This window comes from Spea bombifrons, chromosome 1, assembly GCF_027358695.1.
Source record: "Spea bombifrons isolate aSpeBom1 chromosome 1, aSpeBom1.2.pri, whole genome shotgun sequence".
NCBI classification, from domain to species: Eukaryota; Metazoa; Chordata; class Amphibia; order Anura; family Pelobatidae; genus Spea; species Spea bombifrons.
This window is the reverse complement of record NC_071087.1, coordinates 74,360,513-74,432,601: the sequence shown is the minus strand read 5'-3', so window position 1 is coordinate 74,432,601 and position 72,089 is coordinate 74,360,513. Positions and strand designations below refer to the sequence as shown.

At 41.6% G+C, this 72,089-nt stretch overlaps 1 protein-coding gene across 2 annotated transcripts; it reads right to left on the bottom strand.

Moving 5' to 3' along the window:
- Positions 1–35,578: 35,578 nt before the first annotated feature.
- LOC128491448 (zinc finger protein 883-like) lies at positions 35,579–66,562 on the bottom strand. 2 transcript variants are annotated; one of them, XM_053463770.1, is made up of 5 exons: positions 66,221–66,562; positions 64,398–64,475; positions 59,160–59,286; positions 41,850–41,942; positions 35,579–37,156 (listed from the first exon to the last, which is right to left on the bottom strand). In XM_053463770.1, exons 1-5 carry the CDS (start codon positions 66,230–66,232, stop codon positions 35,730–35,732), a joined length of 1,737 nt encoding a protein of 578 aa, XP_053319745.1. In that variant the 5' UTR covers positions 66,233–66,562; the 3' UTR covers positions 35,579–35,729. The 2 variants fall into 2 exon arrangements, with proteins under 2 accessions (XP_053319745.1, XP_053319750.1); XM_053463775.1 differs by having other exon boundaries at positions 41,859–41,942.
- Between the last annotated feature and the right edge of the window lie 5,527 nt (positions 66,563–72,089).

Genomic DNA, 72,089 nt, shown 5'->3' with positions numbered 1-72,089 from the left:
AGGGAGAGAAAAAAAAAAGGTGGAAAGTGAAAAACATAGGGGAAGAAATGTGAGAGAGGGACAGAGAAAAAAAGAAAAAATGATGGGCACATATCATAGTAAATAGTTAAACATGCCACTGGATCTGTTTATTACTAAATTTTGTAGCCACAGGCAATGTTCCATCTAATTTTTCTTAGTTGACGTGCCCAGAAAATTTCTCTTGTGCAAAAATTTTCACAGAGCAAAAATTTTGTGCGCACAATATCCGCGCCGCATAAAGTTTCAAAACAATTATTATTTTTTTCTTTTTTTGGGAAAAACTGTTGTGCGCACAAGTTTTGGACGTGTGCACTCTCTAAAAAAGCTATGTGCGCGCACACAAGCGCACAGCTTAGAGGGAACACTGGCCACAGGCCACTTACTTCACAGTGAAGTTAACTAGCAACCCATTCTTGAAAGGCTAGACAGCCTGACAAGAAATAAAATAGTTCATAATCAGCATTGTAAAGCTAATGCTCAAAAAAAATATCCCTTGGCTTATATTCAAGCCATTCAAATAGAGGTCTGACTACAAGACTAAGATCCAGATCCCACGCAGCACTGCAGGGGACCTGGATCCTCCTCTCTGTCAGCCGGTGGGCGTCTGTGCAACGTGCACAGACATCTTCCGCTACTGCTCCTCCATAGAAGCCCCGGCAGCAGCGGAGGTTGTCTTTGCGCATCCTGCAGCCGGTGAACGTTTGTGGGATGTGCACAGACTACAGACATCCTCCGCTACTGACGGCACTTCCGCCTGGGCTCCTATGACAGAGCACCGGCGTGACATGGCCTTCCCGTGCTCAGTCATAGAAGCCCTGGCGGAAGTACCGGCCAGCAGCAGCGGAGGTTGTCTGCGTGCATCACACAGGCCTCCACTGGCTGCCCCTACTAGACACCAGGGGGGCTGAAGAAAGGGGGACAAGTCTAGGGATGCATCGGTAAGTCGGGGCATGTGGGGGGTAAGTAAGAGTTACATGGGGGGTATGATTTTCTGGAGGCAGATCGGCATATAGGGGGTTAAAAGGCATGTCAGAGAGGCAGAGTGGCATATAGGGGTGTATAAGGCATATCTGGGGGGCAGAGTGGCAAATATGGGGTTAAAAGGCATATCTGGGGCAGATGTGCATAACCCGGGCAGAGTGGCAAATAAAAGGAAATAAAAACAAAAAAATCTCATAGTTTTTATTAAATATGATAAAATATTTAACATGTGAATAAATATTTACTAGTAAAACTTTTTTCCTATAGGATAGTCTTATATTCAGGCATTTTCTTTTTTTCCTAAATTAATATTCAAATTTTGGGGGGGTCATTTTAGAAGCAGGGTCATCGTATAATTGAGCAAATACGGTACTTTTACATTGTATTTGAGAATCAATACATGCCCAAGATTTGTGGTCAGGAAAAGCAGTATATGGCTTAGCCAAGAAAGCATAACATTTTCGAGCAGAGATACTCTACATATGAAAAAACTGACCACCATTAAATAAAGTCATTATTATGAAAGTAACTGATAGCAGGTTTCAGATTCTATTCATAAGGATACACTTTATAAAGCATACCAATATGCCATCAGGGAATATGTTTCATTTCCTTAATATAAACAATTCAGCACTACTTGGCACCTGACCCTATCATACTACAATTCTGGCAGTTCAACAAGAAGGCAGTCGCAGCGGGAAAAGCACAGATAGTGTGTAAGTGTGCACATGCAGCAACCCAACTCACTTCAACTGGAGAATGCTACCTTGACACGTGCTATTTCATAGACTGTTTATAGAAATATCTTATGATGTACAGTATAACTGCAAAATTATAAATACAATATTCTAAAAGTGTTAACATCCCCATTCTTACAGTGGTTTCATTCCAGATACTATACACGGGAAGTTCATAATAAAAAAAAAAAAAATAAGATACTGATTTATATACCACTAGCTTCAGTCAAAATGAGGAATGAGAAACCACAAAGTCATGTTTCCACACTGTGGTATATTAACTAAATTGGGAATTTACCATACCCAGCAAGCATTTCCTGCAAGGTGGGTCTTAGCTGCTAAATAAGTGAGATGATTTCAATAGCATTTGCAGTGTGTATTTGCTTTGTGCGTCCCGATTGTTTGCGTCATTGTATGTACGTATTGGTTATTTCAGCATCACCCCAAAATCCGTGTTTATATGCTTGTTACTGTGTGCTTCTGAGTTAAGTACCCCTCTTCCAGTGTGTCCAGTGCTGGCTACAAATTGCAGGAGAGCTTCAGTTGGCCCAGTTATGCAGCACCACTGAGTTAACTCCATTGTAAGCAGTTTTATGATTAGATTCAGCTTGCCCAGATTGAGGTGTTTTGACATGGTGACAGGCTAAGCAATATATGGCCATTTAGAGTAGTGAAGTCCCTGATATTTATGCTTGAGACAGGGTGCATTTATAGTATGTATTTGCAAGGTGTGCACTGAGGCTTTATTTTTATGTTTGTTCATATTAGTATTTTCAGCAGCAACCCAAAATCTGTAATCTTTATGCTTGTTTGGGCATATGTTTTCAAGAAATCTCCTCCAATTAAGGATGCGTTACAAAGGGTCAAACTCTTGTTTCAAATAACACCCACTGTTTTCAGGAAGCGTGTACCTGATGGATTAGTGCATTATACAAGAGGCCCTCACACTTAAGCTCCAGGTAGAGTTCATATAAGCCAAAATGATAAAAGCCGAGTTTTAACCCCTTCATTCCCCTATAGACGTACCGGGACGTCCAAAAAACGCCCACTAAGAAACCCCTATGGACGTCCCGGTACGTCCAGCCCTTCGTGCAGCTGCCTGCCGCTGCACGGGAGACCAGGCTGTCGTTTGACAGCCTGGACTCCCCCCTGGCAGCAGAAGCCGGCATCGCTAGCTTTCTGCTGCCCGATCTCCTGTAACAGCTTCCGGCATGAAAGCCGGTAAGCTGTTACATATGAAAGTGCCCGATCGCGCAGTTGCAAACGTTAGTCCATTTAAAAAATAATATTAAAAAAAAAACAATAATAATATAAATAATACTAAAAAAAATTATAATGTGAGCTGTGATGTCATTGTGACATCACTGACATGTTCAGGAGGTCCCTAGGAGGACCTCTAACCATTACTGTGTAAAAAAAAATATATAAAAAATACAAAAAATAAGATAAAAAAAATTCTTAAAAAAAACCTTACTTCCCATTGCCCTAGCATAACATCTAGCCAGTATAACCCTCCTGTCCCTGTTCACAACCCCCAAACCCGTTAAGCCATAGGCATAAAAATTATACAAAATTGTACACCTAATAGTATGCTCCCTGGTGCTGGGAAAGTCCGGAAAATCTATATAAATTAGGTATTTCTGAAATCAGGACACCTGAATTGATAAACTTGGAGGGGATTTTCAATCACTTGACCTAATTTTGTGAGAATTCAGAGGGAAAATGTAAAAAAAAAGTTTATTTTTCTAATCTTCGCTAGTTTTTACTAAATTTCTCATTCTAAATTTTCAGCTAATCATCCAACTATGGTATCAAACGAAAGCTCTATCTCACCTTGAAAAAACAATATATAGTTTACATGGGTACACTATTCACAGGAAAAGAGAATCATCGCTAAACCGACATACCCCAAAAATGGCAAAATTGCTCTGGGCTTTGAGGTACCAAAAACCCCTGGGATTGAAGGGGTTAATTATGGAAATAACTATGCACACAATGTTTCTTTAACTATATTGATGATTTTCTTCCACTTTCAACGAATATTGAGTCATCTAGACAAGAAATTATGTTTCTAATGCTACATTTAGTTATAAAGACCTAAAGTCAGCAACAGCGCTTATAAAATGAATGAATCTTCATTGTAGGCATGTGTATTTATGTCATTGCAGTTATCTCTGTAGTAAATGTGATTTTGTCCTCATAACACGTTTCAAAAGAATATAACATAATGACTTTTCTTCAGAGCAGCAGATGAGCTTGCTTGCAAATTCCTTGCTGCTTCATATGCACTGGCCTAACTGCATTCTGTGCACAAAATACTTACTTTCAGAGTGTGAGGTCACATATGTTGAACGATGGAACCAAGACTCCCTTTATCTTTCACCTATAAAACATCTTATATGTAATCAAAACAACATAAATCTATATTATGTATACACATTTATCTTAAACCATGCGGAGCATTTAAGGTGAGCGTTTAAAAAAACAGATTCCAACATACTAACCTGCAATGGAGGCTTTTTTCTATAATACTTAACACTGTACTGGTCCAACAAGATTTTCCAAAACGCTCCTGAATGTAAGAGATGTGAATAGTTAATCTTTGGCATCAGTTCCAAATTGATTAAAGTTAAAACACAGTAATCGTAGTTTTATCATTATTACAAGGGTCTCTAAAATGCAAATCATCTAGGCTAAATCATGATGGAAGCAGGAGGATGGAACTTGTAAATCCTATATTATCCTATTGCTATACCCCTGTGAACTAGCCACACCAATAAAGAAGAAACTGTGCATATCTGATGCCTCCTTAGTTTAGCCTTGACCAATTTAAAGGGGAACTACTATCTCACTAAAATACATTTTCACAAATATTCTGCTACTTGGAGTATACAATAAAATGCCTTAGCCTTAAACATAAAAATATGCAGGCATCTGGATTTCAGCCATTTGTATGTATCCTAGATCTGTTATCCAACATGCTAGAAAACATCCCAATTCCTTATAATATTGCCTGTGGTGAACAATAGAATGGTCCAGTCCTTATCACCTAGTTACCGTAAAAAAAATGTTGCGGTCTATTCACTGAAGGGAGAATTGTGGTTCCAGCTCTTTCATTTTACTATACGTTAAGAAGAGCCAACCCTAGTGAGCTACAACTTAAGGAAAAACCCGACTGGCCCTAATTAATTAAATTAGTGAGCAGATTACATTAGCATTGACATAAAGAATCATCTAAGTGTGGTACTTAAGCAGGGAAAGTCATCCAAAATATCACAGCTGACAAGATCAAAGTCTGTGGATAAAGGGAGTTTATTGAAACAAAATGAGGTACCACATTTATGTTTGCTAACCTACGTTACTGTATACAGCACTGTATTTAATGTTAACCCCTTGACTGCTAACGACGACATGGTGCCGTCGCTAGCACTCTCCTACCTTTATGGAGGTCTGTGGACCCCCATCACCACCTACCCCGGCGATCTGCCCCTCACATTGAAGGTCATCACCGGGGCCATCCGGCCGGTGACGGCACGCGCAATGACGCGATGACGTCACCGCACAACTTTATTAATAACTGACAATTGTCAGTTAAAGCGGTATGGGGGCATGCTGCTTAGATGCCTGTATCTCAGGCATCTAAGCAGCTATAGACCCCCAACATATACCGTTGGAAAGGTAATAAAAAAATATTAAGTCAAAAAAATAAAAATGTACAAAAAAGTAAAAAAAATGATTTGGGGGTCTCTAAAGGCAGATAAATAAAGATCAAAATTGCCTAGAGACCCACAAATTACATTATCTAAACATAAACTAGTTTAAGTATTTTAGCTAAATGATCACTGTGGTAGCCAATGTTACCACAGTGATCATATAGCTATGAAAAGTCACATTCCCTTCTTAAAAATGGCCGATACTAAATTTTAACCCCATTGATCATGGGGTTAAATTTAGCCAATGGTAGAGGGAGGCAAATCCTGATGAACTGCAAATATTATTAAAATCAGCCATTTAGCCTGTGCTGTACGTGAGTAACCATCTCATCGCTGAAGCGCCTTGCATTTTTACTGCAAAACTGATTTTTGCTGTAAGTGATTTTTTTTCTCCCTTTACCATCATTTCTTTGGGATTGTAAGGGGAAAGAATGGAGTGTGAGTCTGTGAGTGAATGTATGGAAAGTATGGTGTGTGCTTCTGCGAGTGAATGGAGATATGAAAGGCGCGTGAATGGTCAGTAATTAGGGTTGAAGACTTGACGTGGCATTACTGCTCACGTAAGAAGTTAAATTATGGCACAAAAATTACATATTTGTACATATTTGCAAAAACTACACCCCTTGGCGCATCAAATGAGGGGCTGCATGTGTTTCTAGTACAAACCTGGAGTGCGCAAGACACAAATGAACATGTCGCTATGGTTAGAAAAAACATATTTTCTAGCCAAAGCGACATATTCCATCATTATTTGTGCACTCAACTTTTGTCCTAGAAATACATGTAACCCCCCTCATTTGAAGCGCCAAGGGGTGTAGTTTCTTGAAATGTGTACTTTATGTACCCTAATTCAACTTCCCAGATGTCTAGACCACTTTAACTTCAGATATGGCAGATTAGAGAATCTTGTTAAAAATTGTCTTAAAACATTTAAGGGTGATGCCTGCAATTAGACAGCTCTAGACAGCTGGAAAGTTAAATTATGGTACATAAAGTATACATTTTCAGAAACTACACCCCTTGGCGCATCAAATGAGGGGCTGCATGTATTAGTAGCACAAGACTGGAGTGCGCAAGACATAAATGAACTTGGCGCTTTTAATTTAATTTGTTTTTTATTTTATAAGTGTGATATTCACTTAATTGCTGTGCACGTCAGATTTGTGACACAAACACAAATAAGACCTCATTTGCTGCAGCTGGGGTTGTAGTTTCTAAAAATATATAGTTTTGTTGGCATATTTTAACATCCCAGGCAGCTACAGCTGTTTAATTGACGGCAGCCATGCATTAAATTTAAAGATGTCTTTTGTGATAGTCTAATAAATTTTACTTTTAGCAATAAAATATTAGAAAAACAGTCTACTGTTCTCAATTTCTGTTTATTTTAGACCGGTTACCTACTACAAATATTTAGCAGCACAGCTTTTGATATTAGAGTTTAGAAAAATAACATTACAAACTAGTTTTTATTGAGTCAGAAGTGAAAAATTACACTTTTTTCCCCATTTTTGGCTATATCTTGCAAACCTAATGAGACATACACATATAAAAATGGTATATTTCGAATCTGCTGGGTGTGCTGAAAAAAAACAATATATGGTTTGTATAGTTTATTCCCAAGAAATTTACTTCTAAACGCGTTTAAACGAGAGATGCACCAAAATGCCGAAAACCAGCTTAGCACCAGGGTGGGAAATGGCTTAGCAGCCAAGGGGTTAAAGGGCTTCCCTTTTAAATCACCCATCAGGACACTCTGATTAACCCCTTGACTGCTAACGACGGCATGGTGCCGTCGCTAGCAGTCCCAGTCAGGTGCTAACGACGGCACCATGCCGTCGCTAGCACTCTCCTACCTTGATGGGGGTCTGTGGACCCCCATCACCACCTACCCCGGCGATCTGCCCCTCATTTTGAAGGGCATCACTGGGACCACCCGATCCGGCTGGTGACGTCGCGCGTAATGACGCGATGACGTCACCGCGCAACTTTATTGAAAACTGACAATTGTCAGTTTTCACGGTATGGGGGCATGCTGCTTAGATGCCTGTATCTCAGGCATCTGAGCAGCTACAGACCCCCAACATATACCGTTGGAAAGGTAATCGCCTCACCTTTCCAACGGTATAAAGCTTGTAAAAAAAGAAAAAAAAATATTATGTTAAAAAAATAAAAATGTACAAAAAAAGTAAAAAAAATGATTTGGGGGTCTCTAAAGGCAGATAAATAAAGATCAAAATTGCCTAGAGACCCCCAAATTAAATTATCTAAACATAAACTGGTTTAACTTTAAAAAAAAAAAAAAAGTTTAAGTATTCTAGCTAAATGATCACTGTGGTAGCCAATGTTACCACAGTGATCATACAGCTATAAAAAGTCACATTCCCTTTTTAAAAATTTTCGATACTAAATTTTAACCCCATGATCCCTTTGATCATGGGGTTAAATTTAGCCAATGGTAGAGGAAGGCAATTTTTGAAATCCAGATGAACTGCAAAAATCAGCCGTATATCCTGTAGTACGTAAGTTAACCATGTCATCCCTGGAGCCCCTTGCATTTTTACTGCAAAACTTATTTTTGCTGTAAAAGTGATTTTTTTCTCCCTTTACTATCATCTCTTTGGGATTGTTAGGGAAAAGAATGGTGTGTGTGCTTCTGCGAGTGAATGTATGGAAAGTATGGTGTGTGCTTCTGCGAGTGAATGGAGATATGAAAGGCGTGTGAATGGTCAGTAATTAGGGTTGAAGCCTTGACGTGGCATTACTGCTCACGTAAGAAGTTAAATTATGGCACAAAAAGTACATATTTTCAAAAACTACACCCCTTGGCGCATCAAATGAGGGGCTGCGTGTGTTTCTAGGACAAACCTGGAGTGCGCAAGACACAAATGAACATGTCTCTATGGTTAGAAAAAACATATTTTCTAGCCAAAGCGACATATTCCATCATTATCTGTGAACTTAACTTTTGTCCTAGAACTACATGTAACCCCTCATTTGAAGCTCCAAGGGGTGTAGTTTCTTGAAATGTGTACTTTATGTACCCTAATTTAACTTCCCAGATGTCTAGACCACCTTAACTTCAGATATGGCAGATTGGAGAATCTTGTTATAAAATTGTCTTAAAACATTTAGGGGTGATGGCTGCATTTAGACAGCTCTAGGCAGCTGTTAAATTATGGTACATAAAGTATATATTTTCAGAAACTACAGCCCTTGGCGCATCAAATGAGGGGCTGCATGTGTTTCTAGGACAAACCTGGAGTGCGGAAGACATAAATGAACTTGTCGCTTTTAATTTTATTTATTTTTTATTTTTATTTGTGTGATATTCACTTATTTGTTGTGCAAGTCAGATTTGTGATACAAATACAAATAAGACCTCATTTGCTGCGGCTGGGGGTGTAGTTTCTAAAAATATATAGTTTTGTTGGCATATTTTAACATCCAGGGCAGCTAGAGCTGTTTAATTGACGCAGCCATGCATTAAATTTAAAGATGAATTTTGTGATAGTCTAATAAATTTAACTTTTAGCAATAAAATATTAGAAAAACACAGTCTACTGTTCTCAATGTCTGTTTATTTTAGACCGGTTACCTACTACAAATATTTAGCAACACAGATTTTGATATTAGAGTTTAGAAAAATAACATTACAAACTAGTTTTTATTGAGTTGGAAGTGAAAAATTACACTTTTTTCCCATTTTTGGTTGTATTTTGCAAACCTAATGAGACATACACATATAAAAATGGTATATTTGGAATCTGCTGGGTGTGCTGAAAAAAACAATATATGGTTTGTATAGTTTATTCCCAAGAAATTTACTTGAAACACGTTTAAACGTGAGATGCACCAAAATGCCGAAAACTAGCTTAGCACCAGGGTGTGAAATGGCTTAGCAGCCAAGGGGTTAATTAAACTATTTGGAGGAAATGGTCTCATTGCAAAAACAGGACTTCATTAGCATTACCATAAAGAATCAGCTCCATCTGCAATTTGAGCAGGGATTGTCATCCAAAAACAGTCACAACAATGTCTGGAACAAAATGAGATAAAAACAGATTTTGTCAATGCTAAACTACTTTACTGTATACAGGACTGTATTTTACACTCAAGAAGAAAGATTTTTCCATGCCTTTAACCTTTAAAGAAACCGAGCAATGGTATTCAGCCATACTAAATGCACATTAAATGCTTGAGAAATGCCTAATCAAATGCTATTTGACATGTGTTCCTCTGATCCCACTACATACTGAATTACATCTGGATACTATCAGGGCATGGTAGGAAACTTGATATGAAAGTTTTAAATGAATTTTGTATTTGTACAAATCCAGACCATAAAGGATTTGTTACTACTTAGGTGCCAGGAGGGGTTGTAGCCATAAAGACCAATATAAATAATAAACACAAGAAGGTCTAAGCTATTGCATTTTAGGAACTGGTTTACCTTCCAGGGTTGATGGGGAGGTCAACGTTCATCAAATGTGTTCACCGGCTTCACAAAATGGAAAACAAAAAAAAAACCATTGGTACACGCATATACATATGTATGTACAGCGGACACCACCCAGTTTCCTAAAACTACTGAAATGTTTCCATGGTAACTTTCATTTTGCCATATTATAATTTGCATTAGTTGCTTCCTTAATACTTACAACTACAATTACATTAATCCTCTAAATCCCTACGTTGCCTAAAATCTAAGTGCCAACTGTTCCTTTGCATTTGGTCAATTTGTTAGTTACACTGGTAGTCATGTTGGACATCCCGTGTATATGCTGGAGCTCTTCTGTCACCAACATGCACCAGCTCCTTGTCAGTTGAACATAATACGTGCTCTCAGTTGCCAGCCCAGTCTCCTGCTGCAAGTGTCTCGTTATGGAGGACTTTAAATTGACAAGCAATGGAGTCTAGCTTAGCACATGCACGACCCATGTTTTAAAAGAATCTGAAAGAAAATAACCACATTTGTTGCAATGCAATTTTATACCGGCTGCTCGTCGTACGGTAGAAAATGATGGCTTCCCATCTTATTTTACAGCAATCTAAAGAACGTTGTATAACTAAAGCTTTAAATGTATCGTTGATTACAAATGAGCATGCTTGGTAAGATCAAAATTATGACAGGCACCACCGTTAATATTTTACCTTGACTGCCGAAGAATGCCTTTTGTAAACGGATATACGGGGGCGATCTTTTCGAGCGAATGAATGCAAAGCGTTCTGGGAAATGTAGTCCTTCTGCATTGACTCGGCGTAACGACAAAGCCGAAGTAGAACTACAATTACCAGAAGGCTCCGCTGCTTTTAAAGGAAATTGCTAGCGCTTTCGTCAGGCAGTGTGCGCTCGGATGTTTTTCTAGTGTGAGTTGTAAATTGATTAAGTTGGAGTAGCATAATCTGCATGTGTTGGTAAGAGACTTCCAATGATAAGTTATTGTTTGAAATTATTTTCTATTAGATTTTGGAAGCAAAGGAATAAATGAGTACTAAGTAATGTTTAAAAATGCATTTGGAAAATAGCAATTTTTAGATTTCTAAACCATGTGCGAACGTATTCACAATAAACACCTGTCAAAAAAGTTTGGGATGTTACTAAAATACGTGCTGACCGCTTAACCCCTTAAGGACAATAGGGGTTTTTTCTCGTGGTATATTGCGGGACAATGGCTCTTTTAACGTTTTTCAGTGTTACTGTTTAGATGTAATTTTCTTCTTTCTCATTTCATGCTCCCACACATATTATATATTGTTTTTTCCAGGACAAACAGGGCTTTCTTTAGATACCATTCATTTTATCATATCATCTAATTTACTATAAAAAAAATGATAAAATATGGGGTTTTTTTGTTAAAAAATTACTTTTTCTCACTTTTTAAACAGAAAACTTTTACTTATCTGCAAAACGAATGAAAAAACCTGCTTTTAGAAATACCCAATGTTTTTATGTTTTTTTGCTTTTTTCTGCACGTTATGGGGCAATAAGTACAGGTAGCGTTTTGCCATTTCAAAACCATTTTTTCCAAATCTGGTAATTCTTCCCCCCATGTGCCATTTCGGGTATCTTTGAAGCCGGATAATGCAATTTACCCCATCAAATCATATATTTTTAAAAACTAGACACCCCAAGGCATCTGAAATGCTGGTATTTTAACCCTTTCCATGCACTAATTTTACCACCACCCTTAGTGAAACTTTATGGTAGTAATTTTTTTTTGTATTTTTTTCACACACGTTGTACTTCAGGTATGAATTTACCGCTCCTGGTATATGTCCGTGTCAAACAACACCCCAATATGTGTTCAGTAACATCTCCTGAGCGCAGTGATATCCCCCATGCATGGGTTTGTAGGGTTATTTGGGAAGTAAAATGCCGCCTTTGTGAGGTGTGTATTTTTTGCCATTTAGACATCCGCCCCATGTCCCATATTTGGGACATCTTTGAACCCGGCCAATTCAATTTACCCCACCAAATCATATATTTTTTAATACTAGACACCCTATGGGCATTTGTAATGCCAATATTTTAACTCTTTCCATGCTGGAATTTTTGTAAAGATAAAGAATTTTAGGACTTGCTTATTAAAAACTTTTTTTTTTTTTATTTATTTTTTTGGTGACAGTGGGGATTTTTACATGTTACCATATTTTTTTAATTTTTTTTAAACATTTTTGACCAATTTTTTTTTATTTTTTATTTTTTTTATTACTAATCACTCTCAATAGTGAGCTGGGCTCCATTGACCTTGCATGGTTGGATGCAGTACCTGCATTCAACCTGCAGGAGGAGCTCGAGAGTTCTCAAGAGGGTCTGGATAGACCCTCTGTGAACTAAGATCTCTTGTTAATGCCATCCTGTGAATGACGGCAACGTCATTCACAGGATGGCACTTGTGGTTGCTCCTTGGAGCAATCACAAGGCGATCGGGGGTCGGGGGGGTTGTGTTGCTGATATGCCTCGATACTGAGGCATGTCAGCAACACAGTTTATGCTTAGGAAGCGATTCCGATCGCTTCCTAAGCAGTTTTAGCCGGGCGCCGCCGCGATCTTTGATGATCGGTGCGGCGGCGGCCATTTTTCTTCCGGGGAGGGCTGCCAAGGGCTGCCCTCCCCGGATCCACGGTCAGCCTCATTTGTGAGGCTTCCGTGGATGCTGCAAAGCCGCCGATCGCGGCGAAAACGCCGCGATCGCGGCGATGCAGCTATTTAACGGCAGCCCGTACATGTACGGGCATTGTCGTTAACCCGTTGCACGGCAACCCCGTACATGTACGGGGATTGTCGTTAAGGGGTTAAACATACAAAACCCACTAAATTTCCTATTCATTGCGGTTTCTCTTGCAAGAATTACTGAGTTTTCTAAAAATGAACAGTTCATTCGGTGCTTTCTCACCAATTAATCCATAGAGGGTCAACTCAACCCTTGTAGCACTAGAAGCAGATCAGGATGGTTCTTCCTAATATATTGTGAGGTCGTAACCCTGTTGGTAACAATTGACGTGCCTGGCATGTCATGACTTTAAACGTGTGTTTACGTTAAACCGCTTTCTTCTCCCAAGTGGTGTTGGTGTTAGTGCACCAACACCACTTAGTGCTACTAACGATTATTTTCATAAGTCGATTAGTTGGCTAATTATTTTTTCGATTAATAAGATTAAAAAAACTATACACATTTTGTGTGTATTTTATTTTAAATAATTTAATGGACAGACCGGGTGTTAAAAACAAACGGCAGAAAAAAAACCTCAAAATTTACATTAACATGTGTCATTGTACTCTGTGCACGCAACACTTATCTCTATCGCAATGGCATTTCTCTAATCGCCTTCTTATTTTACTATGATATAATAATAAGCTATATTTTAAAGGTCAAAGAACCCAAACACAATATTTCTCAAACTAGGTTTTAATACCTGAAAAATGTTTTACTAGTAAATATAAATTCACATGTCAACTACTTTTTCATATTTAATAAAAACTAAGAAATTAAGAAAAATTCATTTCTTGTTTTTATTTCCTTTTATTTGCCAACCTGCCCCCCAGTTATGCACATCTGACCCCAGGCTTGCCACTTTGCCCCCAGATATGCCTTATACCCCCTATATGCCCCCTGATATGCATTATATCCCCTAAATGTCACTGTGCTCCCGATATGCCTTATATACGAATCATTGGTAACGGGAATTGTCCCTGGGGATTGGAAAGTAGCGAATGTTGTGCCCATTCACAAAAAAGGCAGTAGGGAGGAGTCGGGCAACTACAGGCCAGTTAGTCTTACATCTGTAGTGGGGAAATTAATGGAAACAATGTTAAAGGAAAGGATTGTGGAACATCTGAAGTCACATGGGTTTCAAGATCAAAAACAACATGGGTTTTCCTCAGGAAGATCATGCCAAACAAATCTTATTGATTTCTTTGATTGGGTGACTAAAGTAATTGATCGCGGTGGTGCAGTAGACATTGCGTATTTGGATTTCAGTTAGGCCTTTGACACTGTCCCACATAGAAGACTTATAAATAAACTGCAATCTCTGGGTTTAGATCCCAATGTTGTTGAATGGATTAAGGAGTGGCTGAGTGACAGACAACAGAGGGTTGTAGTCAATGACGTATATTCAGAACAAGGTCTTGTTACCAGTGGGATACCTCAGGGATCTGTACTTGGACCCATTCTCTTTAATATTTTTATTAGTGATATTGCAGATGGTCTTGATGGAAAGGTATGTTTATTTGCGGACGATACAAAAATTTGCAACAGGGTTGATGTTCCTGGAGGAAGAAGCCAAATGGCAAACAATCTAGGTAAACTGGAAAAATGGTCAGAGCTGTGGCAATTGGCATTTAATGTAGATAAATGCAAAGTAATGCACATGCGGCATGAAAACCCAAGGGCAAAGTATAGAATATTTGATACTGTCCTAAGCTCAACGTGGGAGGAAAGTGATTTAGGGGTAATTATTTCTGAGGATTTAAAGGTAGGCAGACAATGCAGTAGAGCAGCAGGTAATGCTAGCAGAATGCTTGGTTGTATAGTAAGAGGTCTTAGCAGTAGAAAGAGGGAAGTGCTTATGCCGTTGTACAGATCACTGGTGAGACCTCACTTGGCGTATTGTGTACAGTACTGGAGACCGTATCTCCAGAAGGATATAGAAATGTTGGAGAAAGTGCAGAGAAGGGCTACTAAAATGGTTTATGGATTACAAGATAAACCTTACCAGGACAGGTTAAAGGATCTTAACCTATATAGCCTGGAAAAAAGACGGGACAGGGGGGATATGATAGAAACATTTAAATACTTAAAGGGAATCAACAAGGTAAAGGAAGATAGTTTATTTAAAAGGAGAAATACTACCACAACAAGAGGACACAACCATAAACTAGAGGGGCAAAGGTTTAATGGTAACATCAGAAAATATTACTTTAGTGAAAGGGTAGTGGATGCATGGAATAGCCTTCCAGCATAAGTGGTAGATGTTAATACAGTAAGGTCATTTAAGCAACCATGGGATAGGCATAGGACCAAGCTAGATATAGGATAAGGGCAAATATTAACCCCTTGGCTGCTAAGCCATTTCACACCCTGGTGCTAAGCTAGTTTTCGGCATTTTGGTGCATCTCACGTTTAAACGTGTTTCAAGTAAATTTCTTGGGAATAAACTATACAAACCATATATTGTTTTTTTCAGCACACCCAGCAGATTCCAAATATACCATTTTTATATGTGTATGTCTCATTAGGTTTGCAAAATACAACCAAAAATGGGAAAAAAGTGTAATTTTTCACTTCCAACTCAATAAAAACTAGTTTGTAATGTTATTTTTCTAAACTCTAATATCAAAACCTGTGTTGCTAAATATTTGTAGTAGGTAACCGGTCTAAAATAAACAGACATTGAGAACAGTAGACTGTGTTTTTCTAATATTTTATTGCTAAAAGTTAAATTTATTAGACTATCACAAAATTCATCTTTAAATTTAATGCATGGCTGTGTCAATTAAACAGCTCTAGCTGCCCGGGATGTTAAAATATGCCAACAAAACTATATATTTTTAGAAACTACACCCCCAGCCGCAGCAAATGAGGTCTTATTTGTATTTGTATCACAAATCTGACTTGCAGAACAAATAAGTGAATATCACACAAATAAAAATAAAAAATAAATAAAATTAAAAGCAACAAGTTCATTTATGTCTTCCGCACTCCAGGTTTGTCCTAGAAACACATGCAGCCCCTCATTTGATGCGCCAAGGGGTGTAGTTTCTGAAAATATATACTTTATGTACCATAATTAAACTTCCCAGCTGTCTAGAGCTGTCTAAATGCAGCCATCACCCCTAAATGTTTTAAGACAATATTTTAACAAGATTCTCCAATCTGCCATATCTGAAGTTAAGGTGGTCTAGACATCTGGGAAGTTAAATTAGGGTACATAAAGTACAAATTTCAAGAAACTACACCCCTTGGAGCTTCAAATGAGGGGTTACATGTATTTCTAGGACAAAAGTTAAGTTCGCAGATAATGATGGAATATGTCGCTTTGGCTAGAAAATATGTTTTTTCTAACCACAGCGACATGTTCATTTGTGTCTTGCGCGCTCCAGGTTTGTCCTAGAAACACATGCAGCCCCTCATTTGATGCGCCGAGGGGTGTAGTTTTTGAAAATATGTACTTTTTGTGCCATAATTTAACTTCTTACGTGAGCAGTAATGCCACGTCAAGGCTTCAACCCTAATTACTGACCATTCACACGCTTTTCATATCTCCATTCACTCGCAGAAGCACACACCATACTTTCCATACATTCACTCGCAGAAGCACACACACCATTCTTTCCCCTTACAATCCCAAAGAGATGATCGTAAAGGGAGAAAAAAATCACTTTTACAGCAAAAATAAGTTTTGCAGTAAAAATGCAAGGGGCTCCAGTGTTGACACGGTTAACTTAGGTACTACAGGCTATACGGCTGATTTTTGCAGTTCATCTGGATTTCAAAAATTGCCTTCCTCTACCATTGGCTAAATTTAACCCCATGATCAAAGGGATCATGGGGTTAAAATTTAGTATCGGCCATTTTTAAAAAGGGAATGTGACTTTTTATAGCTGTATGATCACTGTGGTAACATTGGCTACCACAGTGATCATTTAGCTAGAATACTTAAACTTTTTTTTTTTTAAAGTTAAACCAGTTTATGTTTAGATAATTTAATTTGGGGGTCTCTAGGCAATTTTGATCTTTATTTATCTGCCTTTAGAGACCCCCAAATCATTTTTTTTACTTTTTTTGTACATTTTTATTTTTTTAACATAATATTTTTTATTCTTTTTTTACAAGCATTATACCGTTGGAAAGGTGAGGCGATTACCTTTCCAACGGTATATGTTGGGGGTCTGTAGCTGCTCAGATGCCTGAGATACAGGCATCTAAGCAGCATGCCCCCATACCGTGAAAACTGACAATTGTCAGTTTTCAATAAAGTTGCGCAGTGACGTCATCGCGTCATTACGCGCGACGTCACCGGCCGGATCGGGTGGTCCCAGTGATGCCCTTCAAAATGAGGGGCAGATCGCCGGGGTAGGTGGTGATGGGGGTCCACAGACCCCCATCAAGGTAGGAGAGTGCTAGCGACGGCATGGTGCCGTCGTTAGCACCTGACTGGGACTGCTAGCGACGGCACCATGCCGTCGTTAGCAGTCAAGGGGTTAAAGGAAAGTACTCAGAGGTTGGGCAGACTGGATGGGCCTACTGGTTCTTATCTGCCGTCCCTTTCTATGTTTCTAACCCCCTATATGCCAGTATGCCGCCCTTAGTCACAATGAGAAGGCTGAAGTTTCTTAATCAGATGGCTTATGATTCTCAGAGATACGGGCAGACAACCTTCGCTGCTGCCTGTCACTTTCACTGGAGCTTCTATGATAGAGCACCGGAAGGTCATGTCCCACTGTCACTCCGTGGAGGGCAGTAGCAGAGGTTGTCTGCGCGCATCGCACAGATGTCCACCGGCTGCCAGAGAGGAGGTGTCAGGCTCCTGGCCCCACTAATGCTCCATGCAGGGGGTCCTTACCTCCTAGAGCCGTCGCCGTTTACTCAATGAGCCGACAGAGGTCGGTGCCATAGTGTCCTAGGCCGCATCATCTGTCCACAAGTACCTCGCATACTGTGAGGTGCAAGTGCCTCCGTGTTGCCGGGGGGGGGGTCATGTCTGGGCATCCGCTGTGGTATCTTCATTGGAGGGGGAGTCATAGGATGGCACTAGCCTAGCAGAATATAGGGAGGGGGAGGGGCTAGATGCCAAGGGGCCGTTTTGTGCTGACATCTCCTCTCCATCGTCTTTTTATAGGCAGCTGTATTGAGCCTGTCGGGTAGGATTCCTTAAAGTGCAATTGTCGTTTCTTAACTAGAGTCCGATATTGTTATCCATATAGGGTGTTTTTCAATGTTCATTCATAAAGAGCACCCATATTAAAATATCCATAAAAAACGTTCAAGTTGAAAAAATTGACTTGCTTACAGACATTTTTGTTAAGAAAATTCGATTTATTATGAGCTAAAATCACCTATCAATCACATCTGGTAAATAAATACAAAGAAACATATGCAAATGTAGATAAGAATAAATATAAATTAATTATAAATATAATTAAATATATATAAAAATACATTTTTAATATGAATGAAAATATATATTGATAATAAATTGTCTTAATAATATACAATTTAAGATGAATGTTTCCAAATGTACACATTTTAACCTGGAATGTGAAAGAGAAAAGCAGTATCAGGATAAACAGGCAATACATAAATAAATGAAAAAATAATAAATGGAAATAAAGATAACTGGTCTAGAAAATTAAAAAGGTCAAAGTCCTGGTTTAATCACATAAGGTATTGTGTCTTTAATGTGTTAACCCACTTCATTTCGATTTGACCGACCTTTTTAATAAAATTTCCTCCTCTCGAGTTTCTCTGAACTACTTGAATGCCCGTATATTTAACCCCTTCAGTCCCCTACATACCGGTATGTCCAAAAAACGCATTCCCAAGAATCCCAATATGGACGTAATGGTACGTCCTCCCCCCTGAAAGCAGAAGCCAGCATCGCCAGCTTTCTGCTGCCTGATCTGATGTAACAGCTTCCGGCACGAATGCCGGAAAACTGTTAGATTTGTAAACGCCGATCATATGATCAGGCATTTTAAAATGCCTGATCGCGCAATCGAGAATTCTCTTCCAGGTCGCGTCACTGCTGACGTCACCCGGAAGGTCATTGGAGCCCGATAAGGCACAGACGCTGTGATCACAGTGTGATCATGCTGAAAAACGAAACTGAGAAGAAAAAAAAATCAGTGATTTAAATTTTTTTTAAATCACTAAAATAATACAATAAATGATAATTAAAAAAAACAATACAGTGAGCTAAGTGATGTCATTGTGACATCACTGGCATAATAACATGTTCAAGAGGCCCATAAGAGTTCCTCTAGCCATTTAAAAAAAAAGACAAAAAATATATAAAAAGATAATAATAATAAAAAACCTTACAATCCCATTGCCCTAACACAACATCTACCCAGTATAACCCTCCTTTTAAGCATAAAAATTCTACAAATAATGTACACCTTATAGTATGTTCCCTATAAGTGCTAGGAAAGTATGGAAAATCTATATAAATTAGGTATTTCTGAAATCAGGACACTTGAATTGATAAACTTGGAGGGTATTTTCCATCACTTTACTTAATTTTGTGAGGATTCAGAGGGAAAATTATAAAAAAAATTGGTGTGCTTTTCTAATTTGTTAGTTTTTACTAAATTTCTCATTCTAAATTTTCAGCTAATCATCTAACTATGGTATCAAAAGAAAGCTCTATCTCTCCTTGGAAAAACAATATATAGTTTACATGGGTACACTATTCACAGAAAAAGAGAATAATCGCTGAACCGACAAAAATGGCAAAATTGCTCCGGGACTTGAGGTACCAAAAACCCCTGGGACTGAAGGGATTAAGGTGCTTTGGGTCACTAGTGTGATGTTATTTAAAATGTAAAGGTACAATGTGATTTGTCTGGGCCCCCCGTATTGCCCTGACATGTTCGTCAATTGCTACTGCCCAAATATCACTCTTCCTCAGAGTGCAACAATACGAATAGATCCAAAGTTGGGCACAATGACATGTAAGGGAAAAAAATTAAAATAGTGTAATATAGTTAAGTAAAACAATGAATATGTAGGGGTGCAAGTACCACTCACAAATAAAGTAGAAATATCAAGCCCTTGTTTGGCCCTTGTTTGGCGACAAGTCAAACTAGACATATTACGTTGGTGGAGCTACGAACTATCGTGGCTAGGACGTATCAACGCACTAAAAATTACTGCTCTCCCTAAACTCTTATACGTTCTACGCACTGTACCTATCCACCCCCCCCCTCTCTGCTACACTCCATACAATCTTACTTTATAGACTTTACTAGACTTAAAGGCAAATCACGCGTTGCTAACAGCACTAGATTCTCCCCCAGACTTTGTGGTGGGTTAGGGCAGGGCTTGACAAATTTGTTGTGAATCTAGGCGCCAGGTAAAAAAGTGAGGAGCCAGGATTTTTTTTAAAATAACAGTTGGTCAGGAGTGACCTGATCATCATCAGCCCACTTACTAAACTCACAGCATTTGACCTGGAAGCACCCTGGACTTTCAGGTCAGTGCTGTTTTTTTTTTTTTTTTTTAAATTATTATTTTTTTTTTAAACTCTTTCGATGCTGATGTTCCATTGGAGCACAGCATTGACTGTTATTTAGTCCCCACAAGCTTGTGGGGGCAAATGTTAACCCCTGCAATGCCACAAATGTGTCATACACAATTGTGGCATTGAAGGGGTTAACGCTGCACTGTCGCTCTCATGGAGCGATCAGGCAGCAGGGGGGTGTTGGGGAGACCAAAGAACCCTCTCCCCTGTCCCTGAAGCTGCCTCTGGCAGCTGGGACTCAATTGCTGGTCTATAGACCAGCCATTGCAGGGGGGGGGGGAGTCTCTTTGATGACTGCCTTAGGATTCCATGCTTACAGGAATCATCAAAGGGCTTGTGGGGGCTCGTTTTCGCTGTTGCTGGTCTGCCTGGGCTTCCAGGCAGACCACCAGCAGCAGAGCCCCGTACAAAACGGGAATTAACCCCTAAATGCCGCAATCGCGGCATTGAAGGGGTTAACGCTGCACTGTCGCTCTCATGGAGCGATCAGGCAGCAGGGGGGTGTTGGGTCAGGTCCCCGCACTTGTGTGGGGGCCCAATCAACACACAACCCCCTTCCCTGAAGCTGCCTGTGGCAGCTGAAAACACGATTGCTGGTTTTCCAGCAAGCGTGTTTTCAGCCTACAGGATCACTCCGTGGGAGTGATCTCAGGCTCGGGGGCGGGCTCTGTGTGGCTGTGCTGTCTGCCCAGACTCCTGGGCAGACAGCAGCAGCAGTGCCCCCGTGTGGTGACTCAGCCTCTTACATCCACAATTTTTTCTGGATGTAAGAGGCTGACAAAACCTGGGATTTGTCGAGCCCTGGGTTAGGGATACCACACATCAAATCATATCACGAGGCATGTATTCTATCTCCGATCCTGATGTTTCATGCCTCCTTCAATGCACCGGCCTGGATCGCCCATGAAAATGCTTATACCTCTCCTCATTCCATTCCACAACTTCTGTGGACCAAACGTACATAACATCCTCCGTTGCCCCTGCTTCCCCCCACTACCTCATACATGCTCACAATCTGGTCCCGACATTTATGACGATTCCCCTCCCTGGCTAGACTTTTTCCCTTCTCCCCCTTAGAGACACTTGACCTCATGATCCCAGACCTGAAAATCTCCAGTTGGCGGGCCCGACCCTACGAACTCTAGGAGACCTATACCATAATGGTAGCCTAAGACCCTTTGCACATTGCATTTCGCATCCCGACTTTTTCAAGTATTTGCAAATACGACATGTCCTTGCATCTTCCACTTCCCCGATAGCACCATCCCAATACGAACTGCAACCTATTCTCTCCTTGTTCCGCTCGGCTCCAGAGATAAAAGGAGCAACCTCCCGTTGGTACTCTTTGTTAGTTTCTAGTTTCTACGCCGACAAATTCCCGCATATGCGTGCCTGGGAGAGAGAACTGAACCAAACTTTTTCATCTAAATCCTGGCTGGAATCGGAAACATTAAGTTCTACTTACCGAGAGCTTCTTTTCCCTGCCAATCCCTGGTGACACTGATGAGACTCCTCCTCCGTACCTGAGATAGGGCAGGACTCAAAAGGTTAAAAGGCCCCTCCCCTCCTAGCACCCTCAGTGAATACCAAAGACCACACAGGAAAACAGAACTGCTGCAAAAAACATTTATTGAAAGGAAGGGAGGGAACCAAACGTGTCACCAGGGATTGGCAGGGAAAAGAAGCTCTCGGTAAGTAGAACTTAATGTTTCCCTGCCATCCCAGGTGACACTGATGAGAGATATAACAAAGAAGAAGGGTGGGAAACAAAGAACCTCAGGGGGAAAGAACAGCCCCAAGAACCGTACGACCGAACAGCGCATCCTCCTGCGCCATCTGATCGAGTCTATAATGCCGTACAAAAGTACTTAGAGTTCCCCACGTAGCTGTCTTGCAGATGTGTTCAGGTGAGACGAGACATCGTTCAGCCCATGAAGTGGAAACTGCGCGGGTAGAATGGGCATGAATCCCGGGAGGGGGAACCCCGCCAGCTGCGGTATAAGCCAAGCTGATAGTTGACACAATCCATTTTGCCATTGTACGCTTAGAAATGCTAAGACCTCTACTGGGACCAGAAGAGGCTATAAACAAACTAGAAGATTTGCGCAGGGGCTGCGTACGTTCCAGATAAATTGAAAGACATCTTTTTAAGTCCAAAGTATGCAGCGCTTCTTCCACCGCTGATTGAGGAGACGAGAAGAACGTAGGCAACACAACTTCTTGGTCCCTGTGAAAAGCCATCTGTACTTTGGGTGAGAATTCTGGGGGCAAAAAGAGGATGACCTTATCCGGAAAAACCCGCAGGAACGGTTCCTTCATCGAAAGGGCCTGGAGTTCACTAATACGCCTCGCAGAGGTAATGGCCACCAGGAAGGCCGTCTTCAGAGACAACAAGTGTAGGGAAACTGATTGAAGAGGCTCAAAAAGGTGGTAACATGAGCCTGCGAAGGGCCAGGTTCAGGTCCCAGGGCACCATCTTGGAGACAGGGCGAGGACGAATACGCACCATAGCCTTGGAAAAACGCCCGATGACTGGAACAGAAATCAAGTTGAAGCCAAGTAAAGCACTGATGGCAGCAATCTGGACCTTGATGGTAGAAGGCTGAAGTCCCTGGTCAAACCCGATTTGTAAAAATTCCAGAATGGCAGCCGGAGAACTGTCTGAAGGACGAATTTTCCTGGATCCACACCAGCTACAAAACTTCTTCCACACTTTAATGTATCTGAGGGATGTGACCTTCTTACGACTGCGAAGAGTTTCCGTAACCGACTCAGAGAAGCCTCGAGACCTCAGAATTCTCCGTTCAACCTCCAAGCCGTCAGCTGAAATACCGCAGGATTTGGATGAAGGAACTGACCCTGGTGAAGCAGGTCTTTCCAAGCCGGGAGCCGTAGGGCCGGTGCGTGGCTGAGTGCGACTAAGCCCGCGTACCAGACACGTTTGGGCCAGTCTGGGGCTACTAGTATAACAGACTCAAGGTCGGCCTTGATCTTCTGCAGAACCTTGGATATTAGAGGAAATGGAGGGAAAACATAGGCGAGGCTGAAACTCCAAGTTTGGGCGAAGGCATCCACCGCCAGTGGCTGGTCTTGAGGATTGAGAGAAAAGAATGCTGGAACTTGAGCATTGTCCCTGGAGGCCATAAGATCTATTTCGGGCATTCCCCACCGTTGGACAATCATGTGGAAGGCTGCAGGATGCAAAGCCCATTCGTTGTTTTGAACGGAAGTCCTGCTCGGAAAGTCGGCTTGGGAATTCAAAGACCCCTGTAGGTGAACCGCGGACAGAGTCATTCGACGTGATTCTGCCCAAAAGGAATTCTCCACCGCCAGCAGCTTCAGGCAGTTTGAGGGAAGGAGACGAGTCCTCCCTACCTGATGTAGGGCAGGAAAAAACACTGAGGGTGCTAGGAGGGGAGGGGCCTTTTAACCTTTTGAGTCCTGCCCTATCTCAGGTACGGAGGAGGAGTCTCATCAGTGTCACCTGGGATGGCAGGGAAACAATGATGAGAGGTGTATCCCACTGTTTAAACCACTTAGAACTGCAGAAAAAGGTTAGCTGCCGCTGGTATCTAACACCATCTCGATTATCCCACATGATCGCTAATTACTCTAAATCCTGTTGGAGAGGTTGTGGTCAGGAGGGCACCATGCTCCATATGTGGTGGTCGTGCCAGCTATTGGTACCTCTATGGCTTCAGATATTTTCCACCATATACTCTGTTCTCCACATCCGTCTGGAGCCCAGCCCTGAAACCGCTCTCCTCCATATGTTTCCAGACCCTCTCCCTAACTCCAAGTGCAAACTGATAATACATTTTTTACTGGCTACGAAATTATGCATTGCGAGACATTGGAAAGCCAACTCTCCCCCTCTACTCACAGAAGTATTTTCGACTATTGACCATCATAGTGTCTCACAACGCCTCACACACGCCACTGCAATTCCAAAGGGTCTGGACGCCATGGCTCCATTATGACACCAGGGAGCCGATTGCCCCTTAACTTTTTCTGCACCCATACCATACCGTGCCTCCCTACCCACACATACATCAGCCGCGCCTGACCAACTTCCACCGTTCCACCACTCGATGCACACGTATTGGGGATCGTTTTCTCTCTGCAATGCCCTCTGCGACTATATCGCCTACGTGTATTCCACCGATCTCTTGATCTCCATTTCTTCCGGACCCACATCACATTCCAAATTGTGCCATGATATATGTTTTGTTCGAATGTACCTTTTGTTTTAGGTTCTTGTTAAATTTTTCTTTATTTTTCTTTTTCTTCTTCCTTCTGTGAGCAATTTATCTGCATCAATAGACGCGTATTCATGTCTCTATCGGCCTTCTTCCTAACGCTGCTCACTTGTTATACATAAACAACAAAATCTCAGATCCTACTCTGTACAATGTTACGGCTCATACATAATACGATTTCCGAGGTTTCTATGTTTCTCACGACCTTACTAATGTCCATTTTTCTTCCTCAGAATGATGTACTCTGTAACATTTTAACAAATGTCTTGGAGTCTGTACCGATGTTTCTTGCTGTATCTGACCTGTTTTTTGCGGATCTGAATAAAAACTTTTATTTAAAAAAAAGAAATATCAAGCCCATCTGATGATTCTTTGGAAAAATCTCTTTAATATCTTCTTGGGGTATGTAGAAGCATTATTAAACACTCATCTACAGACACCAGACAAGCCAGAAGGCTTGTTGTTCCCTCAGAAATCTCATGGTGCTGCCACAACCACAAGGCATTCTGGGTAGGCGCATGCAAATAAGGTTCTGGCTATTGCACCTCTTCCCGAGTTTTGTCTAAAGGCTGTCCTGTCCAGCGGGCAATTACTTTCAAGGCATCCAATTATAAAGTGGATATAGAGGCAAAAGGTTATAATTGTTAACCTTATTTGCATGCGCAAAAACAATTGGTAACACACTACGCCGTGAATCCTGCAGTGCCCGGAAGGTCCCCCTGCTCAAGAAAGCACACGTACAGGCCTGTGTGAAGTTTGCCAACGAACATTTGAATGATTCAGAGGAGAACTGGGTGAAAGTGTTGTGGTCAGATTAGACCAAAATCGAGCTTTTTGGCATCAACTCAACTCGCCGTGTTTGGAAGAGGAGGAATGCTACCTATGACCCCAAGAACACCATCCCCACCATCAACATTATAGTTACATAGTTATATAGGCTGAAAAAAGACATGCGTCCATCAAGTTCAGCCTTTCCTATATCTGTTAATTTGTTGCTGTTGATCCAAATTTGATCCAATTTTGCACTAACCAGGGAAAAAATTCCTTCTTGACCCCAAAATGGCAGTCAGATTTCTCCTTGGATCAATAAGCTGTTTCCCCATAATTAAAGATTATATCCCTGAATGTTATGTTTTTCCAAGTATTCTGTGGGGGTGTTTTTCTGCTAAGGGGCAACAGGACAACTTCACTGCAACAAAGGGACGATGGATGGGCCCAAGTACTGTTACAACTTGGGTGAGAACCTCCTTCTCTCAGCCAAGGCTTTAAAAATGGGTCGTGAATGGGTATTCCAGCATGACAATGACCCAAAACACACAACCAAGGCAACAAAGGAGTGGCTAAAGAAGAAGTACATTAAGGTCCTGTAGTGGCCTAGCCAGTCTCCAGACCTTTATCCCATACAAAATCTGTGGAGGGAGCTGAAGGTTCGAGTTGCCAAATGTCAGCCTCGAAAACCTTAATGACTTGGAGAAGATATGCAAAGAGGAGTGGGACAAAATCCCTCCTGTGATGTGTGCAACCCTGGTGGCCAACTACAATAAACGTCTGACCTCTGTTATTGCCACCAAGGGTTTTGCCACCAAGTACTACGTCAAATCAATGTATAACTTATTTGAAATGCGTTTTTCTGTTTTTTGTTTTGTTATTCTGTCTCTCACTAGTCAAATAAACCGAGTTAAAATTATAGACTGATCATGTCTTTGTCAGTGGGCAAATCTACAAAATCAGTAGGGGATCAAATTGTTTTATTCCTTCACTGTATACAGAAAATTGGTAAAACAAAACAGTATCTTGTTTTTTCCCCCATAAAACTGTTTTGGGAAAACTCGTTAAAAGTGTCAAAAAAATAAACATAAACAAACAAAAAAAGTGCATATTTCCTGAAAGCTAACGTCTAGTGCAATAAAACAAGCACAAGTTTATCTTTTTATTAATCCTGTGAGCCACAAAACATGTTGAATTACATAATTTTCAGACATTTTATTTTTTCTTAGGAAACAAATACAGCATCAGGATAGAAAGAATTCTTACCTGGGAATTCCTTTTCCTTGTCCATTTCCAAGGTGGCACATGAGAAGAAGGCTCCGCCTACCAGGTAGGGCAGGAAACACTACAAAAAAAGGAGACCTCCCCCTTCCTCCCCAGTGTGGTTAAAAAGAAAGACAAATAAAAGCCAAACAAAGAAAATTTAATGGGTGGGAGAAAAAGTGTGCCACCTTGGAAATGGACAAGGAAAAGGAATTCCCAGGTAAGAATTCTTTCTTTCCCTTGCCATTCCAGGTGGCACATGAGAAGAATTAGCAAGATAGGGGGGGAAGGATTCCAGTCTGTAGGACACGCCGACCAAATTGAGACTCGTCTGAGAGGTGAAGATTCAGCCTGTAGTGCCTTACGAACGTATGAATCGACCTCCAGGTCGCTGCCTTACAAATAAGAGACGGAGACACCCCGGAGAGTTCAGCCCAGGAAGTCGAGACGGATCTGGTCGAGTGAGCCTTCAGGCCGGAGGGAGGTACTCTTCCCGCGGAGACGTAACATAAAGCGATTGCGTCTTTGAGCCAGCGGCTCACGGAAGCCCTGGATACTGACCTGCCCTTGCGGGTCCCCGCAAAGGACAGAAAGAGAGAATCGGATTTCTTCCAGGCAGACGTACGTGAGAGATAGGACAGGAGACATCTCCGCAGGTCTAGCGAGTGGAGTTCCAGTTCTTTGGGATTCTTAGGATCCGGACAGAGAGTAGGCAGGACGATCTCCTGATCCGAATGGAAAGGAGAGACTACTTTAGGGAGAAACTCCAGTGGCAAACGAAGGATAATGCAGTCCGGCAGAATCCTGAGAAAAGGTTCTACTCTGGAGAGAGCCTGGAGCTCGCTCACCCTCCTAGCCGAAGTGAGGGCTACTAGGAGGACAACCTTGTAGGTGAGCAGCTTTAGAGAGGTATCCTCTAGAGGCTCGAAGGGAGACGTGGTGAGCTGATGCAACACCAGGTTAAGGTCCCAGGGCGGGACCGACGGACGGAGCCTAGGGCGAAGTCTACACATTCCCTTAGAAAATCTGGAGATCCAAGGATGGGAAGCCAGATTGAAGTCCAAGAAGTTGCTAAGAGCAGAGATCTGGACCTTGATAGTAGCAGGTTGGAATCCTTTATCAAAGCCATCTTGAAAAAAACGCAGCACCTCACAGATAGATGGAGAGGATACTTCGTGCACATTGCACCAGGCGATGAATGTTTCCCAAACCTTCTGGTACTTGGCGGTCGTAGAATTTTTGCGGCTGGAGAGAATGGTGCTCACCACTGGTGCAGCTAATCCTTTAGAGGTCAGGATCTCCCTTTCAGAAGCCATGCGGAGAGGTTGAATCGGGAGGGATCTGGGTGGAGAACAGGACCTTGAACGAGAAGATCCTTGACCTGAGGAAGAAGCATGGGTTTGTCTATGGACAAGGTGGTAAGGTCCGAGAACCAAATTCTTCGAGGCCAGAAAGGAACAACCAGGATGACTTTTTGAGGGTTTTCCCGAATTTTCCGGAGCACTCTGGAGATAAGGGGAAGCGGAGGAAAAACGTATGCGAGATCGAAATCCCAGGTCTGCGAGAGTGCTTCCAGGCCTCGGGGACGGCCGACTGGTGAAAGAGAGAAAAACTCCTTTACCTGAGTGTTCAGATGCGTGGCCATCAGGTCTATCTGGGGAGTGCCCCATTTCTTTGTGATGAAGGTGAAGACCCTTTTGTTTAAGGACCATTCTCCCGGAGGTACTGAGTTCCTGCTGAGGTAATCCGCCTCCTGATTCAGTGAACCCTTGATATGGACCGCGGAGAGAGTACAGAGACTGAACTCCGCCCATCGGCAGATCTGAGCCGTCAGGGTCTGCAGGCGTCTGCTTCTGGTGCCACCCTGCTTGGAAAGGTAGGCCACCACGGTGACGTTGTCCGAAAGGATCCTGATGGACTTGTGCCGCAGGATTGGAGACCAGAACCTTAGAGCCCTCCAGACCGCCAGCAGTTCTAGAAGATTGATGTGCAGGCTTGATTCTTGAGGAGACCAGGTTCCCTGGGTAATATGGCTTCCCATGACAGCACCCCAGCCTGTCAAACTGGCGTCGGTGGAGATTACCACCCAATCTCTCGTCTGCCAAGGGAGTCCCTGTGAAAGCTTCTTGGCTGACAGCCACCAACGGAGTGACTCCCGAACAAAGGGAGAAAGCCGGACCTTCTTGCATAGGGACATCCCGGAGCGATCCCAGTGATCCAGGAAAAACTGTTGAAGAGGTCTTGCGTGAGCCAGTGCCCAGGGAACCGCCGAGATGGAGGAGGTCATTAGACCGAGCAAAGACATGACGGATCTGAGGGACACTGATTTGCTCTGTAGGACCGCGTGTGTGAATTCCCGTAATCTTAGGATTTTGTCCTGCGGGAGAAACGTCTTCTGTACTTCGGAATCGAGGATCATTCCCAGAAAGGTCCGACGTCTGTTTGGAAGTAACTTTGACTTTAGAGAGTTCACCAACCATCCCAGGTTGTGGAGAGTCTTGAGGGAAAACTCTAGATGTGATTGGAGCAATGATGCCGAGGCTGCAATTAGGAGCCAATCGTCCAGGTATGGGACCACTTTGATGCCTCTTTGTCTCAGGAAGGCCACGACCACTGACATGAGTTTCGTGAAGATCCGTGGTGCTGAAGCAATTCCAAACGGAAGGGCCCGAAACTGAAGATGACGAACACCTTGAGGCAGTGTAACGGCCAGGCGGAGGAATCTTTGGTGGTCTTCCCTGATGAGGACATGTAGATAGGCATCCCGCAGGTCTATAGTGACCATGAAGTCCCCCGATGAAATAATCTCCGTGGCGGATTTCAGAGATTCCATCCGAAACTTGTTGTATTTTATACAGGCATTTACCAACTGTAGGTTGATTATTAACCTGAATTTCCCGGACGGTTTTGGTACGACAAAGACGTGGGAATAGGTTCCCTCTCCTATTTCTAGATGAGGCACCGGGACTAGAGCCCTCTCGTGAATTAAGTTGTTGAGTGTGGAGAAAAATCCCGCTCTTTTCCAAGGATCTGCGGGGGGCATGGACAGCAGGAATTTCTGGGCAGGTAGGTGAGTAAACTCCAGTGCATAGCCTTGATTGATGATGCGAAGGACCCAGGGGTCTGAGGTGATCTCTTCCCAGGCATGAAAGAAACCGGTTAACCTGCCCCCTACTTGAAGCCTGCTGGCGTCAGAACCTTCCTGATTTACCGTCCCTGCCTCTGCCTCTTCCTCTCTGGAATCTACCTCTTGCGTAGGGTTTACCCCGAAAGGACTGGTAGTCTTGATTGGAGGTAGAGGGCCTGTAGAACTCCCTGTCTCTTGGAGCTCTATAATAATTAGACCTGAAACGAGGTGGTCCTTTCCTCTGAGGTAACCAGTGCTTGTCGCCCGTGGTGGATTCTAAAATCGTGTCGAGGTCGCTGCCGAAGAGGTGATTCCCCTGGAACGGAATGCTGCACAGCTTGTGTTTTGAGGCATTATCTGCAGACCACGACTTAAGCCAGAGCGCTCGTCTAGAAACCGCTGAAAGTGCCGTAGCTTTAGCAGATGCACGGACAGATTCAATGGAGGCATCGGAGATGAAGTCAATTGCTAAGCAGGTGTCGGACAGGTTTCTTGCGACCTGCTCAGTCCCTGGAATAGCTGCCAGGTCTTCCACCGCTTGTTGAAGCCAGATCTTAATGGCTCTAGAAGTTGACGCTATTGCAATGGTTGGACGAAAGTTCGCCGCTGCTGCTTCAAAAGCCCTCTTGGCGGCATTCTCGGCCCGCCGGTCCATGGGGTCTTTGAAATGAGACGCGTCCTCCATCGGAATGGCTGTTTTCTTCGTAGCCTTGGCTACTGCGGTGTCCACTTTCGGAACTTCCCAGGCATCAGAGTTCTTACCATCAAAAGGGAACAGCTTTTTGATTCTGGAAGACGTGAAGAATCTCCGGTCAGGATATCTCCACTGCTCCGTGATTATTGCTGAAAGTGAATCGTGAACTGGAAAGGTCTGCGGTTTCCTAGAGTGACCTTGAAAAGGATCCGGTTTTGAGACTGGTATGTCATCCTGTAGATTCAAAGTAGACCTGACTGCAGATATGAGCTTCCCTGTTTCTTCGACTGGGAAGAAAAAGGTTTCCTCTTTAATTTCCCCCTCCTCATCCGAAGACTGGGGGTCATTCGACTGGTAGTCATATTCCGAAAAAGGAGCCGAATAATCTTCCAGGGTATCTGGAAGAACATTTGGTGGACCCTGCTGGTAAAGTTGATGCTGAGGCACCGGCGCCTGAGAGGAGCTTGCCATGGCCCGAAAACAGTCAAAGGTAGACTGAAGTTCCCCTTTCAACCAGGAGGTAAATTCCGTTGCGGAAACTTCTTTAGGCCGAGAGCAGGAGCTGCACATTTTGGCCGTAGGGTCGTGTAGGGTCTTTTTACAGGAAGAGCAGGCTTTGTGTTTCGTTTTACCCACAGACTTCCTATGTGGGGAGGCCTCAGGAGGGATGTCTGGATTTTTATCTGACATGACTGAGGAGAAAAAACACAAAAATGAGACCACAGAAAGCAATGGGAATAGGCCATGGAAATCTCCTTAAAACCCAGGAGGGAAACACCTACTTGAAAAAGGCAATATACAATCCTTAGGCACAGGCAGGCACAAAAAAGGAGTAGAAAATGCAATAATACAGCACAGGAACGAGAGCAAGGAAAGATCTTACCCATTCTGGCGTTTTTATAGAGGCATTTAGGCGCCCAGGCCCGGAAAACGTCACATCCGGAAATTCCCCGTCAATTGACCTCTCGTGACCCCGGACGCAGCCGGGAGTAATGCAGAGAGGAAAATAATGAACAACGGGTGCCGTGAAACCGGCACAGCCGGCTATAAAGTCCCGCTCGCAGCGCCTCCGGAGCGCTCTCCTGCCGTGCCTCACGCTGAGGATTCCTCCTCCCCGGGACGGAGAGAACCGGAGCCCGGGAATGCACCTCCCAGTGAGCCCCCTGGGCTGTGGGCAGCATATACCGAGGACTGAGCCTCGAGAAACCGCGAGGACCGCGGAGTTACAGCCTCCGAGGCTGCCGCATCACCCTGGATCCACCGGGATCACTATCGGGGATCGGAGAGAAGGACGCCCCCCCGGGGCTCCAAGAAAACAAAAAAGAAGAGGGAAGGTAAGCTAAAGCCTAACCGCTACCTGAGTAGGGCAGGAAACAACACTGGGGAGGAAGGGGGAGGTCTCCTTTTTTTGTAGTGTTTCCTGCCCTACCTGGTAGGCGGAGCCTTCTTCTCATGTGCCACCTGGAATGGCAAGGGAAATATAATTATGTATTTTTCAAATGTTAGGTGGAAAACAAATACATATGATAATCCATAATGTAATGTAACACAATACTCTGTGTGTTACATTACATTATCACAGTCACAACATGCCCTCAAATCATGGGCGCACAAAGCATTTTCAAGCCAAAAAATTAACGGCTAAACTAAAATTGTGTCCCTTGTGATTTTGTACCACGAAACACCAGAAATAACCCACACATTCCCCAAAAGCACACCCCTTGAAGATTTCAAAGACACCCCCACATACCTTTTTCAGGTGGCAACCACAACCACCACAAATCTTCCAAGATGTTTTTTCTCTCCTCTGTTTAACCAAAGGCGTCAGAAGAAACAAAACAGTAATGTTACAATGTATACTAACTGTAGAGAGGTCTTTGGGAACACAAACTAATGTGGTAATGTTCGCCAACTTCTAAATGGCCTTAAAGCAATCACAATTTCTGGGTATACCAACTTGAATATAGGCATCTCCATCATAACATAAAAGCCCATCCCTGGCACATCTGAAAGAAAGGCCGAGCTGGACCTGGATGACATACAATCAGTGAGGTGAATTTTACAATTTAAAAACTCATGGATATCAAGTCTTACTGTTTATTGTTTTATATGGTGCTATCATATTCCACAGCACTATACAATGGGTAAACAGGACATAACAAGTAGTGCATAACAATTTGACTTACAGAAACAAGATGTAACGGGCTTACAATTTAGAACAGTACTCATCAACCCTCTCCTCAAGGCACACCTAATAGTCCAGGATTTAGGTATTACTCAGGTAAGTCTATGGCGTTATTAAAAAACAAAAATACCTTAACCCCTTCATGACAGTGGCTGATTTTGTTTTAACATTTCTGCGGTGCTCGTGTTTAGCTATAGTTTTCTTCTTTCCCATTTACTGAACCCACACAAGTTATATATTGTTTTTTTCAGAAGCCCAAGAAGATTTGGGGCTTCTTTAGATGTCATTTAGATGTAATTATTTTGATTGTTTCATAATTTACTATTAAAAAAAGTATGAAATGTGGTGACATTTTTAAATATCTTTTACTCATCTATAAAAGCTAATGAAAATAACCTGCTAAATACATTCTACTATTCGTCCCGAGTTTAGAAATACCCGTTTGTATGCTTTTTTCAGCACGTTATAGGGCAATAATTACAACCGTTTTGCTTTTAAAAACAATTTTTTCCAAATCTGGTAATCCTGCCCCATGTGCTATTTGGAACCTCTTTGAAGGCGGCGAATTCAATTCAGCCCCATCAAACCATATATTTTTTTAAACTAGGCACCCCAGGGTATTTCAAATGCTAGTATTTTAAGCCATGGCTTGAGAAAAAACCCTATTGGGTTGAAACGTCGCCACTCGTGTGGAAATAAAACTGCACTAATTTACTCACATTGCTGAGCACCTCGTACTTCTTTGCTACATTTCAGGGTGTTTGGTGAATAGCAAAATTGAATAAATGCAAAAGCCAGCTCACCTCCCTATATATTCATCTGCACGGATCCGCACGGACTTGATGCGTGGAATGAACACAAAAAAAACCCAAAAGGATCGATCCAGCACTTGAAAAAAACTTCCAGCTTTATTTATTTTACTAAATGATTAAAAAGCATAATTCACACCTAAGTGCATCTAGTGCACAGGAAATCCCAAATCTGACGCGTTTCAAGCGGCACCCTGCTCTTTATCACATCTGTGATAAAGAGCGGGGTGCCGCTTGAAACGCGTCAGATTTGGGGTTTCCTGTGCACTAGATGCACTTAGGTGTGAATTATGCTTTTTAATCATTTTATAAAACTAGACACGCCATGGGCATTTAACATGCTAAAATTATTTGTAAAGATATAGCGCAAATTTTAGGACTTGCTCGTAAAAATAAACTATGTATATAGTGGTATCACTGTACTCGGGAGATGTTGCTGAACACGTATTGGGATGTTGAGTGACAGTGACATACCAGGAGCTGTAAATTTATAACTGAAGTAGAATGTAAAAAAAAATTGCTATCGCAAAGTTTGACAGACTGTTATATATTTTAATTTATTTTACTAATCACATTATGATTAGAAAGCTGTGCTGCATTGACTTGCATGGGTCAATGGGAGGGTCTTAAAAGACCCACTTGGAAACTTTATTTATTTTTTTTTTTTTAAAAGGACGCCACCATCTTGCAAGAGGGTAAATCTCTCGCAGTGGTAAGAATGTGTCCTGGGGTGGGTTTTCAATGTCACTGAATGCCTCACTATCGATCACTGATGGCCTCCTAAGCTCTTTTAAACCAGGAGTCTGCTGCAATACCATATATGGCAGACGTTGACATCAGGGGGAGGGCACACGAGGCCCCTGGTGCCGATTTTGGTGTTGCTGAACGCCTCGACATCCACATCCGACATTTGGTTGAAGAGATCGATTTTTTTATTTTATTTGTTTTATATAGAGCCATCAAATTCCGTAGCGCTGTACAATGGGTAGACAGGACATAACAAGTAGTATGTAACATAACAAATTGACAAAAAGAGACAACAGGTGAGGAGGGCCCTGGTCAAACGAGCTTACAATCCAGAAGGTCTAAATTCTGGACTGTTGAGGAGCACTAATTTAGAAGATGCTTTATACATGGCCATCTATGCTATTCCTGGGACAGAAGCTCACAGGGGTTCACCCTTCATAATGGTTAAAGAAGCCATAGAGATGAAACTGCAACTGCTCCAGCAACCACTCCTGCCAACTACCTTTTTAGTGAATAAACACTAAAATGCCCAACTCAGTCTCTCATGTTTCCTTAAAAGACCTGCAAAGTTATGGGGCCACTAGCATTTTTTCATAACATAAGTGATATCTGTTAAGAGTGGATTCTCTGCAATGCTTTAAGCAGCTGTGAACAAAATGCTGTAAAGTAAAAATGCTTTCAAAAACAGACATGTAAATGGTTTATTTAGCAAAATGCAAAGTGAGGGGACAGAAGAAAAATCTAAATCAAATCAATATTTTGTGACTACCCTTTGGCTTTAAAACAGCACCAATTCTTCTAGGTACACTTGCACACTGTTTTTTAGGGAAGGTTGTTCCAAACATCTCGGATAACTAACCACAGCTCTTCTGTGGATTTAGGCAGCCTAAGTTGGTTGCTTCTCTCTCCATGTAATCCAAGACAGACTTGATGATGTTGAAAACTTTTACACAGTAATGTATTTACATGCTTTCATTTAAAAATCAATTTAATTAATAAATACATTGTTTTGTGAACATGGTTTTGAATCTGTAATACAAAACCAGGGTGCATGCCTGGTGTAGCTCCAACTAATTTCTACTGTAGCCTTTATGACTATGTACACATGTAAACATTTAAAAAGAGGAAAAGAAAAACATAGTAATTCATACCACAGGATAATGTTAAAGACTATTATAAAAATGATACATTTTCTAGCATGCTGCAGATTCCATGTGCATTGAACCTTAACAGTTTCACCAAAGAAGAATGTATATTACAGTACAGCTCAACTAGTACATAGTTCACAAAAACATTAAAATGAAACATCTATGAAGATAGGAGAATAAAATCCCATTTCTTTTTGTGTAAAACCATGCACATATAAACATCCAGTATGAAGAGATTGCTCTCCTTACAAAATACTATTTCCCAAAGTAAATTTTTAATTCCAGGCAGGGATATTTACATAAAAAAAACATTGTAGCTGTTGGTGTCCAACAGTGCAGTTTCAGGACGAATGGCAGTCTAATTAGTACAAGTACCAGAGACAGTCAGGGATCTGTGGATGCTAAGGAGATGCCTTAAATATGCACTGGGTACTAGAAAACTGAAATTGAGAAACTCTGAATTTATACTCTGAGTATAAATTCTCAATAAATACTATACAGCGCTTATAATTGTTAAATGATATGTTTACATAACTGTCAATTTCTCACTATGGGTTTTCTTATGTACAGAAAGTGTTGATTTTTGAGCAAAACCTTTGCCACATTCAGTACATTCATATGGTTTCTCTCCAACATGAATTCTCTGGTGCTGGATAAGAGAAGTATGCCAAGTAAAACGTTTACTGCAGTCTGTACATTCATATGGCTGTTTTCCAGTGTGAATAATCAGATGCTGAGCAAGATGTGCCTTCATAGCAAACTGTTTCCCACAGGTTGTGCAGCTGTAAGGCTTCTCACCTGTATGCTTTCTCCTGTGACTGACAAGATGAGAGCTATCAGTGTAAGTCTTCCCACAGTCTGTGCATGCATATGGCCTTTCACCTGTGTGGATCCTTTTGTGTCTAAGAAGGTGAGTGCTGCCTTTGAAGCTTTTCCCACACTTGTTACAGACATACGGTCGTTCCCCGGTGTGGGTTCTTCTGTGCAGTATGAGGCCAGCATTATAAGTGAAGCATTTCCCACACTCTTTGCAAGTGTAGGGTTTCTCACCTGTGTGCATTCGCTGATGGTTAATCAAATGCGAACTGTCACTGAAGCTCTTCCCACATTCAGTACATGTATACGGTTTTTCTCCTGTATGAGTTCGCATGTGCCTTACTAAATGAGAGCTATGGTTGAAGTTCTTATCACATTTTTCACAACTGTACGGCCGCTCTCCTGAATGTATCCTGCGATGCTGACGAAGGGCTGACTGGTGAGTAAACCTTTTCTCACACTCAGAGCATGGAAATAGTCTTTCCCCTGTGTGAATTCTACGGTGTTGGACAAGATCAGAACCACGAATAAAACTTTTTCCACATTCAGAGCAGACGTATGGCCTTTCTCCTGTATGGATTCTACGATGCTGGACCAAGTGTGAGCTCAAACTAAACGTCTTTTTGCATTCAGAGCACACATATGGTCGCTCACCAGTGTGAGTACGCTGGTGTTCAACAAGTTGAGATTTTTGAACAAATTTTTTCCCACATTCAGTGCATGAATGGGGTTTCACTCCAGAATGAGCCCTTTGATGTCTCCGAAGCACTGAGCTGCGACCAAAGTTTTTTCCACATTGATCACACACATAATGTTTCTTTCTCCGAACAGACTGATCTGGATCCTCAGATAGCTCCAAAGAGCACAATCTTTCTGGAGACTCTGAATCCCATATATGTTTTGTAACACTGTGTGATTTTCTTCTAGATGACCTTCGTCTGCTCATTTTGAGGTCACCTACATTTGTTCCTTGTGAAGAATTTGATTGGTCCGGTGTTTGCTTGGCCTTTTTCATACTTTCCTTGCTTCTATGTTCTATAGGAAAATATTGAGATATTGCCATATCCTCAAAAACCTGGTCTGGCAAGTCAAGATGCGTAGATTTTTTTCTCAGTTTGTTCAGCATGGATACATAATCTGTTAAGAAAGGAATAGAGAATGGCTTAATTGCATGCAGACATACTAGTGTATATCTATAATGACATATACAGTATGTTGTATTTTAAAAACGGTTCACTTAGAAATATGTTAAGCTATATTGTGTACGTACAGTAGCTACAAATCCATAGTTACGTACACCCAAAGAAATCTAGAATATACAGTGAAGGAAAAAATTTGATCACCTGCTGATTTTGTACATTTGCCCACTGACAAAGACATGATCAGTCTATAATTTTAATGGTAGGTTTATTTGAACAGTAAGAAACAGAACAACAACACAAAATCCAGAATAACGCATTTCAAATAAGTTATAAATTGATTCGCGTTTTACTCAGTGAAATACGTATTTTTTGCAAAACATGACTTAGTACTTGGTGGTAAAACTCTTGTTGGCAATCACAGAGGTCAGACGTTTCTTGTAGTTGGCCACCAGGTTTGCACACATCTCAGGAGGGATTTTGTCCCACTCCTATTTGCAGATCCTCTCATTAAGTCATTAAGATTTTCCCTGCAATCCCAGGTGACACTACAGATAGACTCCTTCTCCATATCCGAGATATCCAAAACATTTAAAAGCCCCTTCCCTTCCTGATATTCCCAGTTTTTCTCCTGCCCTACATCAGGTAGGGAGGACTCGTCTCCCGTTTGTTATTTTCTAAGGCTCTAGGTAGAGCCGGTTCCCTGGGCCCTTAGTGGGTGATACCTTTGGCACTATAGCCGGACGGCTGGTGCCGGCACTGCCCGCGCGCACTTACCTCTCTGAGCCGCTGTTGAAATACAAACATGCTCGGTGCTCCGGCTGTCACAAAGCCTTGCAAGATTCCAGGAAGAAGCTTTGTACCACTTGCCTAAAGTCGGTTGCGGATTCTGAGGTGGCTGGAGGAACGAAGTTTGACCTGGCTTAAAGAGGATATGCAGTCCACCTTCTCTGCCTTTCATCAAGCTATCCCTGTAGCTTCCTATCCTCACCTTGTGACAGAGCAAGAACTGTCAGCCTCAGTTTGATTATCCTGAGGTAGAGGAGATTTCATCTGAAGAAGGGGAGAAACGGAAAAACAGTTCCTTTCTTTTCCCTGTGGAGGTTCTTATCGGAGTTTTTTGGTTTCCCACCTTACTCAGGATCGGGCAAAGCAGACTTTCCTGTTGCCAACCAAATAGCAGTTTGCAGATCTACAGGCCCTGGTTCCTGTCCCTCAGCTTCCTAGTACCCAAAACAAGGAAGAATTCCGTCTGATTGTAGACTTACGTTTCCTGAACAGTCACCTCAGGTACAAGATGAAAACCATAAGATCCACGCTAGACACCTAGCCACGACTTCATGGTCTCTATAGACCTCAAGGATGCTTATCTGCATGTTCATGTACATCTGTCTCATCAGCAGTTTCTGCGCATTGCCGTTCCTCGGGGTTTGAGTATCCAGCATTTCCAGTTCAAGGCCCTTCTGTTTGGTCTGTCGGCGGCCCCCAGAGTCTTCACAAAAGTCTTGGCAGTAGTGGCGGCTCCTTTCAGAGTTCAAGGAATTTCCGTCATCCCTTACCTGGACAACTGGCTTATCCATGCCCGTTCGGCTCCTGCTCTTCAGTCTCACCTTACCAGAGTGGTCATTTCCTTGCAGGAGCTAGTCTGGATTCTGAATTGGAACAAGTCCAGCACGATTCCCTCTCAGCAGACTGTGTTCCTGGGCCTATGTCTGGATTCCCGCTCAGGGAAGGCTTTTCTTCCACCTTCCAAGATCAACTGGATTTGTTTACTGGCCCAAAGGGCTCTCTCTGCGTGCAGAAGCTCCATAAGAATGTGCATGTCACTGCTGGGCAGAATTGCCTCCACAAAGTACGCAGTTCCTTGAGCTTTGACCCACATGAGGATTCTTCAGAACGTTGTCATTCATCATTTAGGGGGAAGTCTGTTCGCACTAGACAGGCTCGTCCACCTCCCTCCTCATGTCAGAACGTCTCTCACCTGGTAGCTTCAAAGGGAAACCCTAGCTGCAGGGAAAAGTTGGTCCGTATTAGCCAAGGAGCTCCGCACCACCGACACGAGCATCAGAGGATGGGGAGCAACATATCTAGACAGATTTGTTCAAGGTCTTTGGTCTACAGCTGTGCAACTCCCCCTCCAACTGCCTGGAGTTACTTGCGGTGGAAAGAGCCCTGCATCATTGGGAACCACTGCTATTGGGCAAGATCATTCCGCTACGCTCAGGCAACCAGGCAGTCGTAGCATTTATCAACAAGCAAGGAGGTACCAGGAGCCCCCGTCTTCTGGGTATAGCTCTAAGGATCTCCTTCTGGGTGGTGGCTCGTTCGATTATCCTAACTGCAAATCACCTCAAAAGGAACTTTGAACTCTTGAGCGGATTTCCACAGCAGAACTCCTGTTCTGAGTGGTTAGTGGGCTCTGCACCCTGGGGCCTTCAGGCTCATTGTCCAGCAGTGGGGCTTACCTGAAAATCGACCTTATGGCCTCCAGAGTTAATGCTCAGATTCTGGCCTTCTTCTCCCTCAATCCTCGGGATCGTCCTTCGGCAGTAGATGCCTTCACCCAGACCTGGAATTTCCGTCTTGCCTACGTTTTTCCTACAGTTTCGCTGATTTCCAAGGTTCTGCAAAAGATCAAGAACGATTTTTTCATCTGTTATCCTCATCGCTCCAGACTGGCCGAAGAGCGTTTGGTATACGGACTTGATCAGTCTCAGTGTCAGAAGCCCTCTGAGGCTCCCTGCTTAGAGAGACCTTCTTCCTCAGGGCCAGTTTCTACATCCGAATCCAGAGATCTTCCAGCTGACAACCTGGAGGTTGAGCATAAGATCCTGAGGGCTTGGGGTTTCTCTGAGACTCTTCTTTGCAGTAGGAAGAAGGTTACCTCCCTCAAATATATTAAAATCTGAAAGAAGTTTTGCAATTGGTGTGGTTCCAGAAGGATTCTTCCTTCCTCCTGTTCCCCAGGATCGATTCTGGAGTTTTTGCAGGAGGGTTTTGACCTTGTTCTACAACCATCTACTATCAAGGTCCAGATTTCTGCCATTAGTGCCTTACTGGGTGTTTATCTTGTTTCTCTTTCAGTCAGACGGTTTTCTAGAGCCATTGTCGCCAAGATGGTTCCCTGGGACCTTAATCTTGTCCTTCATAGACTCATGTTGCTGCATTTTGAGCCTCTTCAATCAATCTCTCTTCATTTGCTGTCCCTGAAGATTGCGTTTTTGGTAGCGATTTCCTCCGCTAGACATATCGGTGAACTTCAGGCTCTGTATATGCAAGAACCATTCCTGCGTTTCTTCCCGGAGAAGGTTGTCCTATCTCTGTCTCCAGAATTTACACCAAAGGTCCAGTCAGCATTTCACAGAAACCAAAAGATCGTGCTGCCTACCTTTTTTTCTCATCTTCCCGATCTGCTGAAGAGAAACTGCTGCATACTCTAGACCTTAAGAGATACCTCACTATTTATCTGGAACGGACTCCTGCGTAAGTCCTCTCATCTGTTTGTCTTAATCCAGCTCCAGCAGGGGTTTGAACATTACCAAGCGCGCCATTGCTAGATGGATTGTGTGGGCAATCAGCCTGGCATATGAGTCATTGTCATGCTGGAATACCCATCCATGACCCATTTTCAATGCCCTGGCTGAGGGAAGGAGGTTCTCACCCAAGATTTGACAGTACATGGCCCCATCCATCGTTCCTTTGATGCGGTAAAGTTGGCCTGTGCCCTTAGCAGAAAAACACCCCCAAAGCATAATGTCGAAGGTGGGGATAGTTTTCTTGGGGTCATATGCAGCATTCCTCCTCCTCCAAACACAGCGAGTTGATGCCAAATAGCTCAATTGTGGTCTCATCTGATCACAACACTTTCACCCAGTTCTCTAATGAATAAGTCAGATGTTCATTGGCAATGTCAGACAGGCCTGTACGTGTGCTTTCTTGAGCAGGGGAACCTTCCGGGCGCTGCAGGATTTCAGTCTTTCACGGCGTAGTGTGTTACCAAATGTTTTCTTGGTGACTATGCTGCCAGCTGCCTTGAGCTCATTGACAAGTTCCTCCTGTGTAGTTCTGGGATGATTCCTCACCTTTCTCATGATCATTGAAACTCCACAAGGTGAGATCTTGCATGGAGCCCCAGACCAAGGGAGATTGACAGTAATTTTGTGTTTCTTCCATTTGCAAATAACCACACCTTCTCACCAAGCTGCTTGACGATGGTCATTTTGGTCTTGTGTAGGTCTACAACCTTGTCACTGACATCCTTGGATAGCTCTTCGGTCTTGGCCAGATAGTGCGCCTAATCTGAGCTTGTTACCTGTATAAAAGACACCTGGGAGCCAGACATCTTGCTGAGTAAAATGCAAATCAATTTATAACTTGAACTCGAAATGCGTTATTCTAGATTTTGTTGTTTTTCTGTCTGTCACTGTTCACCTGGATAAGCCTACCATTAAAATTATGGACTAAGAATGTCTGTCAGTGGACAAATTTACAAAATCAGCAGGTGATCAAATATTTTTTTTACTTCACTATATGATGCTAAACTCAGAACCTTAAACCAAGTATTTTCATTTACACATTGCTCCATTCACTTCTTGACAAAAAGGATTGGGGGAAAAAACAGATAAGTGTTAGCATAACTACTTTTTAATGCAAGTATTCTTTATTCAAATATATGTTTTTAATATGTCTACCTATCTTACTTGGTGAATGATGAGACTGTTCCACGTAAGACTCCTCGCCTTTCTCAATCTTCACTATAATATTTGGTTTTTCATATTCATAGCCTGCAAACAAAGGTATGTTTAGGGGTAACGAACACTTCAAATAAGTGGATACATAAAAGTTTTACATATATTTCTGCAACAAACAAATCTGTAGCATTTGTATTTTAGAAAAATTAATTTGGAAAAATTCTAAATGCCAGGACAAAGAAAGGACATATTGTAATTCCATTATTTCTTTTTTGCCTAGCAACAATATATTTGACTGTTTTTGTATTTCATTTTAAAAGTCGTTTGAAGTGTGACACATGAAGCCTGAAGGTTGTACAAAATCCTTTACAATCACACAATTGGTAGTTATAGATAAGTAGATCAAATTCTTAAGAATTACACAATAATCTAATTTTATTTCAGGAAAAATATACACTTCCTTAGGAGGATCTGTTAAACAAAGAATTGCAGAAAAGTCATAAGTAGCAGATATGAGTAATATAAGGCTATTTTTGTATGTACCCCCCTGCAGTGTTCATTCAACAAAAAATATTGTGATACACAAGAAAGACAAATTCCCAGGTAGAAATGTAACATTTCCTTCGGATCCCTGGCAATGATATATACCAAGAGAGACTGTTCAATCTCTAGGCTATAGTCTGAACTCGTGATAAAGGACTGATCCCTGGTAGAGCAGGTCTGGATGATCTGGGAGGTAAAACGGTTGAAGAACAACATCTGCCCCACCCATTTGGGAAGACTAGATGGGACAAATGGTTCTCATTAGACCATCAAATCCTATGTTTCCACAATGAGAGGTGAAATAAACTTCTATCTTTCTGTCTGATGCCATCAGACGTAAAGATGACTTAAGCAAGAGATGATTGCTTGAAACCTCTAAGGATTCAAACTTCATTCTCTAGATGGATCTGCAGTCTAAACAGGTAATCCAAATTGAAGATTCAAAGAGCCTTGAATGTGTATGACTGCAAGACAGGAGGAATTGACCTCCACTCAGGGAAAAATGCAAGCTACCAGCTCTTCTTAAACATCGCTCCTTGTGACCCCTTGGTGGTTTCAAATAAACCACATTAGTTCTGCCATCTGAGATTATATTCCACAGTGGAGCATGCCAAGACAGATATGACATGACTGTATCTTAACCACCGCTGAAGAGACAATCTCACGTGAACAGAAGGTAGATCCCAAACCCTGAGCAGAGGATGAGCCAACTGCCCTAACCAACTGCCATCTTGGATACAGACATAAGTCCATATAAGACCACCATCTTTCTAAAGGTGCCGGAGAACTGACTCCTGTACACAAAAGAAAAGCTTTCTGTTGTATAGTATTTCCAGCCGATCACCTCCAGCCGAGACGTTTCTGATTCTAGAGCAAAGGAGCCAATCTGAAAAATTGGTTAAATGCTTCTAGAACTGGAAAAGTTTAAGGAATTTGAGATTAGTTTGCAAGAAAAGAGCCTTCTTAAGCATCTCCAGTTGTTGGAGGACAACCCCGCTAGCACCGGGGAATTCCAAGCACCATCCAAGGGCCTATTCTCCACCACCAAGAGAGGGAGGCCTAGGTTGGCACCCAAATGTAAAGCCACCCCAAGGGATCATATTTAGGCTGTAGACAGGAAAAGGAGCTCAGCCAAAGTTACATCCAGCTGGGCATGACACGAGGCAACCTGCAAGAAAGTCCACCCAGGGACTCAGTAAGCTAAGTGCCACCATACACCCTGTTCCTCTAACCAAAGCATGTGGAGAGGCAAAAATAATTTCCTCCAATGTACACTGAAAAATAAGTAGGTAGTTTCGAGGGACAAGAACTTATTGGAATGCTCAACGCACCCTCACCAAATCGCGTGTCTTGAGGTATCAAGCTCCGCTGTGGCATTTTCAATGTGACAAAAAAGCGTGACGTCATTGGACGTAACATCAAATGTGGATCTAATATTAACTGCCTTATTACAATGCTGGAAAAACGCCTCTGGTGCACATCTTGTTACATGTAGCTACTGCAGCAGCAGGTGCCCTTAACACTGTATTGCTATGATAAGTGTAAGAATCAGAATCAAACATACTAGATCTAAAATCAGAATCAAACATACTAGATCTAAAAGGGCAACTGGCAACACTAACATGGAGAGATGCTTACTGCTGAACAGGTACTGGCTGTGGTCAGTGCTAGTGAGGGTGGAGAATGGGTAGAGGCAGATTAGGAAGGCTTTTTCTGGGATTGCGCAACCCAATGTGTTTGACAGTTAGAGCAGGCTAATTCACGAGCACAGAAGGAGATGCAAAGTCTATGAAGGCTAGACAGGCTGTGGTGATAGAGGATTCAATTATAAAGAATGTAGATTGCGTAATCTACCCCCAAGACCCTGAATGCCTAACAGTTCGCCGCCCCCCAGGTGATCGGAATTGACAAATTGTGGACTGGGCTCACAGATTGTTGGGGGGCTGTTTGATAATCCAGATGTAAAATAGACCATCGTACTCCAGTAGATGTTTTTTTATTGGTATTTTTCTAAAGCATTTGATACAGTTACTCCTAAAAGGTTATTAGGCAACATTTTTGCACCTGGATTAAAAAGTGGGTTAAAGATTGATTCAAGAGAATTGTTGTCAATAGAAAAGCATACACAAGGGTTTTGTCCTAGGTCCACTTGCACTAAGTGTTTTTATGATCTTACAGTGGCTATTTAAAAGCCTTTGTCCGTGTTTGCACATAATACAAAATGAGGCAAGGTAAAACAACATGAATTAGATGTTTAGTTCCCTGCAAGTAGATTTAGTTAAATTGGAGGACTGGGCAACCAAGTGGCAGATGAGATTTAATGTTGAAAAATGTAAAATTATGCATTTTTGGGAAATAAATATGTAAATTATACCTTAATTTGAGTTTTATTATGGAACTCATTAAATAAAATAATTGGGAATAACTGTAATCAACGAATTTTAATGTTCAATGTCAGTCAGCTACAGTAAAGGCTGGTAAGATATTGCCATGTTATAAAAAGAGGTATTAACTCACAGGCAAAAAAACATAATAGGAAAATGTGTCTTTGAGGGGAACGGGATACCATCATACACACAGGGACAATACCAGCCACTCTCTGATGACCTGTTCATTAACATAACTGTGCAAAGATCAATTTAGACTTAAAGCAGACATTCTGCTATCAAATTAAATAAATGCCTTTAACGTCCTAAAATTTTTATGATGTTCCACACCATCATGATGCACCGAGAACCATGCGCTTCCCAGTGCATGGTTCTGCCTCACACCCAAAGCAGTCCCTGGCATGATCCCCATCCCAGGAGTCTTGCACAATTGTGTGAAACTTCCTCTTATTACAATGCGATTATTAAAATCTGAAGGGAAAAAAAATGAAGAAAAATGTGGTAAAATTTAAAAACAAATTATGCAGTGACTTGCCAGGCACGTCAAGCAAAAACAGCCTGTTAACAACCAATGACGTGCCCTGAACATCATGGCATTAAACAAGCTTAGAAAGCGATCTAAGATCGACTTTTTCACTTAACCCCTTAAGGACCAGGCTGTGTTTTACCTTTTGTACCATTGGGACCGAGGCTGTTTTAACACTTTTGCGGCGCTCATGTTTAGATGTAATTTTCTCCTCGCTCATTTAGTGAACCCACACAAATTATACATTGTTTTTTCCAGGACAAGAAGGGCTTTCTTCAGATACCATAGTTTTGATCATATTATCATTAAAAATATTAAAATAAGATGAAAAATGTAAAAAAAAAAAAAAAAAAAAAAAACTTTTACTCATCCAAAAAAGCTTATGAAAAACCCTACTAAATAGATTCTACTATTTGTCCTGAATTTAGAAATACCCAATGTTTTTATGTTTTTTTGCTTTTTTCTGCACGCTATGGAGCAATAAGTACAAGTAGCGTTTTGCTATTTCAAAACCATATCTGGTAATTCTTCCCCCCATGTGCCATTTCGGGTATCTTTGAAGCCGGCCGACGCAATTTACCCCATCAAATCATATATTTTTGAAAACTAGACACCCCAGGGTATTTTACAAATGCTAGAATTTTAACTCTTTCCATGCACTTATTCTACCACCAGTCTTTGTCAAACTTTGTGGTAGTACCGTATTTGCTCGATTATAAGACGAGGTTTTTTCAGAGCATTTGCCCCTCGTCTTCTAATCGGGGTTGTCTTATAATCAGACCTCAAATAGAGGTCTGACTATGAGACTAAGATCCAGATCCCCAGCACCGCTGCAGGGGACCTGAATCCTTCTGTCTCCCTCCCATTTAACACTCCCCCACCCCACACACACTTACGGGTGCTTCCAATTTCCTGCTGTATACCGGGGCAGCGGGTTGACGTCCGGTGCGGGGAACTCTGATTTCTGACAGCCGGGGAAGGTCTGTGCGATGGACGCAGACAACCCCCGCTGCTAGCCACACCTCCTTCCGGCTGCAGTGTAAGTTGTCTAGTATTTTAACTCTTTCCATGCACCATATCTACCACCAGTCTTTGTCAAACTTTGTGGTAGTAATTTTTTTGCATTTGTTTTTTCATAAACATTTTACTTCAGGTATGAATTAAATGGTTCTGGTATATGTCACTATCGTAAAACAATATATGTTTAGCAACATCTCCTGAGTACAGCGATACCTCACATGAATGATTTTGTCTGGCTGTTTTGGGGCAAAAGGGCCACATTTGGGGCATGCGCATTTTCAATGTTGAACTTTGGCGTTTGGCGATCAACTGCCCATGCCCTATTTGGTACATCTTTGAGCCCGGCCATTTCACTGTGCCCAATAAAGCCATATATTTTTTAAAACTAGACACCCCAGGGTATTTTAACTCATTGCATGCACACATTTTACCACCAGCAATTTTTCAAAGTTTGCAGTAGTATTTTTTGTGTGTATTTTTCCCCACACACACACCTACTTTATGTATGAATTTACAGCTCCTGGTATATGCTGCTGTCACAGGACACTCCAATATGTGTTCAGCAATATCTCCTGAGTACAGTGATACCCCACATGCATGGGTTTGTCAATTTTTGGGGGAACTAAAAGGCCACATTTGGGACGTGTGCATTTTTCTAATTAGAAATTAGATGTGTGGCCATGCTACAGCCCCCCCCCCCGTGTTAATTGGGACATTGTTGAACCCGGCCAATTCAATTTACCCCATCAACTCATACATTTTTTAAAATACTCTTTCCATGCGAGTATTGTTTTAAGCTAATGTGTTATGTTCACAAAAATATATTTTTTATATATATACACTTTATATTTTTTTGCCTTTTTTTTTTTCAACTTGAAGGTTCCCCCGATAGTGACATCAGTGGAAAATTTACTGTTTTTTTTTAACCCCTTCATTCCCCTATAGACGTACCGGGACGTCCAAAAAACGCCTATTAAGAAACCCCTATGGACGTCCGGTACATCCAGCCCTTCGTGCAGCGTCAGGGACACATCCCTGCCGCTGCACGGGAGATCAGGCTGTCAGCTGTTTGACAGCCTGGACTCCCCACTGACAGCAGAAGCCGGCATTGCCGGCTTTCTGCTGTCCGATCTCCTGTAACAGCTTCCGGCATGACAGCCGGTAAGCTGTTACATTGCTAACTGCGCGATTACGCAGTTTGAAACATGTGATCAGGCATTCTGTGAGGACCTGCATAGAGATCACAGTGTGATCGGTGCAGGGGGATCGCGGGGAGGGGAGTGAGAAACCATGTCTCTCACTCCCCCTCCTGTCCTGAAACAGAAAAGCTGGGGAAAATAAAAAAGTTAATTCATTTAAAAAATATTAAAAAAAATCAATAATATAAATACTAAAAAAAAATTCTAACTCATTGTGACATCACTGGCACTGGCATGTTCAGGAGCTCCCTAGGAGGACCTCTAACCATTTCTGTGTAAAAAAAAATATATAAAAAATAAAAAAAAAATGTAAAAAAAATTAAAATTAAAATATATATATAAAAAAAAATTAAAAAACCTTACTTCCCATTGCCCTAGCATAACATCTAGCCAGTATAACCCTCCTGCCCCCGTTCACAACCCCCAAACCCGTTAAGCCATAGGCATAAAAATTATACAAAATTGTACACCTTATAGTATGCTCCCTGGTGCTGGGAAAGTCTGGAAAATCTATATAAATTAGGTATTTCTGAAATCAGGACACCTGAATTGATAAACTTGGAGGGGATTTTCCATCACTTTACCTCATTTTGTGAGGATTCAGAGGGAAAATGTAAAAAAATAGTTTTTTTTTTCTAATCTTCACTAGTTTTTACTAAATTTCTAATTCTAAATTTTCAGCTAATCATCCAACTATGGTATCAAAAGAAAGCTCTATCTCTCCTTGAAAAAACAATATATAGTTTACATGGGTACACTATTCACAGGAAAGGAGAATAATCGCTAAACCGACATACCGCAAAAATGGCACATTGCTCCGGGCTTTGAGGTGCCAAAAACCCCTGGGATTCAAGGGGTTAACTATTTTTTAATTTATTTTTACTAATCACACTGTGATTAGAAAGCTGGGTTCCATTGACTTGCATGGTTGAATGCAGTACCTGTATTCAACCTGCAAGTGGAGCCAGAGTTCTCTAGAGGGTCTGGAGACCATCTAGCGAACTTTTTCAACTGGTTTACAGGGCGGCTGCCATCTTGCGGATGGCGAAGATCACTTGAAGCGGAGTCCTGGGGTAAGTATTTGGTGTCGCTGAATACCTCCTGAATGAAACATTCCAGCGACACCATTTAAGTTTAGGAGGTGATCGTTGATTTGTTCTGTAACCCACAGTGCATGATTATATAAACAAAGACACCACAAGCAGAAATCCAGGTAATGCAATGTATTTTATGTAACAGGACAAGCAAATAATGGTAATACAGTCTAAGCAAGAAACCGGACATATGGCAAAATAAATACCGGTAATAAGTCTTTTGGCAGGGAGCCCGCTTGGAAGGGCACGGCAGGCAGAGAGCCCGCTTGGAAGGACACAAAGCAGGGAATCCACTTGATCAGGACACAAAGCAGGTAACCAGGACCGGTACAGATGCAGAGCCACAGCAGAAAGGTCCACAGACTTCAATACAAAGGCCCTGACTGAAGGGCAGGGCAGGTTCATAAAGGCAGGGTACTCCAGGTAACAAGGCCCAGCTGGATGTATTGACTAGGGCTCAACCCAGGTAACAAGGCACACCTGATCCTAGAAATGAGTTCTGAGTGCTCCAGAGGGCGGAGGGTGGCCACTAGTGGTAGCAGATTTAGATGCCACAGGTATAAAAAAAAAAAAAAGCCATGGTTCAGGCAGCTAAAAAGTGGTTCCTGACAGAACCACCTCCCCAAGGAGCGGTCACTGAACGCGAACAGTCTGAACAAAATCTGTACACCTTTAATAAACTGAGCAGAAGAGTGTACTCAACGTGATTTCTTCTTGTCGTTAAAGCTTCTTCACAGATCCCCAGGTCTTCCTTTCTGATTATATTGTCATTAGAGGTAATAACACAATCAAAGGAAAGGTTATCTGTGGTGCAATTGTAGGTCAAATTAGGACTGGATGCTGAAGAAGTTGAGGAGAAGGTATGATTCAGTGCTTTCTCTTTCCATGTACCAGGGGTCACATAGCTGCCCTGTACCCAGGGCATCACTGAAGGCAGTTCAGTAAGGGAAGCATTGATGGAAGGCCCCTTCTTACCCAGAGATGGAGTAGTGTCATGCATCTTTGTTACCAGTCCAGAGATGATACGAGGGGCTATGGTAGTCTCTGGTGTAGGGGTTGGTATATACTCCATGGGTTCACTGTCCTGGGGAATAAAGCTACTTCCCCTTTTAGGAGAGCTCTGTGCGTGTGACGTAGACTGTTCAATCGGTACAGAGGGTTTAGGAGGTTTCAGAGGACATTGGGTGATCCAGTATCCCTTTTTGTCACAGTAAAAGCAAGATTCCTCATCACGCCTTTGTTGCAATTCGGTTGTGGTAAGGGGTTCACGTTTCCTAGATTTCCTAGGAGATTCCTTTTTAATACTGGTAACAGGCTTGTTGGTTTTCTTAAGTGATGTAACAGGGGTAGGTGAATGGTCTTCATGAGAGCGATTGGAGTTGGAGTCCCAGATTTGCATTAATGATTTGCACAGTTCAAGTAGACATTCTCCTATCACTGAAAGTAACCCCGCAGACTCCTTGTAATGGCCTTTTTATTCTGTCAGGACTCGGGTGATCAGGTCTGGTAGGAGCCCACGTGCAGGCGATACTTGGGGTTCGGTCTGTAACCCACAGTGCATGATTATATATACAAAGACACCACAAGCAGAAATCTAGGTAATGTATTTTATGTATGTCACAGGACAAGCAAATACAGTCTAAGCAAGAAACTGGACGTATGGCAAAATAAATACCGGTAATAAGTCTTTTGGCAGGGAGCCCGCTTGGAAGGGCACGAAAGGCAGAGAGCCCGCTTGGAAGGACACAAAGCAGGGAATCCACTTGGAAGGACACAAAGCAGGGAATCCACTTGGAAGGATACAAAGCAGGCAACCAGGAACGGTACAGGTGCAGAGCCACAGGAGAAAGGTCCACAGACTTCAATACAAAGGCCCTGACTGAAGGGCAGGGCAGGTTCCTAAAGGCAGGGTACTCCAGGTAACAAGGCCCAGCTGGATGTATTGACTAGGGCTCAACCCAGGTAACAAGGCACAACTGATCCTAGTAATGAGTTCTGAGTGCTCCAGAGGGCGGCCACTAGTGGTAGCAGATTTAGATGCCACAAGTATAAAAAAGCCATGGTTCAGGCAGCGAAAAAGCGGTTCCTGACAGCATTGTTTAAACGCGACAGCCTGCGTGAGTATTGTTGCTGACCATGTCCATCCCTTTATGACCACAGTGTACCCATCTTCTGATGGCTACTTCCAGCAGGATAATGCACAAAGATCACATCATCTCGAACTGGTTTCTTGAACATGACAATTAGTTAACTGTACTCCAATGGATCCAGATCTGAATCCAAAAGAGCGCCTTTGTGATGTGGAGGAACGGGAGATTCGCATCATGGATGAGCAGCCGACAAAACTGCAGCAACCGCGTGATGCCATCATGTCCATATGGACCGAAATCTCTGAGGAATGTTTCCAGCACCATGTAGAACGAAGGCAGTTCTGAAGGCAAAAGGGGGTTCAACCCGGTACTAGTAAAGTGAGTGCTCCTAATCGCAGCATGTTACCTGTATAAAGATATCTGTCCACAGAAGCAATAAAAAAAAAAAAAAATTTGTGAAGAGAACCGATATACCCCAAAAATAGTGTGTGCTAAATAAATAACTATTAAAAATACTTCCCTTTTGGGCATATTTATATTTAGTTAATAATTTATAATCTATACCTAGACTCCAATTGCCATCTGATTGATGGCATTAATTATCCGCACTATGAGAGGGGAGAAATGGTGCGGCTGTAGGCAGATACATTGGTGGATGTTATTCCTACAAATTTGTTTAATGTTTTTAAATGTTGTCTTTTTTTTTGTGGATTCCATGTTTATACTATACAAAGGACATACAGTGTGAGACTCATTGGGAGAATAAGTAAGATTGTTAAACTAATTAAAGATGATTAGATTTGGTACGATAAACACCCAAGGCCTTAACTCGACCCCAAAAAACATATAGTACTGCAAAGGCTATGGGAAGAAAAAATAAATATATATGTTTCCTTCGGGAAACACATTGGCGCCTTGTGGATAATATTATTTTAAGAAATCAGAGATTTCCGTATTCCATACATGCATCAATAAAAACAAAGAAAAAAAGAGGTGTAGCCATATTATTCTCTAAAGATCTGGACTTAAAATTTAAATATGTAGAAACTGATCCTGATGGTAGATATATTATAGCTATTGCTGAAAATAATAATATATTATTCACATTAGTGAATATATATGCACCTAATACCTCTCCAGCTTGCTATCTGTCTAACCTATTAGGAAAAGTTCAGAAGGTAAAACAGGGTTTTTTAATTTGGATGGGAGACTTTAACTGCATCTTAGACCCTCATTTAGATAAAATGTCTTCAAAGAGAATTATTAATGATCGAAATCTTCTCCTACAGGCTCAGAGATTCCAAGCTTTGATAAAATCGCATGCGTTATTTGTTATCTGGAGAATGGCCCACCCTATAGAAAAAGATTTCACATGTTTTTCTAAAACACATAACTCATACTCCCGTATCGATTTAATTTTGGGAGAATGTAATTTAGCATTAAAAGCAAAAAATATTAAAATACACGAAACAACATGGTCCGACCACAATTTAGTTACTATGGATGTGGAGGAGAATGGGGAAAAACTTAGAACAGATTGGAGATTGAATCATAAACTAATGGAAAAACCAGAAGACATCGAATATATAAAAAAAGCATCTCATCTTTACTTTATTGAAAATGATGTGGATAACATTTCAGCCTTAAGTCTCTGGTGTGCATTCAAGGCAGTTATAAGGGGACATTTCATCAAATTGGGAGCATATGCAAAAAAAAAAAAAAAAAAAAAAAGCGGGAGCTAAAATATCCGACTTATATATCACCCTTTTTCACCTTAATAAACTTAACAAACAGAATCCCTCTAAAAATACTGTTATGAGAATTAAAGAAATAAATGATAAAATTAACCACATATTACTGGAGAACACCAACAGAGCCTTGATGACTTTGAAATCAAAAAAGATACTACAAAGGAAACAGGGCAGATAAAATGTTATCCAACCAATTGAAAAAGAAAAGGGAAGATAAGATGATTACAAGAATTGTATATAAAGGAAAAACTCTCCTAGCTCCCAATGAGATAGGCCAAGCCTTTAACAAATTTTATGAAGAGTTATATAATTTGCCAAATAAGTCTACAGAATTAGATGTAAAGAACTTTCTTTCGGATAGAGTACTTCCTAAACTCCCTAAATATGTTTTGGACACCTTAAATGAAAAAATATCCTTAGATGAGGTTTATAAAGAAATACACAGATTACGGGAAAAAAAATCCCCTGGACCAGATGGTTTCGATGCAAGATTTTATAAAATATTTATTGAGGAGATCTCACCATGTCTAGTCCGAGCCTACAATGAGGGTATGGATAAGGGGGCGCTTCCTGAAGAATTTTTGAGAGGCGATATTACGCCAATACTTAAAGTAGGGAAGGAACCTGACAAGATAACTAGTTATAGACCTATATCCCTTTTAAATATAGACGCAAAAATATATGCAGGTATACTAGCTCAAAGACTAAACATAGTGTTACCGCAGCTGATCCATACAGATCAAGTTGGATTTATCAAAGGAGGTTCTGCATCTAACCATATAAGAGCTCTATTGGGAATTTTTGAAGAAAATATACAAACTAAAACTCCTCAGTTGACCCTATCTCTAGATGCTGAAAAAGCCTTTGATAGGGTCAACTGGAGATATCTAGCAGAAACCCTAAAAGCATTTGGGATAAAAGGCAAGATTCACCAAGCGATAATGGCCCTCTATAAGAATCCGAGAGGTAGAGTAATTGGATCAGGAATTAAATCTAACTGGTTCCCGCTGTCTAATGGGACAAGACAAGGTTGTCCTCTTTCACCACTGCTCTACGTCCTATCCTTAGAACCTCTTGCAAGAGATATTAGAAGTAGCTCTGGGATAGTGGGCTTTATGCAGACGACATATTACTTACAATTAAAGACCCAGTGAATTCAGTGAATCAGATTATGAAGCTAATACACCAATTTAGCTTTATTTCCAACTATAAACTAAATATAAATAAATCAATAGTGTTACCATCCTATTTTAATGAAACACAAAAGAAAGAAATCGAGAGAATTGGTTTCGGTTGTACAAATGAAACCTTAGTATACTTAGGTGTTAAAATTACAAATACTCCAAATACATGGGTTGAAAAAAATTTACTTCCCATGATTAAAGAAATGAATTTATCCTTTAAAAAATGGCGAAACCTATTTATCTCTTGGTGGGGGAGGATAAATGTTGTGAAAGCATATATCCTACCCAAATTTATATATTTGTTCAGGATGATTCCACTGAATATACCCTACAGTTGGTTAGACCTAATTCAAGGTGCTATAAATAGATTTATCTGGGGAGGTAAAAAACCGAGATTAAATGCTAAATTGATTACAAAAAATAAAGAGCAAGGTGGATTAAGTGTCCCCCTAATCCAAGAATATTCACAGGCAGCTTTGTTAATGCATGCCAGTATATCACAGAGAAAGGAATCTATTCAGGAGCCTTGGTATAGGGGTGAGATTATAAAAAAATATCCTTTTAAAGATTTACAAACTTTTTTTTGGATCCCCTATAAGAGAGCGATAGAATTAATGCCAACTATAAACAGCCTAGTCCTAAGACATTTGTATATGAATTGGACTTGGGTAAGAAGTAAGCTAGGTCTAAAGATAGTAGTGGATTTACCGTTGGATATTATAGAAAATCTAATGGACAATATAAACCTAAAAACTTGGATACAAGGAGGTGCCTATAGAATAAAAGACCTAATCAATGGCTCTAACATGAAGTCCTTCTCTCAGCTTCAATCAGAATTTAATTTATCAGCAGGCGAAGCATATAATTATTTAAGAGTTAAAAGTTTTCTATTAAAATCGATAAATTGGAATCAAAATTTAAAAGCACAAAAACTCTTATGCGATCTAGTGGCAGGGGAATCACAAAAAAAACTGCTGTCAAAGGCATTAACTTTGATAACGCTACTTAAAAAAGGAGCATATCCCCTTAGCAATTAAAAAATGGGAGAGAGATTTAGATATCACAATTAAATTAGAAGAATGGAATAAATCACTGTACGTATCATATAAAAACATACACTGTTTGAATCTAAATGAGATGCAATATAAACTGATGAACCGGTGGTATTTAGTTCCTACAACACTGGCAAAAATGTCTCCCAATAATTTGGCGAACTGTTGGAGATGTGGGTACTATAAAGGAGATATTATCCACATTTGGTGGAGCTGTCCTCCGATAAATAGAATTTGGCAAGAACTATCTAATAAGCTTATTAAATTATATGGATTACACTGGGGACTAACACCAGAAAGAGCCCTATTACATTTAAACCTACCCAAAATTTCTACTCAAGAATTGCAGTTTTTACTACATGTGTTAACAGCAGCTAAAATAATTTTATCCAGAAACTGGAGAACCTCAGACCCAATTAGCTGGATAAAAATAAAATCTCAAATTCTGCACCAATGCTATATGGAAAAATTGCTTCTGTTATATGATAGAGGGAATAAATCTGGGTCAGTAGCCTGGGAAAACTGGATAAAAATCCTGCAAGAAGGCAAAATGGATTAATAAAGATTAGCAATCTTCCATCTTTCTATCCTGTAGCCATACCCCTGCAGATTGAAAGAAACAGAGCCTTAATAATATCCCAATAGAGTCAATAACACACTGATATGAAGAAGTAGTATTGCCCTCTTATTTTTGCTATTTCTAATTTTTTTTTGAAGTATGTGGCAATAGTTTGTCACTTGGAATCCAAAATTGTATGTATAACCTAAATTATTTTATGTATTTATGTTTAAGTTTATCTATGTATTTATCTTTAAGTCTTTTTGTATTTTTGTATAAAAAAAAAAAAATTACTTCCCTTTTTTTTTTTCTTACAGCTGCCGCCTCAAAAAGAAGAAGTTTCTGTGCTGTATCACAGCCTTCAGGGGATCGGACCTGAACATCCACAACATTTGGAGGAGAGATCCTGGACACAGTAGGGTTCCCCCATCCCCCCCTCCCTGAGCGCACCTAGCACATAACTTTTTGTGCATTGGATCCCGTGAGTGCAACTATTTACTATCCTATTCACAAGCTTTTGTAAACAGTATCACACTATTGGTTCTGCCTTCTCTCTCTCTCTCTCTCTCTCTCTTCAGTGAAGTCTAATCCTGCTATGAGAGGGGAATGAGAAACATGCAAACCTTCAGCACTATTGTGAGTGCAATTGACAATATAATTAACACCGTATTGTCTGAACAGTCTATACTATTGTTGTTGTTTTGTTAGTTTCGCTTACATGAGCGCCCCCAATTGAAATTGAACCACAGAAGTAGGGCTGCAACTAACGATTATTTTCATAATCTATTAGTTGGCCGATTATTTTTTCGATTAATCGGATAAAAAAAAAATGTATGTACATTTTTCATTTATTTAAATGATGTTAAATACAAACAGCAGAATAAAAAAAAACTTGCAAAAAATGCATTTCTTGTCTTTATTTCCCAACCAGCCCCCCCAATTTATGCACATTTGAGCCCAGGCTTGCCACGCTGCCTCCCAGACATGCCCCTCCACGGTGCCTCCCACATATGCCACACTGCCTCCCACATATACCACTCCACGCTGCCTCCCACATAATCCACTCCACGCTGCCTCCCACATATTCCACTCCACGCTGCCTCCCACATATTCCACTCCACGCTGCCTCCCACATATTCCACTCTACCCCCACATATGCCACTGTGCCTGATATGCCTTATACCCCCTGATACACCACTCCATCCTCCCAAGACATGCCATGCTGCCCTCCCCACATATGCCTTATATACCGTATATGCCTTATACCCCCAGATATGTCACTCTATCCTCCCCAGATATGCCTTATACCCCCCTCCAGATATCTCATAGTGCCCTCATAGAGTCACAGACCTGTTCACAGCACACTGACACCATACTTTTATAAATAGGTACTGGGTTAATCTTCACTGCCCCCAGGATTTAGATTCCCTTTAGTCTGTCCCCCTTTAACTGCGCCTTAAGTTAACTATTAAATTAATTAAATTAACACTCAGTCCTCATCATTAAATTAACCCTAAACACCCCATTAACCATAACTACCCCTAAATTAACTCTAAATACCCCATCAAACACAACTACCCTAAATTAACCCTTAACACACCATTAACCACAGCATCCCCTAAATTAACCCTAAAGACCCCCATCAACCACAAGAGCCCCTAAATTAACCCTAAACACCCCATTAACCACAACTGCCTCAATTTAACCCGAAACACCCCATTAACCATAGCTGCCCCTATATTAACCCTTAACACCCCATTAACCATAGCTGCCCCTAAATTAACCCTAACCTTACAAAAAATTACTGCAGTTTTTCTGAAGTAATACTACAGTTTTTTGGACATGAAAAAACTGCAATACTCCACTTCACTGCAGTTTTACTGCATTTGTACTTCACTGTACTACAGTTTTACTGCAGTTATTTTTGTAAGGAAGTACAAATGCAATAAAGCTGCAGTACAGTGAATTACAACTGTAGGTTTGCAATATAAAAAAAAAGTGCACTAAATGTGCAGTACAGTGAAGTACAAATGCAGTAAAACTGCAGTAAATGTGCAGTAATACTGCAGTAAAAATGCAGTATTGCAGTCTTTTCATGTCGAAAAAAAACCTTAATTTTTTTGTAAGGGTAAACACCCCATTAACCATAACTGCCCCTAAATTAACCCTAAACACCCCATTAACCATAGCTGCCCCTAAATTAACCCTAAACACCCCATTAACCATAGCTGCCCCTAAACACCCCATTAACCATAACTGCCCCTAAATTAACCCCCACCTCCCCTAACTTTCAGCAGCCCAAATATTAATTTTATACTTACAGTTAGATGAGTGTCACAGAGCTCTGAAAAAACCCTCATTTTATAAAATCGATAAAAATCGATTCAACTAATCGATAATGAAATTTGTTGGCAACGATTTTCGTTATCGATTATTATCGATTTTATCGATTAGTTGTTGCAGCCCTACACAGAAGCAATAAGATTCCAAACTCTCCACCATGGCCAAGACCAAACAGCTGTCCAAGGACGTCAGGGACCAGACCGTAGAGCTACAGAAGGCTGGAATAGGCTACAAGACCATCATCAAGCAGCTTGGTGAGAAGGTGACAACAGTTGGTATGATTATTCGCAAAGTGAATAAACACAATAACTGTAAATGTCCCTCTGTCTGGGGCTCCATGCAAGATCTCATCTCGTGAAGTTTCAATGATCATGAGAACGGTGAGGAATCAGCCCAGAACTACATGGGAGGATCTTGTCAATGATCTCAAGGCAGCTGGGACCATAGTCACCAAGAATACAATTGGTAACACACTACGCCGTGAAAGACTGAAATCCTGCAGCGCCCGCAAAGTTCCCCTGCTCAGGAAAGCACATGTACAGGCCCGTCTGAAGTTTGCCAATGAACATCTGAATGAAACAGTTGTCAGATGAGACCAAAATCGAGCTATTTGGCATCAACTCAACTTGCTGCCTTTGAAGGAGGAGGAATGCCTATGACCCCAAGAACACCGTCAAACATAGAGGTGGAAACATTATGCTTTGGGGTGTTGTTCTGCTAAGGGGCAGGAAAACTTCACCGCATCAAAGGGAATATAGGGCCATGTACCGTCAAATGTTGGGTGAGAACCTCCTTCCCTCAGCCAGGGCATTGAAAATGGGTTGTGGATGGGTATTCCAGCACGACAATGACCCAAAACACACAGACAAGGCAACAAAGGAGTGGCTTAAGAGGAAGCACATTGTCCTGCAGTAGCCTAGCCAGTCCCCAGACCTTAATCCCATAGAAAATCTGTGGAGACCTCGAAAAACTTAATGACTTGGAAAGGATCTGCAAAGAGGAGTGGGACAAAATCCCTCCTGAGCAAACCTGGTGGCCAACAACAAGAAATGTCTGACCTCTGTGATTGCCAACAAGGGTTTTGCCACCAAGTACTAAGTCATGTTTTGCAAAGGGGTCAAATACTTATTTTGGAGCATTCACAGTGCATCCTGGGGTGGGTTTTCAGTGTTGCTGAATGCCTTGCTATCGAGGAATTTCAGAGACATCATTGAAGCTTGATCGCCTCTTAAGCTCTTTTAAATCAGGTGTCCTCCGCCACACAGTGTATGGCAGACGTTGACGCATAGGAGAGGGGCCACATGAGCCCCTGCTGCCGTTATCTCTCTAAGCTGGTTTAATGCCATGAAATGACCGTTTTTCCTTGACGTGCCTGGCACGCCATTGGTCGTTAAAAGGTTAAAATACTTTTTTTTCCACATACTAAATATTATTTAAACCAGTAATTTGTAATCATTCACAATCTATAAAACACAGGTTTCCAATTTTATGACACATGAAAAGTAAAAAAAAAAAAAAAAAAAAGATAGCATATATGGTAGATATAGGGATGTTTTTCTTACCAACTGAGTTGAGAGTCTGATAATTTTCCATCATGACTTCTCTGTAAAGAACTTTCTGTGCCTCTTCCAAGCAATTCCATTCATCTTCACTGAAGTAAACAGCCACATCATCAAATCTTATAAGAACCTAAAAAACAGTAATACTGCATTAAGTCCTTTAGGACCAGGGCTACTTTTAAGTCGATGCTTGATCACTTCCTAATTTTTTTTTTTTTTTTTTTTTTTTTTTAATATAGTGAATATGATCACATTGTTGATCACTTTCTGGGCCATAACTGTGTTTTTCAGTGATGTGCCTGGCACATCATTGGTTGTTAAGGGGTGATTCAACTATGATTTCTCACCAAGTATTTTTTACTTTTCAGGACAAGTAGGGCTGTCTTCTGAAATCATAATTAAGTATATAAACCATTGTGACAAAGGCCACAATGTTCATGGTTTCACCTATAAAAAACTATATAGCCAATGCATATGAAAAATAAGCAAAATGTATTTAGGCATTTGTCCTGTTTTTGGAAACACCTGATATGCCTTGTATTTCAATCTATTTTGGTAGATACAATTCTTAATATGAAAGATGTTGTGGTAGTGTGCGCCTCTGCAGGGTACTTTCACAACAGGACATGACAAAGAAGGTTCAAAATAAAGTATGTTTTATTTCACTCTGCAGCCAAACAAACAGTAATCTAAAAGCAGAGACTGACAGCGTGTTAATAAACAGCAAATAAAAAGAAAAAACAATTATTTTTACACATAGGGGACTGTAAAATGCCATGTGTTATATTGAAAATCCATCAAGTAGCATCCACTCCCTACCTGGTGACTCCTCACACTGGCCTCTCTCTCTCTCAATACTGCAGCACATTTTAAACCCAAGTGATTAGTCTCCTTGAACCACCCGTCCAGTTCATGCATGTGCAATGCTGAAATAGTTTTTTGTGGGAAGGGTTTATACATTCCATGAGACGTGCATCACTGTTTCCAAACTAGATTTTGTTTTTATATAAGCTGGATGTTAGACTCCAACATCAGCAAGATAAACCAAGAGTTTTAGAAAAGTATCCATATTCAGCAGACAACTCAAAGTATTTTACTAGGGCCATTTAACACTTTTTATTTAACGATTTTAGCAACAATCCATGCTAAACATTTCAGTAAAGTTTACAAATTACAAAGTATTTACAAGTAAGGAAACAGCTCTTGATTTGTATTCTGCAACACCCCGAGCACAGCAATATCCTACATGCATGGATATATCATGTTTTTCAGACATGGTGGGGTCAAAATTGTAGCACATGCATTATCAGTTTTCAAACATGGAATTTTGACAGATAACTCTCCTGGCTTTTGATCTCATTTGAGGCACAGTAGAGGTCCCTTACTTCAACTTAACCAGTTTTACATTGCGTTACCTGGAAGAAGAAATAAAACACCAACAATCAATCTCCCACCAACACATAACCAGACACCCTACTTTCTATGTGGCCCCTGCAAAACACAAATCTAATGGTAGCAAAGAATTTGGTTTTTTTTTCTGCACCTTTTCACACGTAAGGCACATTTTGCGATAGATGCTGCACAATACCTGTAACAGAAATTTAAACAGAAACCCTCCCCCCACAATCTCCCGCTTCTCCCGAGCATTTCAATACCACATACGTGTGGCATATATCAACCTTACAGTTGAACCAGGAAGATCCACATCATTAATAACCCCTATAAGCTATATACCCCCCCAGACATTATTAAGTGGGATTTAGGGCTATTTTTTAATTGTGTTTTTGGTGGTTCAAAATCAAGTACCATACAAATAAATAACAGATTTGTGATTATATCTAGGGGTTAGAGGATAGCCTTAAGGGGTAATGCTTAGGTACTGTAAGCTGTAGGTACAGTTAGATGTAGGGTTAGGTTACAGTTATAGTGTTCGTTTATAGGGATGATGATCACATTTGGTCACTAGCTATTCATCAATGAGACCGATCAATGGCCTAAGGCTAGGTGTTTGTCAGCCTGTGATCGAGGGGGCGCTGCTGCTCTCTGCCCAGGGCAGACAGCACAGCCTCTCCGAGCCCGCCCCCCAGGCCTGAGATCACTCCCACGGAGTGATTCTGTAGGCCAGGGCTTGACAAATTTGTTGTGAATCTAGGCGCCAGCTAAAAAAGTTAGGAGCCAGGATTTTTTTTTTAAACTAACAGTTGGTTAGGAGTGATCTGATCATCATCAGCCCACTTACTAAACTCACAGCATTTGACCTGGAAGCACCCTGGACTTTCAGGTCAGTGCTGGTTTTTTTTTTTGTTGTTGTTGTTTTTTTTTAACTCTTTCGATGCTGATGTTCCATTGGAGCACAGCATTGACTGATATTTAGTCCCCACAAGCTTGTGGGGACAAATGTTAACCCCTGCAATGCCACGAATGTGTTATACACAATTGTGGCATTGAAGGGGTTAAAGCTGCACTGTCGCTCTCAGGGAGCGATCAGGCAGCAGGGGGGTGTTATGTCAGGTCCCCACACTCATGTGGAGACTGAAGAACCCTCTCCCCGTCCCTGAAGCTGCCTCTGGCAGCTGGGACGCAATTGCTGGTCTATAGACCAGCCATTGCAGGGGGAGTCTCTTCGATGACTGCTGTAGGCTTCCATGCCTACAGGAGTCATCACAGGGCATGTGGGGGCTCGTTTTTGCTGTTGCCTGGGCTTCCAGGCAGACCACCAGCAGCAGAGCCCCGTACAAAACGGGAATTAACCCCTAAATGTTGAAGGGGTTAATGCTGCACTTTCGCTCTAATGGAGCGATCAGGCAACAGGGGGTTGTTGTGTCAGGTCCCCAAACTTGTGTGGGGACGCAATCAACACTCAACCCCCTTTCCTGAAGCTGCCTGTGGCAGTTGAAAACACGACTGCAGGTTTTTTCAGGACAAAATTCTGAGTCCCCATGGCGACCTGGCACCTGGGATTTGTCGAGCCCTGTTGTAGGCTGAAAACGCGATTGCAGGTTTTCCTGCAGCCACAGGCAGCTTCAGGAAAGGGGGTTGGGTGTTGATTGGGTCCCCACAGAAGTGTGGGGACCTGACAACATCCCCCTGCTGCCTGATCGCTCCATGAGAGTGAAAGTGCAGCGTTAACCCCTTCAATGCTGCAATCACGGCATTTTAGGGGTTAATTCCCATTTTGTACAGGGCTCTGCTGCTGGTGGTCTGCCTGGAAGCCCAGCAACAGCAAAAACGAGCCCCCACAAGCCCTTTGACTCCTGTAGGCATGGAAGCCTACAGCAGTCATCAGAGACTCCTCCCTGCAATAACTGGTCTATAGACCAGCAATTGCGTCCCAGCTGCCAGAGGCAGCTTCAGGGACAGGGGGAACATCAGCATCGAAAGCGTAAAAAAACAAAAAAAAAAAAACAATCACCAATGGTATAAAGTGTCACTGATAATTGATCAGTTAGTCATAGCTAATGATGCATTTTTTTAAAAAAAATATTTTCAGTTGTTTTTACCTCCTCCTGATGTCCCTTTTTGGTCATGAGTGATCTGATTATAATCAGCCCAGTCTTAATTGGTTTAGCAGCAGAGCCTTAACTGACAGCAGCTGATCTGAAAGCAGTGCTGTCAAAGATTTTTTTTTTGGTTTTTTTTTTTTATATTTCAATGCAGGTGCTCTATAGAAGCACATCATTGATTGTCACTTGGTAACCACAAGTCTTTGTGGACTGAAGACATCTGGGATCACATCATTGGTTTACGTCATTCTGTTTCAATGATGGCCCCTGATAAGGCAGAATATGCCGGCGAAACACATATTGGGCATTGACTTTTAATATCTAATTCTTTTCAATTTTGTCTTTTGTTTGGGTCGGTTTCAACTATTTCAAGCTAGAAGTCCATCAGGGCTCAGCAACTTTGACTGAACACTTAGAGACAAGCACATAGCTCCACTTGGTGTTGAGCGCATTAAATGTTCCTTTCATTTTTTAGGTGTGAACGTTTTGAACATCCCTAGACTGAACTATACATTATGTATGCCATTGCAACTTTTTCTGTTGGATAAATGTGCCAGGGATGGACATTCCAAATGCATAATAAAATCAATGAAATGAAAATCATGCTACAGCAAATATTCCCATTGTCAGTATCCCTAAGAGAAAGTTTAAATGCTTACAAACGGTATATTTAAAAGATGATTTCTAAACTCATATCAGAAATCTAATAGATCATATAGGGGGAAAAAAGTCAGAATACATATTACATTGGTAATAGTTTATTTTTCTATACAGAGGAAGATCATGGTGAACATGAATAAATAAGGTGCCTACTGTACCCCTTTTTACATCTGGGACGGCCCAAACCGGATAAGGTTGATAGATATCAGAAGATGCAAATATTAATTGTCTATAGCAAAATTGTGGAAAAATCAGAATATCCCCACTTGGTTGATTTTAAGAAATCAAATTATATTTCAATTAGAAATTAAGAAAGGCAGAAATTTGATATCTGACATAGGCTGAGCTAAATCTAGGACACATTGTAAATGACAATGTCCGATAAGAATAGAAGAATTTAACCTGGAAGATGATGGGTTAGAGAGAATGTCTTTAAGGTAATAAACATTAGCACTAGAAAGGATAGACTCACAAAGGATTCTCACGGGGGGGGGGTGTCCCGGGTGTCTTGCGGGGCTGGCGGTAGACATCTACGCAATACGCGTATACAACTTCCGCTGAGTGCCGGGAGTTGTATACGCGATTTGCATAGATGTCCCCCTCCGGCCCCGCAAGACACCCGGGAGTCTGCTCTGGTAAGTCGGGGGGGGGGGGGGGGGACACAGAGTGGCAGCGTATCTCGGGGGGGAGGACAGAGTGGCAGCATATCTCGGGGGGGGGAGGACAGAGTGGCAGCATATCTCGGGGGGGGGGGACAGAGTGGCAGCATATCTCGGGGGGGGGGACAGAGTGGCAGCATGTTTTTTGGTGCTTTTTTTAAAGAAAAAAATTTCTTTAAAAAAAGCACCAAACTTTTAGGGTGCGGCCTATATCCGGGGGCGGCCTATATCCGAGCCAATACGGTATATATATATATATATATATATATATATATATATATATATATATATATATATATATATATATAGTGCGTGTGTGTGTGCAGTTTTTTTGTATGATTTTGAAATATTGATATAAAAATAAGAAAAAAAAATCATATCAGCCTAGAAGCTTTGGCAGTTTCTTCCCAAACTCTCACCTTTAGCGATGAATTGTTTTTGCGTCCCTTTGGTCTACCTCTGGATTTTTTAGGAGGAAGTTCTATGCTGGTTGGCACCTAAAGACAAAGTTATAAGAATATAACACAACAGATGCAATCAACATGTATTACAGCAGCATTTCTGAAAGGGTTTCCCCAATATTAGTTCCAACAACAGTATCCATCTGCAATTAAAGGTCTGATCATACGACTGTTGCTTCAATGCAGTTTCTGTCAGAATTAGTAGCTTGCTTGACATGTCTTAGATTCAGGATACGGCTGCAGCGTAAGTTGCCTTTGCGAATTGCGTAGACGTCTACAGACTACACACCAGGGAGTCAGAAGCACTAGAGGTTACCTGACAGGAGGATTCAGGTCCCCTGCAGCGCTGCGGGGCATCTGGATCTTAGGAAAAAAATAGGTCTATGAGACTTTTTGTTATTGTCCTAGCTGTTTATATGGGTAAAGGTCACCTCTGGTTTGGGTTGGACAGAGGCTTTGTTATTAAACCCTTCCGTACCGATGACGTACCTGGTACTTCCTGGTTGGGTGTCACCCACAGACCTGGAAGTACCAGGTACGTCATCGATGATGCGCGATCCAGCGTCCCCAGCAACCACTCCCCCTCAAGTCCATGCTCGCTTTGAAGCAAATCACGAGCACGGAATTAAAATATTTAAATAATACTGCGGTCTTCAAAGGAAGACGCAGTATGCGAACGTCGGTACGGAAGGGGTTAAACAATCTGGCTACATAAGGATGGATTATATTTGTTTGCTATTTTTAGAGTATGGTTACTTGCTAATGCCTCTTACACCCTTCAATAAAGCCACGGCCAATTGTTATCCAATTTAAACGGCGTTTTGTTCAATACATTTTAAGATACGTACATGCAATAATTTTCTCCCAAGTCCCCTCTTCTGTTGTCATTGCCAGGGCCCCAATGATACATTCTGCCTTGGGATTTTTACATTTATAAACATTAAACTGCAGCTAAAACATTCAGAACTATTCTACTATTAACTTAAACCATTCCACCAGGAATATCTACCCCAGTTGCAGACCATTGGATCATCTGCAGATGGCATGCCATACCATAAATACTCAATCGCTGCCTTACGCATTCAACTATTTTAACATCAAAAGTCAATCTTCTACATGGACAGTTTGAAAGGCCTTTATGAAAGATAGGCAGTATCTACTGCTCCTCCAGGTCTTTTATTTTAGTTACCTGGTCCAAAATAATTTGAAATAATTGACAACTCCCATTTAGCAATCTTTTCCTGAAGCATGGTATCAAATAATTTTTCAACTGCTAGTAAAATGCACTGCATACTTTGTTTTGTACATGTTTCATGGTTTGTGTAAAAACACAATGGAAAGCACCTTTGTTTGGATCCTGTATTAATTAAAATGACATACTCAAAGATTCTATGAAATGTTTGCACAAGTGTATAAGCGGTTTGTGACCAAATCTTCTAGGATTCAGCAGTCACTAGATGTGTGAACAGAAAATGTGCACAGTACAGGGGGCCATTCTACATATAAAAGTCTGTTCATTTTTAAATCAACAACCACATCTGACATTATCACATCTCCAAGAGACTTCCATGAAGACTGATAAGCCTGTTTACACATGCAATTTTACATATTACGTCATCCACGTGCAGTATGTTTATACATCATTTAAAAGGACATTTGCTAGTGTATTAAAAAAAAGCACTAAGCAATCATCATTTGAAAGAATATACATCAAATCCGATTTGTTTCCTAACATTTGCTCCCAATCCATGCTACATTGTATTGCTTTGCTTTGATGTTACCTGCGAAGACATGTCTCTCGGCTTCTCAATCACACTCGAACTGGAGGGTTTGCTTTATTTGTGAAGTCTTCTTTACGTGCAGGTTTAGAAGGTGCCAGTTATCTCCCAGCTCTCGGGATGCAGGGAGACCAAAAATGAGTGCTTATGAGAGGAGAGCGACCGTGAACAAGACGAAAGCAGCAGGGTTGTCGCTTAATTGCTCTTTAGAAACGCAACAGCGATTTTCCATAGCCAGATGTTTGGTTTTTAAGCTAGAAGATGTATGATTATCAAATCCACACAATGCGTTAAAACGCAGAGATTGTCTACGACGAGCAACAACCCAACGTTTCTGCGTGTGATGTTGCGAGCGCCGTAACGTGCTACGTCATGACGGCGACGCCTGCCAGGTTTAGCGTCATATGATGAAGTGAGGTGATAACGTGCTGGTTAGTGAGCAGCTGCTAGAAGCTCTAATACAATAAGCGGTTGACATTAGCACGCGGATTACGTTGCTTTAAACGAAACGTGTCACGCACCGCTATGTCATGCTGTGCTGGGTTGCAAGATTATACGGCGATTCGTGATTAACGGTAGACATGGCAGAATGCAATTATTTGGTCATAAGGTTGCTCAATATGTAACACACAAGTTCCAGTGTTAGTTTACAGTCTAACAGTGGACGCTTAATCTTTTCTGCTACAGGACATTTTATGTTTGAGCAAATCTGACATTTTAACTGTGGGTATATACACAGTGCCACTACGTCTTTAATTTTGTATGGTTTATACCAGTGTTTTATTTATTTACGTGCTCTTGCTACAATCAGCCTGCAGGGGTGGACATAAGAGGTGCCAACAGTGTCAGGATTAAGCTCTCTGGGAACATTCTTCTAGATACCATTATTTTGTTCATATCATCTAATTTACAAAGAAAAATGAAAGCTTGGAAAAAAAAACTGCTAACTAGATCCTAATGTTTGTCCTGAATTTAGAAATAGCTAATGTTTGGGTTTTTTAAAAATGAGAGCGCAATTAGTACAAGTAGCATATTACTATTTCAAAACCATTTGTTCCAAATATGGTCATCATGTCCCATGAGACATCATTGAAGCTGGCCAATTCGATTTACCCCATCAAACTACATATTTAGGATACCTTAGGGCATTTCAAATGCTGGTATTTTAACTCCTTAACAAATTTTAACCACCAGTCTTTGCTAAAGTTTGCAGTAGTATTTTTCGTGGGTTTTTTTCACACACATTTTATTTTAGGTATGAATTTGCAGTTCCTGGTATATGACACTGCCAAACACCCCAATATGTGCTCAACAACTCTCTTGAGTACAGTATGACCACCTTTGCATAGGTTTGTCAGGTTGTTTATGGGGTAAACGGCAACATTTGGGAGCAGACATTTTTGTTTTGAATTTTGACATCTGGTCAGTGTGCCCCCATGCTCTATTTGGTACATCCTTGAACCCGACCAATTAAATTTACCCCATCAAACCATATATTTATAAAAACTAGACACCCCATGGGTATTTCAAAACAGTACAAGGGGGTACTTTACATACAATAGTCACAGCAAAACACACATAGGTCTCCAGTAGGCCCTCCTTTGCGCACTACTCAGCACAGGAGGTCGCTATTCTAGTCTGTGGGGAAAATAGTAAACATGGGCTGTTCCCTGACCTCTGGTAGACAATGGCTGCATATCCAATCTTGGTGCAAATACTGGCCGTAGAGGTCTGTGTCCTGTAAGTCTTGACTAAATGGAGCATAACATACCACTTATAAAGCTCCCTCCCGATATGCAGGTACTCCAAATCTGTGTCTGAGCTCCACAGTCTTCAGAGTCTCTGGTGACTGGGGAAGCATGGCACTCTGTACCAGGTTGAAGAAGTAGTTCCAACAGATCTCTTATATCCACCTCCCCAAAAACAGAACCCCTTCCAAGACTAGGGCCCATAGTCTGTAGGGAGGAGGCTGGCCCTCAGGCCCCTCCAGGTGACCAGAGCACGAATTCTATGTCTCCATTAAAATCACAACAAGATAATTATATGAAGGCAAAGTTACTCTGTGTGACAAGAACGACCTATACCCCAACTGGGTACACCCGCCAAACGTTGCTTCCTGCTCCCCATGGGTTACTCCAGCGATTAACCCCTTCACTGCCAGACAAGACCAGCTTTACAGTGAGAAGAGAGGACGCCACTGCAACAGAGCTGCTCTGCCTCTGTGGCTAGCTGAAGCTGAGCTACACAGGGTGGCTATTGTCCTGAAAAGGACAATAAGTGATTATAGCAGAAGCCACTTCTCTTCGGGAACCTCGGCGGAGCTGTAGTAAACGGAAGTATAGCAATACACACTTAGGACACAGAGTCCCGCAATGTCCGAATGATTCTAGCCGTCATTCTCAGGGTGATCCTGAGGGGGAGGCGGCGATCCCGGGGTACCAGTGGATAGCTCAGGGTCCTGAGGGTATCCTGTCAAAAAACTGACGCGATTGGCCAAGGGACCCTGAGCGCCAACAGTTCAAAGTTTCCCCGGGATGGACTGCGAGATAGCCGACATGCATACGACAACTGCGCCAGCTGATCTCTGCTCTCCTGGCAGTCTCAGCGACCAGGGATCTGTAGGAGGCTCCCTCTCTGAACAACCCCTTGTCTGTACCCCACCCCTGTAAGAAATTATGAAATTACAGGGCTATTCTTTTAGGGAATGTGTGACGAATAAAGCACAAATACAAGCTTATAGAAAAATGTATATTGATATTGAATTAGGCTACTGTTACAGTTTATAAAACATATAACATACAGAAAACATTTGATAATAATACAAAACAAAAGGGATACTTAAGCACATTCTTGGGAAACCTCTCTCAGCTCACGGGCTTCTCCTGAACGCCATCTTGCGCAGCTTCGTTCTGAGTCTCCTGACCCAGGACACTTCTGTTCACTGCGCTCTCCTTTCTCAGACTCCTCTTTCTCCTGGAATCTTCTTTCTCTTGCAGCCCCTAACTAGTCATCCCAGAATTCCTTGTGTCATGCCACGGCATGAGTAACTGGAGCTTGGCACTAAATGGGTCAAGGTATTTGACTGATGCTAAGTCCAGTAACATTTGTTCACACCTTTCCTTTTGGAGTCAGAACCCAAAATACAACTTGATTACCCCATGCTGGGTATTGTCACCTGGGACAGGAAGGTATGCCTGTGGAAGAGTGAAGGGCCAGACATCATAGCTACATCTCCCTGGGGTGTGGAGACAGGGTATCAATAGACACAGGGTAAAATTATTAAATGTATAATGTCCAAAATATGATGGGTACATAACTTTTGGGCCCTATCGTACATTGCATCCTTATCTCTGTGATGTGCTGGTTTCAGGGAGACCAAACATGCCATGCAGGCATGACCATAACAAGTGTTATGCGAACGTGTCCTTGTGCCAACTAATACAGATGTGGAGTTTGGTATGAAAATGATCACTAGGACCAGAGAATTATGATGATCCTGGTGTCATAATGATGCCAAGCTCAGCCAGCGTCATATTACATATTTTGTGATCCCAGACCAAAGTTGAGAAGATATAACCCCGCCTTCAGAAGGTCATAGTTCTGAACCCCCTACTCCCATCCCCTAGCTCAGGTAACAGGAAAAGGGCGGTCTTGGGGGGGGGATAAAAAGGTGGGCAATTGGTAATGGAGAAAGAGCCTGTTTTTACCATCACAGAGACAACATCAAGGCTCCGAGGAAGTATGGTATGATACGCTGTTTTATCCCTTTTATTTTATACTGTTTTGTACTTGTACTATTTTAGTCTATGTCTCTTTTTATATGCATTTTTGTGTAACAGCACTCTGACCCATTTTATACTCAGATTAAACATTTTTAATCAGTTCTGTCTTTGTTCTCTTATCGAATTCAGCCTAGAGATAGCCTTTTGTATACATATAGATATGTCACGTTACTAAGAGGTTAACTATATAGATATCAGTTTGGGGATTGTGTCATTATCACAGTCTGATTGTTTTGGGTAACCTAAGACGCCCAGTTTTAAAGTTCTTGGTGGTGGCAGCGTGTTTTACACTGGGAGTTTTGGGGTGACTGGTTGGGGTTGGTGGTGGTTGCTTGGTGCCCTGCGGGGAAAGTGACCAAACGCGCCGGAAGTCTGGTTGGCGTTTGACCCTTGTTACGCCCGTACTCCCACGTCACCCAACCCCTCTTTCCAAAGATTTCCTGTATGACCCAATTATGGAGGAGACAGGTAGTCTATGCAAACATGCACACAGTTATGTTAATATACATCGGCTTCAGTTGTCTGACCCCCTGTGGGGTATCCCACCTCTGTTGGAGCCTTTGTTCCAAACCCTTTGTAATGCATTACTATGCAAATTACCTTACATTGTAAAACCAGATATCTCACCTTATAGAAACCCAAGTCGTCCCCAAAACATTATGCAATAAATGTAATATCCCATTTTAAAGGCACCCTTCATTTCTTACACCCCCCATGAGTTAACTCCATGAAAAGGGTGCACCGGTGGGGTTGATGATGTCCAGGCTATACAGGGCTAAAGTCTGTGGGCAGGGCATGTGGAATATGGAAAGGGCAGTACATGAGGGGAACAGAAAGCACAACAATAATCACACATATACTGAGACATACAGAAATCAAACAATGGCTACTACAGACGGCACTTATTAACCCTGGGCTGTCACACTCTGGCTGACATGGAACTGGATATATAGAAAAAAAAATAAGGAAGAAAGATTAGAGGCAAATGGAAAATAAGTGGTAGGTTCATAAGGCTAAGATGATGAAGTCATCAAGGATCATTTTTAGTTTATTTCATTCACGAAGGTAAGTATGCATCATGCATATATCTGCACAATTCATTAACTTACCAGCAAAGCTACATGTTAGATAGAAATGATGATGAGATAAAATGGATATAAAAAGTCTACACACCCCTGTTAAAATGCCAGGTTCTTGTGAAAAATCATGTTAGAACTTTTTCCACCTTTAATGTGACCTAAAACGTAAATAATTCAATTGCAAAACAAGCTGAAATCTTTGAGGGGGGGGGGCCTAAAAAAACCTCACAATAACCTGGTTGCATAAGTGTGCACACCTTTAAACTAATACTTTGTGGATGCACCTTTTGATTTTATTAGAGCAATTAGTCTTTTTAGGTAGGAGTCTATTAGCATGGTACATCTTGACGTGGCAATATATGCCCACTCTTCTTTGCAAAAGCACTCCAAATCTGTCAGATTGCAAGGACATCTCCTGTGCACAGCCCTCTTCAGATCACCCCACAGATGTTCAATTGGATTCAGGTCTGGGCTCTGGCTGGGCCATTCCAAAACTTTAATCTTCTTCTGGTGAAGCCATGCTTTTGGGGATGTGTACTTTGGGTCGTTGTCGTGCTGATTGGTGAACTTCCTCTTCAGCTTCCTAACGGACGCCTGAAGGTTTGTGCCAAAATTGCCTGATATTTGGAACTGTTCTTAATTCCTTCCACCCTGGCCCTGGTTCCTGCTGAAGAAAAACAGCCCCAAAGCATGATGCTGCCACCACCACTCTCTACTGTGGGTATGGTGTTCTTTGGGTGATGTGCAGTGTTGTTTTTGCGCCAAACATACCTTTTGGAATTATGGCCAAAAAGTTCAACCTTGGTTTCATCTGCCATATTGTCTCCACTTGATGATGACTGTCTTCACTGTGTTCCATGGTATATCTAATGCTTTGGAAATTCTTTTGTACCCTTGTCCTGAGTGATATCTTTCAACAAAGAGATCCCTCTGATGATTTGGAAGCTCTCTGTGGACCATGGCTTTTGCTTTGAGATGCAACTAAGCAAATTATTATTATTATTATCTTTT

Bases quoted from the DNA above. Each gene is read 5' to 3' on its own strand.
- LOC128491448 (XM_053463770.1), bottom strand. The intron at 59,287-64,397 runs GTGAGAGTTTGG...ACTGTTTTTTAG, and splicing joins AAAACAATTCATCGCTAAAG to GTTCTTATAAGATTTGATGA. The intron at 41,943-59,159 runs GTAAGAAAAACA...CTTTGTTTGCAG, and splicing joins TCAGACTCTCAACTCAGTTG to GCTATGAATATGAAAAACCA.